A 72,089-nucleotide genomic window follows, 5' to 3' on the forward strand; every position below is an offset into this window, starting at 1 on the left:
GATGATCTCTGATGCACTGGTCCCTTCATGGGATGATCTCTGATGCACTGGTCCCTTCATGGGATGATCTCTGATGCACTGGTCCCTTCATGGGATGATTGTTGATGCACTGGTGCCTTCATGGAATGATTGTTGATGCACTGGTCCCTTCATGGGATGATTGTTGATGCACTGGTCCCTTCGTGGGATGATCTCCCATGCACTGGTCCCTTCATGGGATGATCTCCCATGCACTGGTCCCTTCATGGATTAATCTTACATACCTCTAATCTGAGTGCTGTGATGCACTGGTCTGATAATTCAATGATCTTTGATGCACTGGTCCCTTCATGGGATGATCTTTGATGCACTGGTCCCTTCATGGGATGATCTTTGCACTGGACCCTGCATGGGATGATCTCTGAAGCACTGGTCCCTTCATGGAATGATCTCCCATGCACTGGTCCCTTCATGGGATGATCTCCCATGCACTGGTCCCTTCATGGGATGATCTCGCATGCACTGGTCCCTTCATGGGATGATCTTGCATGCACTGGTCCCTTCATGGGATGATCTCCCATGCACTGGTCCCTTCATGGGTATCTCTGTTGCACTGGTCCCTTCATGGGTATCTCTGATGCACTGGTCCCTTCATGGGTATCTCTGATGCACTGGTCCCTTCATGGGATCTCTGATGCACTTGTCCTTCATGGGATGATCTCTGATGCACTGGTCCCTTCATGGGATGATCTCTGATGCACTGGTCCCTTCATGGGATGATCTCTTGCACTGGTCCCTTCATGGGATGATCTGGTGCACTGGTCCCTTCATGGGATGATCTTTGGTGCACTGGTCCCTTCATGGGATGATCTTTGGTGCACTGGTCCCGTCATGGGATGATCTTTGATGCACTGGTCCCGTCATGGGATGATCTTTGATGCACTGGTCCCGTCATGGGATGATCTTTGATGCACTGGTCCCGTCATGGGATGATCTTTGATGCACTGGTCCCGTCATGGGATGATCTTTGATGCACTGGTCCCGTCATGGGATGATCTTTGATGCACTGGTCCCGTCATGGGATGATCTTTCATACCTCTAATCTGCTTGCTGTGATGCACTGGTCCCTTCATGGGATGATCTCTGGTCCCTTCATGGGTTGATCTCTGATGCACTGGTTCCCTTCATGGGTTGATCTGATGCACTGGTTCCCTTCATGGGTTGATCTCTGATGCACTGGTTCCCTTCATGGGTTGATCTCTGATGCACTGGTTCCCTTCATGGGTTGATCTCTGCGCTGGTTCCCTTCATGGGATGATCTTTGGTGCACTGGTCCTTTCATGGGATGATCTCCGATGCACTGGTCCCTTCATGGGATGATCTCTGATGCACTGGTCCCTTCATGGGATGATCTCTGATGCACTGGTCCCTTCATGGGATGATCTCTGATGCACTGGTCCCTTCATGGGATGATCTCTGATGCACTGGTCCCTTCATGGGATGATCGCTGCACTGGTCCCTTCATTGGATTATCTTTGTTAGAAATGGCGATTTCTGGTTGGCTAGGGCTTGAGCCAAAGCCAGGCAGAAACCACCACTCTAGTCAGGGCTGGGGAGTTACACGCCAAAGATAACCCCTGCTCACCCCCTTGGTAGCTTGGCACGAGCAGTCAGGCTTATCCCGGAGGCAATGTGTAAAGCGTTCGCTTGCGCACCCAGCAACAACACCCAAGGCCCACCACAAAAGAAACTCCACACAAGGTATTATATAAAAATAGCCTTTGTATTATACCAAAACACATTAGATAATAATCACACAATTTACACTGTGCCAACTGGCACTGGGCAGAATTTTACAAGGGACTATTTACACGGGACAGGGCCACATGGGCCACTGTCAGAATTAGCGCAAATCACCAAGTGTACATGTAGAACATAACACAAATTAGCACTGTAGAACACAACCAGTAACTACTGGCACAATAATGACCTCAGCGTCATCACACTAGCATCCTGCATCCATCACAGGGGCATAACACATTATGCAGTTTCTCATTGTCTAACACATTAGACCTACCCACCTAAGTATAACTATACTAGGGGCGTATATCGCACAGGGAAGTACCATCTCCCTAACACCAACCTAACCAGGTAAAACAACCTCCTAGGCAGAAATGACCACAGTTAGAGGTATAAGACACAGGGTGTGCAAAACATGCTATACACAGTACATTTCCTAGCACCAAAAGCATGAACACAGGGTGCGCAAAACATTCTACACCGTACATTTCCTAGCTCTCATCAGCCCTTCTGAACAAACTGCGCCAATCCTTGGAGCCCTCTAGGCTCTTGGAATACTGTCCAAACGTTGGAGCCACCTAGGCTCTAAAAACAACATGCCCCCATAGCGCTGGAGCCACAGAGGCTCTAAGACAATTATGCCCCATTGTTGGAGCCTCCCTGGGCTCTGAGAAAACAATGCCCCATTTGGAGTCCCTCTGGACTCTAGACAAATAATGCCCTCTTCGTTGGGGCGCACGAGCGCTCTAAAACAAATATGCCCCCAACGTTGGAGTCCTTCTGGACTCTAAACAAAGAATGCCCAGAATAGCGTTGGAGCCACGGGGCTCTTAAAAGTATAACATGCCCCACGAACTACAGTGGCCCGCTACGGCGGCGCCACTGGCAACACTGGCCCCTTTGTTGGAGCCTAGTAGGCTCGGAAATAATATGGCCCCCAAACATTGGAGCGATCCCCCTCAATCAGGCGGGGGCCGCTCAGGAAACCGGAACACGGTGCCTTCACTGGCACCTGAACAAGATGTGCCCCCTCCTAGAGCGGGAGGCGCCCAGGTCCCCCTGCCCAGCCCCAACTCACCGGGCTGTTTCTTCACCCGGTCCCTCTTCTGGGACCGGGACTTCTCCGGGCACGGCAGGCAGCCGGCGGGGCTCTCTCTCGTCATGGGAGCCTCGCGCTGCTCCCGCACTTCACCCGGGCCCCCTCCTGGGACCCGGGACTTCTCGATGGAGCCTGCGAGGCTCCGGGACCTCGGGTTGCCGGGAAAATGGCCGCACTTCCGCTTCCGTCCAGCGGCCCCGCCCACAACCAGGCAGGCCGCGGACTCAGCGGCGATTTTTAAATGCGGCTCGGGCCGCGGCGGCTATTTTGGTTCCCAGCAATAGAACGCGGGGTGGGCACCCGCAAATTAACCTAACAGAAGCGGGGTGGCACCCGCAAAGTAAATAACGATGAAACGGGGTGGGCACCCGCTCCGGCAGCATTTCGGGGGAATCCTTACGAAGGGGATCCCTCCACACGGACGGCAGCGCATCGCTGCAGAGCTCCAGCGCTCCTACGGGGCAAAATAAAGCGATATAGCGCTCCCAGGGTGCTAGAAGCAGCCAGGTCTTGGATAGAGCCAGGAAACAGCAATCAACTGTCCCACAAGGTCCATCAGGCATCCAGGGGCTGGGCAGGGCCCAGGGAGGCAAGCCTTCCCCTGGGCCCCAGCAGCAGCACGCCCCTGGCAGATGTAAGTACAGAACGAGAACATTTTCATGGGGTCACAGCCCCTGTTTTATACACCAAATCCTTTGTTCTCAAAGGTGCAGGGAAGGGGCGAACCAGATACAACTGGTTCCTGAGCACTTTGTTTTGCTCAGCCCCTCTCCCTATTCACAGCACAGGCCAGGGTCATCAGTCGCACCACAGGGGGCGGAGCCAGCATTGTGTAGTGAAAGCCCAGCCCTATTCAGGTCCTAGGTGTACTCCTCCCCCCCCCATCTGGCTGCTGATCTCCTCATTCACCACTGGGTGACTCCTCCTGACTCTGGAGATTTCCTAGCTCAGCACATGACCTCAGCCAGCCAATCATGCGACAGGCAGTCACTGCACATTTATGCCAGCGTCTAGAAGTGGCACTTCCACACTAGACACAGCCACGCCGCACACATCATCGCGCAGCATTTAATCACACGAGTCCGCACATACCAAATTCGCACCTGCACTCCCCACGCATCAGGAACTACCAGGGACACATACATTCCCCCATGCATTCCTATGGGAGGGCAGGTCAGTCTCACTAAATCATACACAGAGCGCACGCGCTTTCCACTGGGACACAGTGTGAAAGCGCCTAGAGGCCTAAAACCACTAATACACCATAGGGAAAAGGCTAGGACAAATGCAAAAAGTTCTAGGGGTGAACTTGCCAGAAGGGATAAGTCCAACAATCTTGCATACCTATAATCGTATTGCTGTGATGCACTGGTCTGATAATTCAATGATCTTTGATGCACTGGTCCCTTCATGGGATGATCTTTGCACTGGTCCCTTCATGGGATGATCTTGCATACCTCTAATCTGAGTGCTGTTATGCACTGGTCCCTTCATGGGATCTTGCATACCTCTAATCTTATTGCTGTGATGCACTGGTCTGATAATTCAATGATCTCTGGTGCACTGGTCCCTTCACGGGATGATCTCTGGTGCGCTGGTCCCTTCACGGGATGATCTCTGGTGCGCTGGTCCTTTCATGGGATGATCTCTGGTGTGCTTATCCCTTCATGGGATGATCTCTGATGCACTGGTCCCTTCATGGGATGATCTCTGCACTGGTCCCTTCATTGGATGATATTGCATACCTCTAATCTAATTGCTGTGATGCACTGGTCCGATAATTCAATGATCTCTGATGCACTGGTCCCTTCATGGGATGATCTTTGCACTGGACCCTGCATGGGATGATCTCTGAAGCACTGGTCCCTTCATGGGATGATCCCTGGTCCCTTCATGGGATGATCTTGCATACCTCTAATATGAGTGCTGTGCTGTGATGCACTGGTCCCTTCATGGGATCTTTGATGCACTTGTCCTTCATGGGATCATATTTGATGCACTGTCCCTTCATGGGATGATCTCTGGTGTGTTGGTCTCTTCATGGGATGATCTCTGGTGTGCTGGTCCCTTCATGGGATGATCTCTGTTGCACTGGTCCCTTCATGGGATGATCTCTGTTGCACTGGTCCCTTCATGGGATGATCTCTGATGCACTGGTCCCTTCATGGGATGATCTCTTGCACTGGTCCCTTCATGGGATGATCTGGTGCACTGGTCCCATCAAGGGATGATCTGGTGCACTGGTCCCGTCAAGGGATGATCTTTGATGCACTGGTCCCGTCATGGGATGATCTTTGATGCACTGGTCCCGTCATGGTATGATCTTTGATGCACTGGTCCCGTCATGGGATGATCTTTCATACCTCTAATCTGCGTGCTGTGATGCACTGGTTCCCTTCATGGGTTGATCTCTGATGCACTGGTTCCCTTCATGGGTTGATCTGATGCACTGGTTCCCTTCATGGGTTGATCTCTGATGCACTGGTTCCCTTCATGGGTTGATCTCTGATGCGGTGGTTCCCTTCATGGGATGATCTTTGGTGGACGGGTCCTTTCATGGGATGATCTCTGATGCACTGGTCCCTTCATGGGATGATCTCTGATGCACTGGTCCATTCATGGGGTGATCCCTGATACACTGGTCCAATCATGGGATGATTGTTGATTCACTGGTACCTTCATGGGATGATTGTTGATGCACTGGTCCCTTCATGGGATGATTGTTGATGCACTGGTCCCTTCATGGGATGATCTCCCATGCACTGGTCCCTTCATGGGATGATCTTGCATACCTCTAATCTGAGTGCTGTGATGCACTGGTCCGATAATTCAATGATCTTTGATGCACTGGTCCCTTCATGGGATGATCTTTGGTGCACTGGTCCGTTCATGGGATGATCTCTGATGCACTGGTCCCTTCACGGGATGATCTCTGGTGCACTGGTCCCTTCACGGGATGATCTCTGGTGCACTGGTCCCTGCACGGGATGATCTCTGGTGCACTGGTCCCTGCTCGGGATGATCTCTGGTGCACTGCTCCCTGCACAGGATGATCTCTGGTGCGCTGCTCCCTGCACGGGATGATCTCTGGTGCACTGGTCCCTTCACGGGATGATCTCTGGTGCACTGGTCCCTTCATGGGATGATCTCTGATGCACTGGTCTCTTCACGGGATGATCTCTGGTTCGCTGGTCCCTTCACGGGATGATCTCCGGTCCCTTCATGGGATGATCTCTGGTGCGCTGGTCCCTTCATTGGATGATCTCTGGTGCGCTGGTCCCTTCATGGGATGATCTCTGATGCGCTGGTCCCTTCATGGGATGATCTCTGATGCGCTGGTCCCTTCATGGGATGATCTCTGGTGCACTGGTCCCTTCATGGGATGATCTCTGATGCACTGGTCTCTTCACGGGATGATCTCTGGTTCGCTGGTCCCTTCACGGGATGATCTCCGGTCCCTTCATGGGATGATCTCTGGTGCACTGGTCCCTTCATGGGATGATCTCTGGTGCGCTGGTCCCTTCATGGGATGATCTCTGATGCGCTGGTCCCTTCATGGGATGATCTCTGATGCGCTGGTCACTTCATGGGATGATCTTTGATGCGCTGGTCCCTTAATGGGATGATCTTTGCGCTGGTCCCTTCATAGGGTGATCTTGCATACCTCTAATCTGAGTGCTGTGATGCACTGGTCCCTTCATGGGATGATCTCTGATGCACTGGTCCCTTCATGGGATGATCTCTAATGCACTGGTCCCTTCATGGGATGATCTCTGATGCACTGGTCCCTTCAGGGGATGATCTCTGATGCACTGGTCCCTTCAAGGGATGATCTTTGGTGCGCTGGTCCCTTCATGGGATGATCTTGCATACCTCTAATAAGAGTGCTGTGATGCACTGGTCCCTTCACAGGATGATCTCTGATGCACTGGTCCCTTCACGGGATGATCTCTGATGCACTGGTCCCTTCAAAGGATGATCTCTGATGCACTGTTCCCTTCACGGGATGATCTCTGGTGCGCTGTTCCCTTCATGGGATAATCTCTGGTGCGCTGGTCCTTTCATGGGATGATCTCTGGTGTGCTTATCCCTTCATGGGATGATCTCTGATGCGCTGATCCCTTCATGGGATGATTTTTGATGCACTGGTCCCTTCATGGGATGATCTCTGCACTGGTCCCTTCATTGGATGATATTGCATACCTCTAATCTAATTGCTTTGATGCACTGGTCCGATAATTCAATGATCTTTGATGCACTTGTCCCTTCATGGGATGATTTTTGATGCACCGGTCCCTTCATGGGATGATCTTTGCACTGGACCCTGCATGGGATCTTCTCTGAAGCACTGGTCCCTTCATGGGATGATCTCTGTTCCCTTCATGGGATGATCTTGCATACCTCTAATATGAGTGCTGTGCTGTGATGCACTGGTCCCTTCATGGGATGATCTCTGGTGCACTGTCCCTTCATGGGATGATCTCTGGTGCGCTGGTCCCTTCATGGGATGATCTCTGGTGTGCTGGTCCCTTCATGGGATGATCTCTGGTGTGCTGGTCCCTTCATGGGATGATCTCTGGTGCGCTGGTCCCTTCATGGGATGATCTCTGGTGCGCTGGTCCCTTCATGGGATGATCTCTGGTGCGCTGGTCCCTTCATGGGATGATCTTTGCACTGGTCCCTTCATGGGATGATCTGGTGCACTGGTCCCTTCATGGGATTATCTGGTGCACTGGCCCCTTAATGGGATGATCTGGTGCACTGGTCCCTTCATGGAATGATCTGGTGCACTGGTCCCTTCATGGAATGATCTCTGGTGCACTGGTCCCTTCATGGGATGAAATTTCATACCTCTAATCTGAGTGCTGTGATGCACTGGTCCCTTCATGGGATTATCTCCAGTCCCCTCATGGTATGATCTTTGGTGCATTGATCCCTTCATGGGATGATCTCTGCTCTGGTCCCTTCATGGGATGATCTTGCATACCTCTAGTCTGAGAGCTGTGATGCACTGGTCCTTTCATGGGATGATCTCTGGTGCACTGGTCCCTTCATGGGATGATCTCTGGTGCGCTGGTCCCTTCATGGGATGATCTTTGATGCGCTGGTCCCTTCATGGAATGATCCTCGATGCGCTGGTCCCTTCATGGGATGATCCTCGATGCGCTGGTCGCTTCATGGGATGATCCTCGATGCGCTGGTCCCTTCATGGGATGATCCTCGATGCGCTGGTCGCTTCATGGGATGAGGATGATCTCCCATGCACTGGTCCCTTCATGGGATGATCTCCCATGCACTGGTCCCTTCATGGGATGATCTCCCATGCACTGGTCCCTTCATGGGATGATCTCCCATGCACTGGTCCCTTCATGGGATGATCTCCCATGAACTGGTCCCTTCATGGGATAATCTCCCATGCACTGGTCCCTTCATGGGATGATCTCTGATGCACTGGCCCCTTCATGGGATCTTCTCTGGTGCACTGGCCCCTTCATGGGATGATCTCTGATGTACTGGTTCCTTCATGGGATGATCTGTTGTACTGGTCCCTTCATGGGATGATCTGTTGCACTGGTCCCTTCATGGGATGATCTGTTGCACTGGTCCCTTCATGGGATGATCTATGGTGCACTGGTCCCTTCATGGGATGATCTATGGTGCACTGGTCCCTTCATGGGATGATCTTTGGTGCACTGGTCCGTTCATGGGATGATCTCTGATGCACTGGTCCGTTCACGGGATGATCTCTGATGCACTGGTCCCTTCACGGGATGATCTCTGATGCACTGGTCCCTTCACGGGATGATCTCTGGTGCACTGGTCCCTGCACGGGATGATCTCTGGTGCACTGGTCCCTGCACGGGATGATCTCTGGTGCACTGCTCCCTGCACGGGATGATCTCTGGTGCGCTGGTCCCTGCACGGGATGATCTCTGGTGCACTGGTCCCTTCACGGGATGATCTCTGGTGCACTGGTCCCTTCACGGGATGATCTCTGATGCACTGGTCTCTTCACGGGATGATCTCTGGTTCGCTGGTCCCTTCACGGGATGATCTCCGGTCCCTTCATGGGATGATCTCTGGTGCGCTGGTCCCTTCATTGGATGATCTCTGGTGCGCTGGTCCCTTCATGGGATGATCTCTGATGCGCTGGTCCCTTCATGGGATGATCTCTGATGCGCTGGTCCCTTAATGGGATGATCTTTGCACTGGTCCCTTCATGGGATGATCTGGTGCACTGGTCCCTTCATGGGATGATCTGGTGCACTGGTCCCTTAATGGGATGATCTGGTGCACTGGTCCCTTCATGGAATGATCTGGTGCACTGGTCCCTTCATGGAATGATCTCTGGTGCACTGGTCCCTTCATGGGATGAAATTTCATACCTCTAATCTGAGTGCTGTGATGCACTGGTCCCTTCATGGGATTATCTCCAGTCCCCTCATGGTATGATCTTTGGTGCATTGATCCCTTCATGGGATGATCTCTGCTCTGGTCCCTTCATGGGATGATCTTGCATACCTCTAGTCTGAGAGCTGTGATGCACTGGTCCTTTCATGGGATGATCTCTGGTGCACTGGTCCCTTCATGGGATGATCCTTGGTGCGCTGGTCCCTTCATGGGATGATCCTTGATGCGCTGGTCCCTTCATGGGATGATCCTCGATGCGCTGGTCCCTTCATGGGATGATCCTCGATGCGCTGGTCGCTTCATGGGATGATCCTCGATGCGCTGGTCGCTTCATGGGATGATCCTCGATGCGCTGGTCCCTTCATGGGATGATCCTCGATGCGCTGGTCGCCTCATGGGATGAGGATGATCTCTGCGCTGGTCCCTTCATGGGATGAGAATCTTTGCGCTGGTCCCTTCATGGGATGAGAATGATCTCTGCGCTGGTCCCTTCATGGGATGAGGATGATCTCTCCGCTGGTCCCTTCATGGGATGATCTCCCATGCACTGGTCCCTTCATGGGATGATCTCCCATGCACTGGTCCCTTCATGGGATGATCTCCCATGCACTGGTCCCTTCATGGGATGATCTCCCATGCACTGGTCCCTTCATGGGATGATCTCCCATGCACTGGTCCCTTCATGGGATAATCTCCCATGCACTGGTCCCTTCATGGGATAATCTCCCATGCACTGGTCCCTTCATGGGATGATCTCTGGTGCACTGGCCCCTTCATGGGATCTTCTCTGGTGCACTGGCCCCTTCATGGGATCTTCTCTGGTGCACTGGCCCCTTCATGGGATGATCTGTTGCACTGGTCCCTTCATGGGATGATCTGTTGCACTGGTCCCTTCATGGGATGATCTATGGTGCACTGGTCCCTTCATGGGATGATCTTTGGTGCACTGGTCCCTTCATGGGATGATCTCTGGTGCACTGGTCCGTTCATGGGATGATCTCTGATGCACTGGTCCCTTCACGGGATGATCTCTGGTGCACTGGTCCCTTCACGGGATGATCTCTGGTGCACTGGTCCCTGCACGGGATGATCTCTGGTGCACTGCTCCCTGCACGGGATGATCTCTGGTGCACTGCTCCCTGCACGGGATGATCTCTGGTGCGCTGGTCCCTGCACGGGATGATCTCTGGTGCGCTGGTCCCTGCACGGGATGATCTCTGGTGCACTGGTCCCTTCACAGGATGATCTCTGATGCACTGGTCTCTTCACGGGATGATCTCTGGTTCGCTGGTCCCTTCACGGGATGATCTCCGGTCCCTTCATGGGATGATCTCTGGTGCGCTGGTCCCTTCATGGGATGATCTCTGGTGCGCTGGTCCCTTTATGGGATGATCTCTGATGCGCTGGTCCCTTCATGGGATGATCTCTGATGCGCTGGTCTCTTCATGGGATGATCTCTGATGCGCTGGTCACTTCATGGGATGATCTCTGATGCACTGGTCCCTTCATGGGATGATTTCTGATGCACTGGTCCCTTCATGGGATGATCTCTGATGCACTAGTCCCTTCATGGGATGATCTCTGATGCACTGGTCCCTTCAAGGGATGATCTTTGGTGCGCTGGTCCCTTCATGGGATGATCTTGCATACCTCTAATACGAGTGCTGTGATGCACTGGTCCCTTCACAGGATGATCTCTGATGCACTGGTCCCTTCACGGGATGATCTCTGATGCACTGGTCCCTTCAAAGGATGATCTGATGCACTGTTCCCTTCACGGGATGATCTCTGGTGCGCTGTTCCCTTCATGGGATAATCTGTGGTGCGCTGGTCCTTTCACAGGATGATCTCAGGTGTGCTTATCCCTTCATGGGATGATCTCTGATGCGCTGATCCCTTCATGGGATGATTTTTGATGCACTGGTCCCTTCATGGGATGATCTCTGCACTGGTCCCTTCATGGGATAATCTCCCATGCACTGGTCCCTTCATGGGATGATCTCTGATGCACTGGCCCCTTCATGGGATCTTCTCTGGTGCACTGGCCCCTTCATGGGATGATCTCTGGTGCACTGGCCCCTTCATGGGATGATCTCTGATGTACTGGTTCCTTCATGGGATGATCTGTTGCACTGGTCCCTTCATGGGATGATCTGTTGCACTGGTCCCTTCATGGGATGATCTGTTGCACTGGTCCCTTCATGGGATGATCTATGGTGCACTGGTCCCTTCATGGGATGATCTTTGGTGCACTGGTCCCTTCATGGGATGATCTTTGGTGCACTGGTCCCTTCATGGGATGATCTTTGGTGCACTGGTCCGTTCACGGGATGATCTCTGATGCACTGGTCCCTTCATGGGATGATCTCTGATGCACTGGTCCCTTCACGGGATGATCTCTGATGCACTGGTCCCTTCACGGGATGATCTCTGGTACACTGGTCCCTGCACGGGATGATCTCTGGTGCACTGGTCCCTGCACGGGATGATCTCTGGTACACTGCTCCCTGCACGGGATGATCTCTGGTGCGCTGCTCCCTGCACGGGATCATCTCTGGTGCACTGGTCCCTTCACGGGATGATCTCTGGTGCACTGGTCCCTTCATGGGATGATCTCTGATGCACTGGTCTCTTCACGGGATGATCTCTGGTTCGCTGGTCCCTTCACGGGATGATCTCCGGTCCCTTCATGGGATGATCTCTGGTGCGCTGGTCCCTTCATTGGATGATCTCTGGTGCGCTGGTCCCTTCATGGCATGATCTCTGATGCGCTGGTCCCTTCATGGGATGATCTCTGATGCGCTGGTCCCTTCATGGGATGATCTCTGGTGCACTGGTCCCTTCATGGGAGGATCTCTGATGCACTGGTCTCTTCACGGGATGATCTCTGGTTCGCTGGTCCCTTCACGGGATGATCTCCGGTCCCTTCATGGGATGATCTCTGGTGCACTGGTCCCTTCATGGGATGATCTCTGATGCACTGGTCCCTTCAAGGGATGATCTTTGGTGCGCTGGTCCCTTCATGGAATGATCTTGCATACCTCTAATTAGAGTGCTGTGATGCACTGGTCCCTTCACAGGATGATCTCTGATGCACTGGTCCCTTCACGGGATGATCTCTGATGCACTGGTCCCTTCAAAGGATGATCTCTGATGCACTGTTCCCTTCATGGGATGATCTCTGGTGCGCTGTTCCCTTCATGGGATAATCTCTGGTGCGCTGGTCCTTTCATGGGATGATCTCTGGTGTGCTTATCCCTTCATGGGATGATCTCTGATGCGCTGATCCCTTCATGGGATGATCTCTGGTGCACTGGTCCCTTCACGGGATGATCTCTGGTGCACTGGTCCCTTCACGGGATGATCTCTGATGCACTGGTCTCTTCACGGGATGATCTCTGGTTCGCTGGTCCCTTCACGGGATGATCTCCGGTCCCTTCATGGGGGTCATCTCTGGTGCGCTGGTCCCTTCATTGGATGATCTCTGGTGCGCTGGTCCCTTCATGGGATGATCTCTGATGCGCTGGTCCCTTCATGGGATGATCTCTGATGTACTGGTTCCCTTGCACTGGTCCCTTCATGGGATGATCTGTTGCACTGGTCCCTTCATGGGATGATCTGTTGCACTGGTCCCTTCATGGGATGATCTATGGTGCACTGGTCCCTTCATAGGATGATCTTTGGTGCACTGGTCCCTTCATGGGATGATCTTTGGTGCACTGGTCCCTTCATGGGATGATCTTTGATGCGCTGGTCCCTTAATGGGATGATCTGTGCACTGGTCCCTTCATGGGATAATCTCCCATGCACTGGTCCCTTCATGGGATGATCTCTGATGCACTGGCCCCTTCATGGGATCTTCTCTGGTGCACTGGCCCCTTCATGGGATGATCTCTGATGTACTGGTTCCTTCATGGGATGATCTGTTGCACTGGTCCCTTCATGGGATGATCTGTTGCACTGGTCCCTTCATGGGATGATCTCTGGTGCACTGGTCCCTTCATGGGATGATCTCTGGTGCACTGGTCCCTGCACGGGATGATCTCTGGTGCACTGGTCCCTGCACGGGATGATCTCTGGTACACTGCTCCCTGCACGGGATGATCTCTGGTGCGCTGCTCCCTGCACGGGATCATCTCTGGTGCACTGGTCCCTTCACGGGATGATCTCTGGTGCACTGGTCCCTTCATGGGATGATCTCTGATGCACTGGTCTCTTCACGGGATGATCTCTGGTTCGCTGGTCCCTTCACGGGATGATCTCCGGTCCCTTCATTGGATGATCTCTGGTGCGCTGGTCCCTTCATGGGATGATCTCTGATGCGCTGGTCCCTTCATGGGATGATCTCTGATGCGCTGGTCCCTTCATGGGATGATCTCTGGTGCACTGGTCCCTTCATGGGATGATCTCTGATACACTGGTCTCTTCACGGGATGATCTCTGGTTCGCTGGTCCCTTCACGGGATGATCTCCGGTCCCTTCATGGGATGATCTCTGGTGCACTGGTCCCTTCATGGGATGATCTCTGGTGCACTGGTCCCTTCATGGGATGATCTCTGGTGTGTTGGTCCCTTCATGGGATGATCTCTGATGCGCTGGTCCCTTCATGGGATGATCTCTGATGCGCTGGTCACTTCATGGGATGATCTTTGATGCGCTGGTCCCTTAATGGGATGATCTTTGCGCTGGTCCCTTCATAGGGTGATCTTGCATACCTCTAATCTGAGTGCTGTGATGCACTGGTCCCTTCATGGGATGATCTCTGATGCACAGGTCCCTTCATGGGATGATCTCTAATGCACTGGTCCCTTCATGGGATGATCTCTGATGCACTGGTCCCTTCAAGGGATGATCTTTGGTGCGCTGGTCCCTTCATGGGATGATCTTGCATACCTCTAATAAGAGTGCTGTGATGCACTGGTCCCTTCACAGGATGATCTCTGATGCACTGGTCCCTTCATGGGATGATCTCCCATGCACTGGTCCCTTCATGGGATGATCTCCCATGCACTGGTCCCTTCATGGGATGATCTCCCATGCACTGGTCCCTTCATGGGATGATCTCCCATGCACTGGTCCCTTCATGGGATAATCTCCCATGCACTGGTCCCTTCAAGGGATGATCTCTGATGCACTGGTCCCTTCAAGGGATGATCTCTGATGCACTGGTCCCTTCATGGGATAATCTCTGGTGCGCTGGTCCTTTCATGGGATGATCTCTGGTGTGCTTATCCCTTCATGGGATGATCTCTGATGCGCTGATCCCTTCATGGGATGATTTTTGATGCACTGGTCCCTTCATGGGATGATCTCTGCACTGGTCCCTTCATTGGATGATATTGCATACCTCTAATCTAATTGCTTTGATGCACTGGTCCGATAATTCAATGATCTTTGATGCACTTGTCCCTTCATGGGATGATCTTTGCACTGGACCCTGCATGGGATCTTCTTTGAAGCACTGGTCCCTTCATGGGATGATCTCTGTTCCCTTCATGGGATGATCTTGCATACCTCTAATATGAGTGCTGTGCTGTGATGCACTGGTCCCTTCATGGGATGATCTCTGGTGCACTGTCCCTTCATGGGATGATCTCTGGTGCGCTGGTCCCTTCATGGGATGATCTCTGGTGTGCTGGTCCCTTCATGGGATGAACTCTGGTGCGCTGGTCCCTTCATGGGATGAACTCTGGTGCGCTGGTCCCTTCATGGGATGATCTCTGGTGCGCTGGTTCCTTCATGGGATGATCTTTGCACTGGTCCCTTCATGGGATGATCTGGTGCACTGGTCCCTTCATGGGATGATCTGGTGCACTGGTCCCTTAATGGGATGATCTGGTGCACTGGTCCCTTCATGGAATGATCTGGTGCACTGGTCCCTTCATGGAATGATCTCTGGTGCACTGGTCCCTTCATGGGATGAAATTTCATACCTCTAATCTGAGTGCTGTGATGCACTGGTCCCTTCATGGGATTATCTCCAGTCCCCTCATGGTATGATCTTTGGTGCATTGATCCCTTCATGGGATGATCTCTGCTCTGGTCCCTTCATGGGATGATCTTGCATACCTCTAGTCTGAGAGCTGTGATGCACTGGTCCTTTCATGGAATGATCTCTGGTGCACTGGTCCCTTCATGGGATGATCTCTGGTGCGCTGGTCCCTTCATGGGATGATCTTTGATGCGCTGGTCCCTTCATGGAATGATCCTCGATGCGCTGGTCCCTTCATGGGATGATCCTCGATGCGCTGGTCGCTTCATGGGATGATCCTCGATGCGCTGGTCCCTTCATGGGATGATCCTCGATGCGCTGGTCCCTTCATGGGATGATCCTCGATGCGCTGGTCGCTTCATGGGATGAGGATGATCTCTGCGCTGGTCCCTTCATGGGATGAGAATCTTTGCGCTGGTCCCTTCATGGGATGAGAATGATCTCTGCGCTGGTCCCTTCATGGGATGAGGATGATCTCTGCGCTGGTCCCTTCATGGGATGAGAATCTTTGCGCTGGTCCCTTCATGGGATGAGAATGATCTCTGCGCTGGTCCCTTCATGGGATGATCTCCCATGCACTGGTTCCTTCATGGGATGATCTCCCATGCACTGGTCCCTTCATGGGATGATCTCCCATGCACTGGTCCCTTCATGGGATGATCTCCCATGCACTGGTCCCTTCATGGGATAATCTCCCATGCACTGGTCCCTTCATGGGATGATCTCTGATGCACTGGCCCCTTCATGGGATCTTCTCTGGTGCACTGGCCCCTTCATGGGATGATCTCTGATGTACTGGTTCCTTCATGGGATGATCTGTTGCACTGGTCCCTTCATGGGATGATCTGTTGCACTGGTCCCTTCATGGGATGATCTATGGTGCACTGGTCCCTTCATGGGATGATCTTTGGTGCACTGGTCCCTTCATGGGATGATCTTTGGTGCACTGGTCCGTTCATGGGATGATCTTTGGTGCACTGGTCCCTTCACGGGATGATCTCTGATGCACTGGTCCCTTCACGGGATGATCTCTGGTGCACTGGTCCCTGCACGGGATGATCTCTGGTGCACTGGTCCCTGCACGTGATGATCTCTGGTGCACTGGTCCCTGCACGGGATGATCTCTGGTGCGCTGGTCCCTGCACGGGATGATCTCTGGTGCGCTGGTCCCTTCACGGGATGATCTCTGGTGCACTGGTCCCTTCACGGGATGATCTCTGGTTCGCTGGTCCCTTCACGGGATGATCTCCGGTCCCTTCATGGGATGATCTCTGGTGCGCTGGTCCCTTCATTGGATGATCTGTGGTGCGCTGGTCCCTTCATGGGATGATCTCTGGTGCGCTGGTCCCTTCATGGGATGATCTCTGATGCGCTGGTCCCTTCATGGGATGATCTCTGATGCGCTGGTCCCTTCATGGGATGATCTCTGATACGCTGGTCCCTTCATGGGATGATCTCTGATGCGCTGGTCACTTCATGGGATGATCTTTGATGCGCTGGTCCCTTAATGGGATGATCTTTGCGCTGGTCCCTTCATAGGGTGATCTCTGATGCACTGGTCCCTTCATGGGATGATCTCCCATGCACTGGTCCCTTCATGGGATAATCTCCAATGCACTGGTCCCTTCATGGGATGATCTCTGATGCACTGGCCCCTTCATGGGATCTTCTCTGGTGCACTGGCCCCTTCATGGGATGATCTCTGATGTACTGGTTCCTTCATGGGATGATCTGTTGCACTGGTCCCTTCATGGGATGATCTGTTGCACTGGTCCCTTCATGGGATGATCTATGGTGCACTGGTCCCTTCATGGGATGATCTTTGGTGCACTGGTCCGTTCATGGGATGATCTTTGGTGCACTGGTCCGTTCATGGGATGATCTCTGATGCACTGGTCCCTTCACGGGATGATCTCTGATGCACTGGTCCCTTCACGGGATAATCTCTGGTGCACTGGTCCCTGCACGGGATGATCTCTGGTGCACTGCTCCCTGCACGGGATGATCTCTGGTGCGCTGGTCCCTGCACGGGATGATCTCTGGTGCGCTGGTCCCTGCACGGGATGATCTCTGGTGCGCTGGTCCCTTCACGGGATGATCTCTGGTGCACTGGTCCCTTCACGGGATGATCTCTGGTTCGCTGGTCCCTTCACGGGATGATCTCCGGTCCCTTCATGGGATGATCTCTGGTGCGCTGGTCCCTTCATTGGATGATCTCTGGTGCGCTGGTCCCTTCATGGGATGATCTCTGATGCGCTGGTCCCTTCATGGGATGATCTTTGATGCGCTGGTCCCTTAATGGGATGATCTTTGCGCTGGTCCCTTCATGGGATGATCTCTGATGCACTAGTCCCTTCATGGGATGATCTCTGATGCACTGGTCCCTTCAAGGGATGATATTTGGTGCGCTGGTCCCTTCATGGGATGATCTTGCATACCTCTAATAAGAGTGCTGTGATGCACTGGTCCCTTCACAGGATGATCTCTGATGCACTGGTCCCTTCACGGGATGATCTCTGATGCACTGGTCCCTTCAAAGGATGATCTCTGATGCACTGTTCCCTTCACGGGATGATCTCTGGTGCGCTGTTCCCTTCATGGGATAATCTCTGGTGCGCTGGTCCTTTCACGGGATGATCTCTGGTGTGCTTATCCCTTCACTGGATGATCTCTGATGCGCTGATCCCTTCATGGGATGATTTTTGATGCACTGGTCCCTTCATGGGATGATCTCTGCACTGGTCCCTTCATGGGATAATCTCCCATGCACTGGTCCCTTCATGGGATGATCTCTGATGCACTGGCCCCTTCATGGGATCTTCTCTGGTGCACTGGCCCCTTCATGGGATGATCTCTGATGTACTGGTTCCTTCATGGGATGATCTGTTGCACTGGTCCCTTCATGGGATGATCTGTTGCACTGGTCCCTTCATGGGATGATCTATGGTGCACTGGTCCCTTCATGGGATGATCTATGGTGCACTGGTCCCTTCATGGGATGATCTTTGGTGCACTGGTCCCTTCATGGGATGATCTTTGGTGCACTGGTCCCTTCATGGGATGATCTTTGGTGCACTGGTCCCTTCATGGGATGATCTCTGATGCACTGGTCCCTTCACGGGATGATCTCTGGTGCACTGGTCCCTTCACGGGATGATCTCTGGTGCACTGGTCCCTGCACGGGATGATCTCTGGTGCACTGCTCCCTGCACGGGATGATCTCTGGTGCGCTGCTCCCTGCACGGGATCATCTCTGGTGCACTGGTCCCTTCACGGGATGATCTCTGGTGCACTGGTCCCTTCATGGGATGATCTCTGATGCACTGGTCTCTTCACGGGATGATCTCTGGTTCGCTGGTCCCTTCACGGGATGATCTCCGGTCCCTTCATGGGATGATCTCTGGTGCGCTGGTCCCTTCATTGGATGATCTCTGGTGCGCTGGTCCCTTCATGGGATGATCTCTGATGCGCTGGTCCCTTCATGGGATGATCTCTGATGCGCTGGTCCCTTCATGGGATGATCTCTGATGTGCTGGTCCCTTCATGGGATGATCTCTGGTGCACTGGTCCCTTCATGGGATGATCTCTGATGCACTGGTCTCTTCACGGGATGATCTCTGGTTCGCTGGTCCCTTCACGGGATGATCTCCGGTCCCTTCATGGGATGATCTCTGGTGCGCTGGTCCCTTCATGGGATGATCTCGGGTGCGCTGGTCCCTTCATGGGATGATCTCTGATGCGCTGGTCCCTTCATAGGGTGATCTTGCATACCTCTAATCTGAGTGCTGTGATGCACTGGTCCCTTCATGGGATGATCTCTGATGCACTGGTCCCTTCATGGGATGATCTCTAATGCACTGGTCCCTTCATGGGATGATCTCTGATGCACTGGTCCCTTCATGGGATGATCTCTGATGCACTGGTCCCTTCAAGGGATTATCTTTGGTGCGCTGGTCCCTTCATGGGATGATCTTGCATACCTCTAATAAGAGTGCTGTGATGCACTGGTCCCTTCACGGGATGATCTCTGATGCACTGGTCCCTTCACGGGATGATCTCTGATGCACTGGTCCCTTCAAAGGATGATCTCTGATGCACTGTTCCCTTCACGGGATGATCTCTGGTGCGCTGTTCCCTTCATGGGATAATCTCTGGTGCGCTGGTCCTTTCATGGGATGATCTCTGATGCGCTGATCCCTTCATGGGATGATTTTTGATGCACTGGTCCCTTCATGGGATGATCTCTGCACTGGTCCCTTCATTGGATGATATTGCATACCTCTAATCTAATTGCTTTCATGCACTGGTCCGATAATTCAATGATCTTTGATGCACTTGTCCCTTCATGGGATGATTTTTGATGCACCGGTCCCTTCATGGGATGATCTTTGCACTGGACCCTGCATGGGATCTTCTCTGAAGCACTGGTCCCTTCATGGGATGATCTCTGTTCCCTTCATGGGATGATCTTGCATACCTCTAATATGAGTGCTGTGCTGTGATGCACTGTCCCTTCATGGGATGATCTCCGGTGCGCTGGTCCCTTCATGGGATGATCTCTGGTGTGCTGGTCCCTTCATGGGATGATCTCTGGTGCGCTGGTCCCTTCATGGGATGATCTCTGGTGCGCTGGTCCCTTCATGGGATGATCTCTGGTGCGCTGGTCCCTTCATGGGATGATCTCTGGTGCGCTGGTGCCTTCATGGGATGATCTGGTGCACTGGTCCCTTCATGGGATGATCTGGTGCACTGGTCCCTTCATGGGATGATCTGGTGCACTGGTCCCTTAATGGGATGATCTGGTGCACTGGTCCCTTCATGGAATGATCTGGTGCACTGGTCCCTTCATGGAATGATCTGGTGCACTGGTCCCTTCATGGAATGATCTCTGGTGCACTGGTCCCTTCATGGGATGAAATTTCATACCTCTAATCTGAGTGCTGTGATGCACTGGTCCCTTCATGGGATTATCTCCAGTCCCCTCATGGTATGATCTTTGGTGCATTGATCCCTTCATGGGGTGATCTCTGATGCACTGGTCCCTTCATGGGATAATCTCTACACTGGTCCCTTCATAGGATGATCTTCCATACCTCTAATATGAGTGCTGTGATGCACTGGTCCCTTCATGGGATCTTTGCACTGGTCCCTTCATGGGATGATCTGTTGCACTGGTCCCTTCATGGGATGATCTGTTGCACTGGTCCCTTCATGGGATGATCTGTTGCACTGGTCCCTTCATGGGATGATCTGTTGCACTGGTCCCTTCATGGGATGATCTGTTGCACTGGTCCCTTCATGGGATGATCTGTTGCACTGGTCCCTTCATGGGATGATCTTTGCGCTGGTCCCTTCATGGGATGATCTGTTGCACTGGTCCCTGGTCCCTTCAAGGGATGATCTCTGGTGCCCTGGTCCCTTCATGTGATGATCTCTGCACTGGTCCCTTCATGGGATTATCTCTAGTGCACTGGTCCCTTCATGGGATGATCTCTGATGCACTGGTCCCTTCATGGGATGATCTCTGATGCACTGGTCCCTTCATGGGATGATCTCTGATGCACTGGTCCCTTCACGGGATTATCTCTGGTGCGCTGGTCTCTTCACGGGATGATCTCAGGTGCGTTGGTCCCTTCATGGGATGATCTCTGGTGCGCTGGTCCCTTCACGGGATGATCTGTGGTGCACTGGTTCCTTCACGGGATGATCTCTTGTGCACTGGTTCCTTCACGGGATGATCTCTGGTGCACTGGTTCCTTCACGGGATGATCTCTGATGCCCTGGTCCCTTCATTGGATGATCTGTTGTACTGGTCCCTACATGGGTATCTCTGATGCACTGGTCCCTTCATGGGATGATCTCTGGTGCGCTGGTCCCTTCATGGGATGATCTTTGATGCACTGGTCCCTTCATGGGATGATCTCTGGTGCACTGGTCCCTTCATAGGGTGATCTTGCATACCTCTAATCGGAGTGCTGTGATGCACTGGTCCCTTCATGGGATGATCTCTGATGCACTGGTCCCTTCATGGGATGATCTCTGGTGTGCTTATCCCTTCATGGGATGATCTCTGATGCGCTGATCCCTTCATGGGATGATTTTTGATGCACTGGTCCCTTCATGGGATGATCTCTGCACTGGTCCCTTCATGGGATAATCTCCCATGCACTGGTCCCTTCATGGGATGATCTCTGATGCACTGGCCCCTTCATGGGATCTTCTCTGGTGCACTGGCCCCTTCATGGGATGATCTCTGATGTACTGGTTCCTTCATGGGATGATCTGTTGCACTGGTCCCTTCATGGGATGATCTGTTGCACTGGTCCCTTCATGGGATGATCTATGGTGCACTGGTCCCTTCATGGGATGATCTTTGGTGCACTGGTCCCTTCATGGGATGATCTTTGGTGCACTGGTCCGTTCATGGGATGATCTTTGGTGCACTGGTCCCTTCATGGGATGATCTCTGGTGCACTGGTCCCTGCACGGGATGATCTCTGGTGCACTGGTCCCTGCACGGGATGATCTCTGGTGCACTGCTCCCTGCACGGGATGATCTCTGGTGCGCTGCTCCCTGCACGGGATCATCTCTGGTGCGCTGCTCCCTGCACGGGATCATCTCTGGTGCACTGGTCCCTTCACGGGATGATCTCTGGTGCACTGGTCCCTTCACGGGATGATCTCTGATGCACTGGTCTCTTCACGGGATGATCTCTGGTTCGCTGGTCCCTTCACGGGATGATCTCCGGTCCCTTCATGGGATGATCTCTGGTGCGCTGGTCCCTTCATGGGATGATCTCTGGTGCGCTGGTCCCTTCATGGGATGATCTCTGGTGCGCTGGTGCCTTCATGGGATGATCTTTGCACTGGTCCCTTCATGGGATGATCTGGTGCACTGGTCCCTTAATGGGATGATCTGGTGCACTGGTCCCTTCATGGAATGATCTGGTGCACTGGTCCCTTCATGGAATGATCTCTGGTGCACTGGTCCCTTCATGGGATGATCTCTGGTGCGCTGGTCCCTTCATGGGATGATCTCTGGTGCGCTGGTCCCTTCATGGGATGATCTTTGATGCACTGGTCCCTTCATGGGATGATCTCTGGTGCACTGGTCCCTTCATAGGGTGATCTTGCATACCTCTAATCGGAGTGCTGTGATGCAGTGGTCCCTTCATGGGATGATCTCTGATGCACTGGTCCCTTCATGGGATGATCTCTGGTGCGCTGGTCCCTTCACGGGATGATCTCTGGTGCGCTGGTCCCTTCATGGGATGATCTCTGGTGCGCTGGTCCCTTCATGGGATTGTCTCTGGTGTGCTGATCCCTTCATGGGATTGTCTCTGGTGTGCTGGTCCCTTCATGGGATGATCTCTGGTGCGCTGGTCCCTTCATGGGATGATTTTTGATGCACTGGTCCCTTTATGGGATGATCGCTGCACTGGTCCCTTCATTGGATTATCTTTGTTAGAAATGGCGATTTCTGGTTGGCTAGGGCTTGAGCCAAAGCCAGGCAGAAACCACCACTCTAGTCAGGGCTGGGGAGTTACACGCCAAAGATAACCCCTGCTCATCCCCTTGGTAGCTTGGCACGAGCAGTCAGGCTTATCCCGGAGGCAATGTGTAAAGCGTTCGCTCGCGCACCCAGCAACAACACCCAAGGCCCACCACAAAAGAAACTCCACACAAGGTATTATATAAAAATAGCCTTTGTATTATACCAAAACACATTAGATAATAATCACACAATTTACACTGTGCCAACTGGCACTGGGCAGAATTTTACAAGGGACTATTTACACGGGACAGGGCCACATGGGCCACTGTCAGAATTAGCGCAAATCACCAAGTGTACATGTAGAACATAACACAAATTAGCACTGTAGAACACAACCAGTAACTACTGGCACAATAATGACCTCAGCGTCATCACACTAGCATCCTGCATCCATCACAGGGGCATAACACATTATGCAGTTTCTCATTGTCTAACGCATTAGACCTACCCACCGAAGTATAACTATACTAGGGGCGTATATCGCACAGGGAAGTACCATCTCCCTAACACCAACCTAACCAGGTAAAACAACCTCCTAGGCAGAAATGACCACAGTTAGAGGTATAAGACACAGGGTGTGCAAAACATGCTATACACAGTACATTTCCTAGCACCAAAAGCATGAACACAGGGTGCGCAAAACATACTACACCGTACATTTCCTAGCACCAAAATCACATTAGAGTCCAGGTTGCACCAGAACCTAAACGTAGCAGCTGCCCACTACTTGCTGGGCAGCTGGGGACAAGAACAGGGCCTAAACGCTGCGGCTGGCACTAAGTGCTGCGCAGCTGGGGGAGGCAAATAGGCGCTGGGGGGGCTCTCATCAGCCCTTCTGAACAAACTGCGCCAATCCTTGGAGCCCTCTAGGCTCTTGGAATACTGTCCAAATGTTGGAGCCACCTAGGCTCTAAAAACAACATGCCCCCATAGCGCTGGAGCCACAGAGGCTCTAAGACAATTATGCCCCATTGTTGGAGCCTCCCTGGGCTCTGAGAAAACAATGCCCCATTTGGAGTCCCTCTGGACTCTAGACAAATAATGCCCTCTTCGTTGGGGCGCACGAGCGCTCTAAAACAAATATGCCCCCAACGTTGGAGTCCTTCTGGACTCTAAACAAAGAATGCCCAGAATAGCGTTGGAGCCACGGGGCTCTTAAAAGAATAACATGCCCCACGAACTACAGTGGCCCGCTACGGCGGCGCCACTGGCAACACTGGCCCCTTTGTTGGAGCCTAGTAGGCTCGGAAATAATATGGCCCCCAAACGTTGGAGCGACCCCCCTCAATCAGGCGGGGGCCGCTCAGGAAACCGGAACACGGTGCCTTCACTGGCACCTGAACAAGATGTGCCCCCTCCTAGAGCGGGAGGCGCCCAGGTCCCCCTGCCCAGCCCCAACTCACCGGGCTGTTTCTTCACCCGGTCCCTCTTCTGGGACCGGGACTTCTCCGGGCACGGCAGGCAGCCGGCGGGGCTCTCTCTCGTCATGGGAGCCTCGCGCTGCTCCCGCACTTCACCCGGGCCCCCTCCTGGGACCCGGGACTTCTCGATGGAGCCTGCGAGGCTCCGGGACCTCGGGTTGCCGGGAAAATGGCCGCACTTCCGCTTCCGTCCAGCGGCCCCGCCCACAACCAGGCAGGCCGCGGACTCAGCGGCGATTTTTAAATGCGGCTCGGGCCGCGGCGGCTATTTTGGTTCCCAGCAATAGAACGCGGGGTGGGCACCCGCAAATTAACCTAACAGAAGCGGGGTGGCACCCGCAAAGTAAATAACGATGAAACGGGGTGGGCACCCGCTCCGGCAGCATTTCGGGGGAATCCTTACGAAGGGGATCCCTCCACACGGACGGAAGCGCATCGCTGCAGAGCTCCAGCGCTCCTACGGGGCAAAATAAAGCGATATAGCGCTCCCAGGGTGCTAGAAGCAGCCAGGTCTTGGATAGAGCCAGGAAACAGCAATCAACTGTCCCACAAGGTCCATCAGGCATCCAGGGGCTGGGCAGGGCCCAGGGAGGCAAGCCTTCCCCTGGGCCCCAGCAGCAGCACGCCCCTGGCAGATGTAAGTACAGAACGAGAACATTTTCATGGGGTCACAGCCCCTGTTTTATACACCAAATCCTTTGTTCTCAAAGGTGCAGGGAAGGGGCGAACCAGATACAACTGGTTCCTGAGCACTTTGTTTTGCTCAGCCCCTCTCCCTATTCACAGCACAGGCCAGGGTCATCAGTCGCACCACAGGGGGCGGAGCCAGCATTGTGTAGTGAAAGCCCAGCCCTATTCAGGTCCTAGGTGTACTCCTCCCCCCCCCCCATCTGGCTGCTGATCTCCTCATTCACCACTGGGTGACTCCTCCTGACTCTGGAGATTTCCTAGCTCAGCACATGACCTCAGCCAGCCAATCATGCGACAGGCAGTCACTGCACATTTATGTCAGCATCTAGAAGTGGCACTTCCACACTAGACACAGCCACGCCGCACACATCATCGCGCAGCATTTAATCACACGAGTCCGCACATACCAAATTCGCACCTGCACTCCCCACGCATCAGGAACTACCAGGGACACATACATTCCCCCATGCATTCCTATGGGAGGGCAGGTCAGTCTCACTAAATCATACACAGAGCGCACGCGCTTTCCACTGGGACACAGTGTGAAAGCGCCTAGAGGCCTAAAACCACTAATACACCATAGGAAAAAGGCTAGGACAAATGCAAAAAGTTCTAGGGGTGAACTTGCCAGAAGGGATAAGTCCAACAATCTTGCATACCTATAATCTTATTGCTGTGATGCACTGGTCTGATAATTCAATGATCTTTGATGCACTGGTCCCTTCATGGGATGATCTTTGATGCACTGGTCCCTTCATGGGATGATCTTGCATACCTCTAATCTGAGTGCTGTTATGCACTGGTCCCTTCATGGGATCTTGCATACCTCTAATCTTATTGCTGTGATGCACTGGTCTGATAATTCAATGATCTCTGGTGCACTGGTCCCTTCACGGGATGATCTCTGGTGCGCTGGACCCTGCATGGGATGATCTCTGGTGCGCTGGTCCTTTCATGGGATGATCTCTGGTGTGCTTATCCCTTCATGGGATGATCTCTGATGCACTGGTCCCTTCATGGGATGATCTCTGCACTGGTCCCTTCATTGGATGATATTGCATACCTCTAATCTAATTGCGGTGATGCACTGGTCCGATAATTCAATGATCTTTGATGCACTTGTCCCTTCATGGGATGATCTTTGATGCACTGGTCCCTTAATGGGATGATCTTTGCACTGGACCCTGCATGGGATGATCTCTGAAGCACTGGTCCCTTCATGGGATGATCCCTGGTCCCTTCATGGGATGATCTTGCATACCTCTAATATGAGTGCTGTGCTGTGATGCACTGGTCCCTTCATGGGATCTTTGATGCACTTGTCCTTCATGGGATCATATTTGATGCACTGTCCCTTCATGGGATGATCTCTGTTGCACTGGTCCCTTCATGGGATGATCTCTGATGCACTGGTCCCTTCATGGGATGATCTCTTGCACTGGTCCCTTCATGGGATGATCTCTTGCACTGGTCCCTTCATGGGATGATCTGGTGCACTGGTCCCTTCATGGGATGATCTGGTGCACTGGTCCCATCAAGGGATGATCTTTGATGCACTGGTCCCGTCATGGGATGATCTTTGATGCACTGGTCCCGTCATGGGATGATCTTTCATACCTCTAATCTGCGTGCTGTGATGCACTGGTTCCCTTCATGGGTTGATCTCGGATGCACTGGTTCCCTTCATGGGTTGATCTCTGATGCGATGGTTCCCTTCATGGGATGATCTTTGGTGGACGGGTCCTTTCATGGGATGATCTCTGATGCACTGGTCCCTTCATGGGATGATCTCTGATGCACTGGTCCATTCATGGGGTGATCCCTGATACACTGGTCCAATCATGGGATGATTGTTGATGCACTGGTCCCTTCATGGGATGATTGTTGATGCACTGGTCCCTTCATGGGATGATTGTTGATGCACTGGTCCCTTCATGGGATGATCTCCCATGCACTGGTCCCTTCATGGGATGATCTTGCATACCTCTAATCTGAGTGCTGTGATGCACTGGTCCGATAATTCAATGATCTTTGATGCACTGGTCCCTTCATGGGATGATCTTTGATGCACTGGTCCCTTCATGGGATGATCTTTGCACTGGACCCTGCATGGGATGATCTCTAAAGCACTGGTCCCTTCATGGGATGATCTCTGATGTGCTGATCCCTTCATGGGATGATTTTTGATGCACTGGTCCCTTCATGGGATGATCTCTGCACTGGTCCCTTCATTAGATGATATTGCATACCTCTAATCTAATTGCTGTGATGCACTGGTCCGATAATTCAATGATCTTTGATGCACTGGTCCCTTCATGGGATGATCTCTGTTGCACTGGTCCCTTCATGGGATGATCCCTGATTTACTGGTCCCTTCATGGGATGATCTCTGATTCTCTGATGCACTGGTCCCTTCATGGGATGATCTCTGATGCACTTGTCCCTTTATGGGATGATCTCTAGTCCCTTCATGGGATGATCTCTAGTCCCTTCATGGGATGATCTCTAATGCACTGGTCCCTTCATGGGATGATCTCCCATGCACTGGTCCCTTCATGGGATGATCTCCCATGCACTGGTCCCTTCATGGGATGATCTCCCATGCACTGGTCCCTTCATGGGATGATCTCCCATGCACTGGTCCCTTCATGGGATGATCTCCCATGCACTGGTCCCTTCATGGGATGATCTCTGCTCTGGTCCCTTCATGGGATGATCTTGCATACCTCTAGTCTGAGAGCTGTGATGCACTGGTCCTTTCATGGGATGATCTCTGGTGCACTGGTCCCTTCATGGGATGATCTCTGGTGCGCTGGTCCCTTCATGGGATGATCTTTGATGCGCTGGTCCCTTCATGGGATGATCCTCGATGCGCTGGTCCCTTCATGGGATGATCCTCAATGCGCTGGTCGCTTCATGGGATGATCCTCGATGCGCTGGTCCCTTCATGGGATGATCCTCGATGCGCTGGTCGCTTCATGGGATGAGGATGATCTCTGCGCTGGTCCCTTCATGGGATGAGAATCTTTGCGCTGGTCCCTTCATGGGATGAGGATCTCTCCGCTGGTCCCTTCATGGGATGATCTCCCATGCACTGGTCCCTTCATGGGATGATCTCCCATGAACTGGTCCCTTCATGGGATGATCTCCCATGCACTGGTCCCTTCATGGGATGATCTCTGATGCACTGGCCCCTTCATGGGATCTTCTCTGGTGCACTGGCCCCTTCATGGGATGATCTCTGATGTACTGGTTCCTTCATGGGATGATCTGTTGCACTGGTCCCTTCATGGGATGATCTGTTGCACTGGTCCCTTCATGGGATCTTCTCTGGTGCACTGGCCCCTTCATGGGATGATCTCTGGTGCACTGGTCCCTTCATGGGATGATCTGGTGCACTGGTCCCTTCATGGGATGATCTGGTGCACTGGTCCCGTCAAGGGATGATCTGGTGCACTGGTCCCGTCAAGGGATGATCTTTGATGCACTGGTCCCATCATGGGATGATCTTTGATGCACTGGTCCCGTCATGGGATGATTTTTGATGCACTGGTCCCTTCATGGGATGATCTCTGTTGCACTGGTCCCTTCATGGGATGATCTCTGATGCACTGGTCCCTTCATGGGATGATCTCTTGCACTGGTCCCTTCATGGGATGATCTGGTGCACTGGTCCCTTCATGGGATGATCTGGTGCACTGGTCCCTTCATGGGATGATCTGGTGCACTGGTCCCTTCATGGGATGATCTGGTGCACTGGTCCCGTCAAGGGATGATCTCTGATGCACTGGTTCCCTTCATGGGTTGATCTCTGATGCACTGGTTCCCTTCATGGGTTGATCTCTGATGTGCTGGTTCCCTTCATGGGATGATCTTTGGTGCACTGGTCCTTTCATGGGATGATCTCTGATGCACTGGTCCCTTCATGGGATGATCTCTGATGCTCTGGTCCATTCATGAGATGATCCCTGATGCACTGGTCCCTTCATGGGATGATTGTTGATGCACTGGTCCCTTCATGGGATGATTGTTGATGCACTGGTCCCTTCATGGGATGATTGTTGATGCACTGGTCCCTTCATGGGATGATCTCTGGTGCGCTGGTCCCTTCATGGGATGATCTCTGGTGCGCTGGTCCCTTCATGGGATGATCTCTGGTGCGCTGGTCCCTCCATAGGATGATCTCTGGTGCGCTGGTCCCTCCATGGGATGATCTCTGTTGCGCTGGTCCCTTCATGGGATGATCTGTTGCACTGGTCCCTTCATGGGATGATCAGTTGCACTGGTCCCTTCATGGGATTATCTCTAGTGCACTGGTACCTTCATGGGATGATCTTGCATACCTCTAATCGGAGTGCTCTGCTGCACTGGTCCCTTCATGGGATGATCTCTGGTGCACTGATCCCTTCATGGGATGATCTTCCATACCTCTAATATGAGTGCTGTGATGCACTGGTCCCTTCATGGTATCTTTGATGCACTGGTCCCTTCATGGTATCTTTGATGCACTGGTCCCTTCATGGTATCTTTGATGCACTGGTCCCTTCATGGGATGATTTCTGATACACTGGTCCCTTCATGGGATGATCTCTGATGCACTTGTCCCTTCAATGGATGATCTCTGCGCTGGTCCATTCATGAGATGATCTGTTGCACTGGTCCCTTCATGGGATTATCTCTAGTGCACTGGTCCCTTCTGGGGATGATCTTGCATACCTCTAATATGAGTGCTGTGCTGCACTGGTCCCTTCATGGTATGATCTTTGATGCACTGGTCCCTTCATGGGATGATCTTTTATGCACTGGTCCCTTCATGGGATGATCTCTGGTGCGCTGGTCCCTTCATGGGATGATCTCTGGTACGCTGGTCCCTTCATGGGATGATCTCTGGTACGCTGGTCCCTTCATGGGATGATCTCTGGTGCGCTGGTCCCTTCATGGGATGATCTCTGGTGCACTGGCCCCTTCATGGGATGATCTGGTGCACTGGTCCCTTCATGGGATGATCTGGTGCACTGGTCCCGTCAAGGGATGATCTGGTGCACTGGTCCCGTCAAGGGATGATCTTTGATGCACTGGTCCCATCATGGGATGATCTCTGATGCACTGGTCCCTTCATGGGATGATCTCTGATGCACTGGTCCCTTCATGGGATGATCTCTTGCACTGGTCCCTTCATGGGATGATCTGGTGCACTGGTCCCTTCATGGGATGATCTGGTGCACTGGTCCCTTCATGGGATGATCTGGTGCACTGGTCCCGTCAAGGGATGATCTCTGATGCACTGGTTCCCTTCATGGGTTGATCTCTGATGCACTGGTTCCCTTCATGGGTTGATCTCTGATGTGCTGGTTCCCTTCATGGGATGATCTTTGGTGCACTGGTCCTTTCATGGGATGATCTCTGATGCACTGGTCCCTTCATGGGATGATCTCTGATGCTCTGGTCCATTCATGAGATGATCCCTGATGCACTGGTCCCTTCATGGGATGATTGTTGATGCACTGGTCCCTTCATGGGATGATTGTTGATGCACTGGTCCCTTCATGGGATGATTGTTGATGCACTGGTCCCTTCATGGGATGATCTTCCATGCACTGGTCCCTTCATGGGATGATCTCCCATGCACTGGTCCCTTCATGGGATGATCTCCCATGCACTGGTCCCTTCATGGGATGATCTTGCATACCTCTAATCTAATTGCTGTGATGCACTGGTCCGATAATTCAATGATCTTTGATGCACTGGTCCCTTCATGGGATGATCTTGCATACCTCTAATATGAGTGCTGTGATGCACTGGTCCCTTCATGGGGTGATCTTTGATGCACTGGTCCCTTCATGGGGTGATCTTTGATGCACTGGTCCCTTCATGGGATGATCTTTGATGCACTGGTCCCTTCATGGGATGATCTCTGGTGCGCTGGTCCCTTCATGGGATAATCTCTGGTGCGCTGGTCTCTTCATGGGATGATCTCTGATGCACTGGTCCCTTCATGGGATGAACTCTGATGCGCTGGTCCCATAATGGGATGATCTACGGTGCACTCATCCCTTCATGGGAGGATCTCCGATGCACTGGTCCCTTCATAGGATATGTTGCACTGGTCCCTTCATGGGATGATCTCTGTTGCACTGGTCACTTCATGGGAAGATCTCTGTTGCACTGGTCCTTTCATGGGATGATCTCTGTTGTACTGGTCCTTTCATGGGATGATCTCTGTTGCACTGGTCCCTTCATGGGATGATCTCTGATGCACTGGTCCCTTCATGGGATGATCTCTGATGCACTGGTCCCTTCATGGGATGATCTCTAGTCCCTTCATGGGATGATCTCTAGTCCCTTCATGGGATGATCTCTAGTCCCTTCATGGGATGATCTCTAGTCCCTTCATGGGATGATCTCTGGTCCTTCATGGGATGATCTCTGGTCCCTTCATGGGATGATCTCTGGTCCCTTCATGGCATGATCTCTGGTCCCTTCATGGGATGATCTCTGGTCCCTTCATGGGATGATCTCTGGTCCCTTCATGGGAGGATCTCTGGTCCCTTCATGGGAGGATCTCCCATGCACTGGTCCCTTCATGGGATGATCTCCCATGCACTGGTCCCTTCATGGGATGATCTCCCATGCACTGGTCCCTTCATGGGATGATCTCCCATGCACTGGTCCCTTCATGGGATGATCTCCCATGCACTGGTCCCTTCATGGGATGATCTCCCATGCACTGGTCCCTTCATGGGATGATCTCCCATGCACTGGTCCCTTCATGGGATGATCTCCCATGCACTGGTCCCTTCATGGGATGATCTCCCATGCACTGGTCCCTTCATGGGATGATCTCCCATGCACTGGTCCCTTCATGGGATGATCTCTGATGAACTGGTCCCTTCATGGGATGATCTCTGCACTGGTCCCTTCATGGGATGATCTCTGTTACACTGGTCACTTCATGGGAAGATCTCTGTTGCACTGGTCCCTTCATGGGATGATCTCTGTTGCACTGGTCCTTTCATGGGATGATCTCTGTTGCACTGGTCCCTTCATGGGATGATCTCTGATCCCTTCATGGGATGATCTCTGATGCACTGGTCCCTTCATGGGATGATCTCTGGTCCCTTCATGGGATGATCTCTGGTCCCTTCATGGGATGATCTCTGGTCCCTTCATGGGATGATCTCTGGTCCCTTCATGGGATGATCTCTGGTCCCTTCATGGGATGATCTCTGGTCCCTTCATGGGATGATCTCTGGTCCCTTCATGGGATGATCTCTGGTCCCTTCATGGGATGATCTCTGGTCCCTTCATGGGATGATCTCTGGTCCCTTCATGGGATGATCTCTGGTCCCTTCATGGGATGATCTCTGATGAACTGGTCCCTTCATGGGATGATCTCCCATGCACTGGTCCCTTCATGGGATGATCTCCCATGCACTGGTCCCTTCATGGGATGATCTCCCATGCACTGGTCCCTTCATGGGATGATCTTGCATACCTCTAATCTAATTGCTGTGATGCACTGGTCCGATAATTCAATGATCTTTGATGCACTGGTCCCTTCATGGGGTGATCTTTGATGCACTGGTCCCTTCATGGGATGATCTTTGATGCACTGGTCCCTTCATGGGATGATCTCTGGTGCGCTGGTCCCTTCATGGGATAATCTCTGGTGCGCTGGTCCCTTCATGGGATGATCTCTGATGCACTGGTCCCTTCATGGGATGAACTCTGATGCGCTGGTCCCATAATTGGATGATCTACGGTGCACTCATCCCTTCATGGGAGGCTCTCCGATGCACTGGTCCCTTCATAGGATATGTTGCACTGGTCCCTTCATGGGATGATCTCTGTTGCACTGGTCACTTCATGGGAAGATCTCTGTTGCACTGGTCCTTTCATGGGATGATCTCTGTTGCACTGGTCCTTTCATGGGATGATCTCTGTTGTACTGGTCCTTTCATGGGATGATCTCTGTTGCACTGGTCCCTTCATGGGATGATCTCTGATGCACTGGTCCCTTCATGGGATGATCTCTAGTCCCTTCATGGGATGATCTCTAGTCCCTTCATGGGATGATCTCTAGTCCCTTCATGGGATGATCTCTAGTCCCTTCATGGGATGATCTCTAGTCCCTTCATGGGATGATCTCTGGTCCCTTCATGGGATGATCTCTGGTCCCTTCATGGGATGATCTCTGGTCCCTTCATGGGATGATCTCTGGTCCCTTCATGGGATGATCTCTGGTCCCTTCATGGGATGATCTCTGGTCCCTTCATGGGATGATCTCTGGTCCCTTCATGGGATGATCTCTGGTCCCTTCATGGGATGATCTCTGGTCCCTTCATGGGATGATCTCCCATGCACTGGTCCCTTCATGGGATGATCTCCCATGCACTGGTCCCTTCATGGGAGGATCTCCCATGCACTGGTCCCTTCATGGGAGGATCTCCCATGCACTGGTCCCTTCATGGGAGGATCTCCCATGCACTGGTCCCTTCATGGGAGGATCTCCCATGCACTGGTCCCTTCATGGGAGGATCTCCCATGCACTGGTCCCTTCATGGGAGGATCTCCCATGCACTGGTCCCTTCATGGGATGATCTCCCATGCACTGGTCCCTTCATGGGATGATCTCCCATGCACTGGTCCCTTCATGGGATGATCTCCCATGCACTGGTCCCTTCATGGGATGATCTCCGTTGCACTGGTCCCTTCATGGGATGATCTCTGTTGCACTGGTCACTTCATGGGAAGATCTCTGATGCACTGGTCCCTTCATGGGATGATCTCTCATGCACTGGTCTCTTCATGGGATGATCTCCAATGCACTGGTCCCTTCATGGGGTGATCTTTGGTGCACTGGTCCCTTCATGGGATGATCTCTAGTCCCCTCATGGGATGATCTCTGGTGCACTGGTCCTTTCATGGGATGATCTCTGATGCGCTGGTCCCTTCATGGGATTATCTCTAGTGCACTGGTCCCTTCATGGGATGATCTCTAGTCCTCTCATGGGATGATCTCTGGTGCACTGGTCCCTTCATGGGATGCTCTGATGCACTGGTCCATTCATTTGATGATCTCTGATGCACTGGTCCCTTCATGGGATGATCTGGTGCACTGGTAACTTCATGGGATGATCTGGTGCACTCGTCCCTTCATGGGATGATCTTTGATGCACTGGTCTCTTCATGGGATGATCTTTGATGCACTGGTCCCTTCGTGGGATGATCTTTGATGCACTGGTTCCTTCATGGGATGATCTTGCATACCTCTAATATGAGTGCTGTGATGCATTGGTCCCTATATGGGATGATCTCTGATGCACTGGTCCCTTCATGGGATGATCTTGCATACCTCTAATCTAATTGCTGTGATGCACTGGTCCCTTTATTGAATGATCTGTTGCACTTGTCCCTTCTTGGGATGATCTCTGATGCACTGGTCCCTTCATGGGATGATCTCTGGTGCACTGGTCCCTTCATGGGATGATCTCTGATGCATTGGTCCCTTCATGGGATGATCTGTTGCACTGGTCCCTTCATGTGATGATCTGTTGCACTGGTCACTTCATGTGATGATCTGGTGCACTGGTCCCTTCATGGGATGATCTGGTGCACTGGTCCCTTCATGGGATGATCTGGTGCACTGGTCCCTCCATGGGGTGATCTCTGAAGCACTGGTCCCTTCATGGGAATACCTCTGGTGCTCTGGTCCCTTCATGGGATGATCTCTGGTGCACTGGTCCCTTCATGGGATGATCTCTGATGCCCTGGTCCCTTCCTGGGACGATATCTGATGCGCTGGTCCCTTCATGGGATGATCTCTAGTCCTCTCATGGGATGATCTCTGGTGCACTGGTCCCCTCATGGGATGATCTCTGATGCACTGGTCCCTTCATTTGATGATCTCTGATGCACTGGTCCCTTCATGGGATGATCTCTGATGCACTGGTCCCTTCATGGGATGATCTCTGATGCACTGGTCCCTTCATGGGATGATCTTGCATACCTCTAAGCAGAGTGCTGTGATGCACTGGTCCCTTTGAGATGATCTGTGGTCCCTTCATGGGTTGATCTCTGATGCACTGGTCCCTTCATGGGATGATATCTGGTGCACTGGTCCCTTCATGGGATGATCTGGTGCACTGGTCCCTTCATGGGATGATCTGGTGCACTGGTACCTTCATGGGATGATCTGGTGCACTGGTACCTTCATGGGATGATCTGGTGCACTGGTACCTTCATGGGATGATCTGGTGCACTGGTCCCTTCATGGGATGATCTCTGGTGCACTGGTCCCTTCATGGGATGATCTCTGGTGCACTGGTCCCTTCATGGGATGATCTTTCATACCTCTAATCTGAGTGCTGTGATGCACTGGTCCCTTCATGGGATGATCTCTAGTCCCCTCATGGGATGTTCTTTGGTGCACTGGTCCCTTCATGGGATGATCTCTGATGCCTTGGTCCCTTCATGGGATAATCTCTGCACTGGTCCCTTCATGGGATGATCTCTGCATTTGTCCCTTCATGGGATGATCTTGCATACCTCTAATCTAATTGCTGTGATGCACAGGTCCCATTATTAAATGATCTGTTGCACTGGTCCCTTCTTGGGATGATCTCTGATGCGCTTGTCCTTTCATGGAATGATCTCTGGTGTGCTGATCCCTTCATGGGATGATCTCTGATGCGCTGATCCCTTCATGGGATGATTTTTGATGCACTGGTCCCTTCATGTGATGATCTGTTGCACTGGTCACTTCATGTGATGATCTGGTGCACTGGTCCCTTCATGGGATGATCTGGTGCACTGGTCCCTCCATGGGGTGATCTCTGAAGCACTGGTCCCTTCATGGGAATACCTCTGGTGCTCTGGTCCCTTCATGGGATTATCTCTGGTGCACTGGTCCCTTCATGGGATGATCTCTGATGCCCTGGTCCCTTCCTGGGACGATATCTGATGCGCTGGTCCCTTCATGGGATGATCTCTAATCCTCTCATGGGATGATCTCTGGTGCACTGGTCCCTTCATGGGATGATCTCTGATGCACTGGTCCCTTCATTTGATGATCTCTGATGCACTGGTCCCTTCATGGGATGATCTCTGATGCACTGGTCCCTTCATGGGATGATCTCTGATGCACTGGTCCCTTCGTGGGATGATCTCAGGATGATCTCTGATGCGCTGGTCCTTTCATGGGATGATCTCTGCACTGGTCCCTTCATGGGATGATCTCTGATGCAGTGGTCCCTTCATGGGATGATCTCTGCAGTGGTCCCTTCATGGGATGATCTTGCATACCTCTAATCCAGGGGTCTTCAAACTGTGGGGCGTGACCCCCAGGGGTGCCGTGTTGTGATGCAAAGGGGGTCGCGCCTTCCCAGTCACACTTCTGCCCAAGGGCTTCAGCACCCCCACACTTCCCCCGTCCTGTGTCCCAGCCTGGGCTGCTGCAATGAAACTTGAGCTGCTGGGGGCTCGTCAGGGCAGTGTCTGGAGTCTTATCTCCGGCACCCCTGTGTTTTTCACAGGTCTTTAAAGACCATTTGCATTTTTACATGCCTTTGCAAACTGGTTACAGAGGCTTAGGTTTTTTTGCTGGTTCCAGTACCCCCTGCGTCCCCACTCAGCCTATTCCTTACATTTGTATTTTACATTTACTGCTGTAGAGTGAGAATGCATTTCATGGAAAGGAATACAAAGTAGGCTTGCCAAAAGAAAAATGCCTGCCGTGTTTTGTTTAAAGAGCCTGCAAAGATCTCCTCTTGGTACTAAATAGACTTAGAAATAAAAAAGTATGTATGCATTCGTTATGTGACTTTTCTGTCTTTGTTCTCTTTAATTATCAGTCATGGATCATTGAGGCAGCCCTAGAACACAATTCAAAGTGCTTTCAATTTATATTTGCTGTTGGAAGTATGCACAGATAAGCACTGAAAATACCGCTTTAGGTGACTGCTTTTTTTTGTACCGACTGGGCCATCAAAATAATCTGCTGGCAACCCTAACCATAGGACTGGAAGTTTGTTGCAGGATCAGCACATTATTTATTTCCTTCACCCTCGATCCCCGATTAATGCCGCAATAGTTTAACTTACATCTTAAACTCTACGCCGCCGTCAATAACATGCTGAGTTACTTCATGGGTCTGGGAATGCGCCACCTCACTCACCCTGCCGTCACTCCTCTTGTCCTACTCTCACACTGTTGCATCGCTCATCGTGCACTCACATGGGCACTCTTGTCACCCACACAGTGCAGAGGGTTAATGTGCCTGCTACAAAGAATATGTACCATGCAGATCCCAGAAATGAGTGTGAGTAAACTATGAGTAGTGCTATAAAAAATGAAATGTTTGTCAGAAAGGTGCTATAGATAGATGCGGTGCATTGTTGGTTAGTGGCAGTTAAGGAATTCATGGAGAAGGAGGAAACGGGGGTGAGGCATCAAAAAAGACTGATGCACCGGGTGCAACCAGCATTAGGACCAGACCTGACTGTGAGTGTTAGCCCCCCCCCCCCCCTCTGAAGTTCTGGTCTAGTGGCTCCCCTGCTTCTGCCTATTATTTACATTTGTAGTGTGCTACTGTTACCAAAAGATGTCCTGGGGCTAATAACGATCTACTGCCTCAAGGAAAATGAGAAACACACAGAAGGAGAAGGAGAACCAGCCAAATGGGGTAACCTACAGAGCATAGAGAAATGTTTTTATATCTTCCTAAAGGATAATATATTCTTGGTGGAACAAAGCAAAGGAGGATGCAAGTTCCAAAACTGCATGACCAGCATCAAAACAGAGAGACAGACAACTCATGCCTTCTTGAATTAGGGAACAATAAGCAGAGTGGCACCTGCCGAGAGGAGCATACGGGTCCGACCCGTATGCTTGGTGATGAGAGGATGAGAGAGGACAGCAAGGGAGTGAGAGAATTTGATTGAAGAGGTCAGGGATGAGGAGAAATGTGAATTGCCAAAGAGAAGTGTGGACACGCAAGAAGTGAGTGGGATCCAAAGGAGAGGGCTTCTGTTAGAACAAAGGGGAGATGTGAAAGAGGAATGGGCGGACTGGATAGGTGTAAGATACAAATAGACAAAAATTTGAATGGAGAGACGAGGTGAATGAAAAGTGCTGAGGGGCACGGGAGGTGACAGGGCCAGAGAGGCCATGAGATAAATGTGAGAGACTATTAGAAATGAGGGCAGTGAAAAGACAGAATGGCAAGAGGTGATTAAAGGTGAAGTGAGAGGTTGAATGGGGAGAATTCAGAAGTTGTAAAAAGGGGTGAAAGGAAATGGCCTGCAAAGTGAGAGAGGGATCCGGGGTTAGGAGAGGAGAGAGGGATGGAAGGGAGGGGGTGAGAGGAAAGCTGCATGGGTAAACGGCTTAACTCTGCACAAAACCGCCAGGGTTTAAAGGGACCCCTGTTTCTCCCGGTCAGGGCCAGGTAAGCTTCTTTTTTTTTTTTAATTTTCTTTATTGATTTTATATCATCAAAAAGCCAGGACACAGACATTATATAGCATATAGACCAATTAATAATATCATCAAATAGATCACAACATAAGCAATACAAAAACGTAAAATTCCATTCATAGCCAATTGAGAACTGGAGACCATAATTTTAACCCAAGTGCCCTTCTATTCTTGCCCTTTGTTTTATAAACAGCAGTTTCCAGATGATAGACAGACAATAATTTGGCTCGCCAGTAGCTAAAAACGGGTGGTTCAACATCTAGCCAGTGTGTAGTAATACAACAACGAAAGATAGACATGCATATAAATAAGAATCTATCCTCCAAATCAGTTCTTGAACAAACACTACTAGTTTGTACACCTAAAATAACCAGTTCTGCTGAAATTTGCGTTTGGACACCTAAATAAGTTGACAAAAAGTTTTCTATATCACGAATGAAATGACTTAGCTTTGGACACAAAAAAAACATATGTATCGTATCTGCTACATTTAAATCACAACGGTTACACTTGTTCACTTTGCCTGGTGCCCATCTCGCCAATTTAGCAGGTGTATAGTATAAATCATATATGGACATAAAATGTTGACTCATTAATGATCCATTATATAATGTTTTAACAGAAATTCCTATAACTCTATGCATGTCCAATCTTGGCACGTTAAGTTTCTTTATCCATTTATCTTCCAACATCAATATATCATCTTGATAATGCTCCATCAGCAATTGGTAAATATGGCCGATTCTTGGTCGTTTCCGAAGTGCTTCAATAATTTTGACCTTCTGAAGCACACTTTGACTTTCAGAACAATTTCTATCTAAAAAACTCCGAATTTGTAAAAACTTAAAGAATTCAGATCGTGAAAGACCATATTTTTGTTGTAAAAACGAAAAAGACCCTATATGTTGGCCCTCCATCAAATCACCCACTTGGGTTATCCCAGCCCGATGCCATCTATACATAATAGGGTCTTTAAAAATGTCTGGTAACAAAGGGCAATTACTTAAAGGTGTATAATAGTTTACATTAGTAGTAAATCCAATTTTCTTTTTAATTTTCTTCCAGATCTCAAAGACGGTTAAAACAATTTTAAAAATTGGTTTTCTTGTAATAACTTGGTTCAATGATGCGAACTAAACATTGACGAGCTTCCTGTCCCAGTAGCATCTCATAGATTGAAGGTCTTATTGCCTCATCCAGATAAGCTTCTTTAAACAATAAAACACCCATATTCTGTAAAAAAATGGACCAATAGTATAACTGAAAATTAGGAATTGCCCAACCCCCTCTATATCTAGATAAAGTACATTTTTTTAGAGCTCTTCTAGATCTATGATAGCTCCAGAGAAACCTGGAGCACATTCTTTCAATCCGATTAAATATAGACATAGGGAATAACAGTGGAATAGTTCTAAATAAATACAAAAACTTAGGAAAAACAAGCATTTTCAAGACGTTGCTACGACCATATAGTGATAGATGTAGGTTATCCAATTTCTCCAAGATTTTATTAGTAGACACTATTACAGTATCAGTATTTATTTGAACAATTTTATCAATATCCGCAGTTATTTTGATCCCAAGATACATAGATTCCACCTCAAAATGCATGTCTTGTGGACGTCCAAACTCTGAATGAAGCAATTGGGTCTTAGCAACGTTAAGCTTATATCCAGAGTGCTTACCAAAATTCTCCGAAGCTTGTATTAGCTTGGGAAGGGCAGACTTAATATCTGAAGTAACAATAGCTATATCGTCTGCATATGCAAAAACCTTATAAGCTATGTCGTGTATGCAGACTGGTTTTATTCCAGCATTATTATCCAAGCTACTTAAGAAGGGCTCGATATACAGAGCAAATAGCAAAGGCGATGTAGGACAACCTTGCCTTGTCCCCCTAGTGATTATAATATTACCAGAAAGATGGCCTGCTATCCGAAGCGTTGCTTTTGGGTTTTTATATAAAGCCTGAATAGCCTCGATAAATTCCACCGGAAAGCCCTTCCAAACTAACGTTGACCACAAAAAATTCCAGCATACCCGATCAAACGCTTTTTCAGCGTCCAATAAAGCGACTGCAAGAGAAGAGCTCGTAGCCTGCGCCCAATCTAATAAGGAGATGATCCTCTTAATATGATCTGTCGTATCCCGACATGAAATAAATCCATGTTGTCTCTTGGATACCAAAGAAGACATAAAACTGTTTAATCTGTTTGCAATAACTTTGGAGTACATTTTACTATCCACATTAAGGAGGGATATAGGTCTATAAGATCCCATGTCCGTATCTAGCTTACCTTTCTTCAAGAAAATTACTATAGTGGCCATTGACCAAGAAGCCGGGGGATTGCCCAGAAAAGCTTGTTGGCATACTAACAATAAGTCATTTTTTAGCATGTTCCTGAACGTACGATAGAACTCCAAGGGGATCTGATCCGGACCCATAGCTTTACCCAGAGCTAAAGCTAATATCGCTCTTTCAACTTCCTCCCACGTTATTGGGGCCCTTAAGCTTATTACCTGTGCCTCGGTAAGTCCTGTGGTTGGGACTCCCAACAGATAGTCCTTCCCATGATCTAAAATTTCTGATGCCGGGGGTTTGTAAAGAGATTGGTAAAAGCTTTGAAAAGCCCCCAGAACCCCTTCTCTCGTTTCTTGCAAAACCCCATTTACATCTCTAATTTTAGATATATCATTATATGCAGCTTTTTGCCTTATTCTTTTAGCCAAAATTTTTCCAGTTTTTTCGCCAAATTCATATGCCAACTCCTTGTGTTGCTTATATTTTAAGGCTATTTTATCCGCCAGATTAGAATACACTCTAGCCCTATTCACAGCGAGTTCTTTTTGGGCACCTTCCAGATCCTTACCCAGCCTAATTGTCTCAGCCAATTTCTGTTCGGATAGCATAACCGACCTAAAATCTTCTTTATATTTACTTAACAATAGTTTACGTCGTGATAGAGAGAAGCTAAGGGTTTCCCCTCGGACTACTGCTTTAAAAGCATCCCATATAGTTTGTATAGAAGCTGTACCTTTATTGAGCAAGAAAAACTCCTGTATCACTTTGACCATAAATTGACGATATTCCTTATCCCCGAGCAAGCTCCGTTCAAAAGACCATGAATGCTGTCTATTCTCTATTTGTGGATCAGCTGACAATCCCAGAACTAGTGGGTTATGGTCAGATATAAGTTTAGGTAAAATCTCTAACTCAATTTTACCTTGATATTCTAAGGAAACAAAGAAATAATCTAATCTGACAAATTTTTTGTGTGGAGCAGAATAAAAAGTATATCCTAAATCATTCATATGAATTGCATTCCAGGTATCAAGCAGAATCAGGTAAGCTTCTAATGTGGCAGCACGTATTGCTGCAGAGTGGAAGGCCCTTAACAAAGGCTGACTTGAAATCTTTCTGATGATAATTGCTGTATTTTGGTTCTAAATGGGTACTGATTGGGTGAAATCTTTCCTCAGTGTTACTGTGTGTAACAAATGTCAAAATAATGAAGCAATGCTATCCCAAAATACGCGGCATCACATAACCTTATTTTCATTTTCATCCAACGCAATTTAGTCAACAGGTTTAGAAATTTTTTTCAGGAGGGGGTCCTTAAGCCTCAAAATGTTGACAGGCGGGTCTCGGCATCCAAAAGTTTGAAGACCTCTGCTCTAATCTGAGTGCTGGGATGCACTGGTCACTTCATGGGATGATGTCTGTTGCACTTGTCCATTCATGGAATGATCTGGTGCCCTGGTCCCTTCATAGGACGATCTCTGATGCGCTGGTACCTTCATGGGATGATCTCTGGTGCACTGGTCCCTTCATGGGATGATCTCTGATGCACTGGTCCCTTCATGGGAAGATCTATGCACTGGTCCCTTCATGGGATGATTTTGCATACCTCTAATCTAATTGCTGTGATGCACTGGTCCCCTCATGGGATGATCTTTGATGCACTGGTCCCTTCATGGGATGATCTTTGATGTACTGGTCCCTTCATGCTCTCTTGTTCTCCTGAGGCGGAAAACCGGGAGTGTGTTTTTTAACCTGTTTTAATTTGATCTTAAACTTTGGACTGTCACATTATTTACTTGCTGCACTTCCTACCTCCTTGCTCTCCCTCCTGGCACTTGAACTCTTCGTTGGAAGGCGCTGCAGCAGAGGTCAGCGCTGCCGCCATTCCGTCGTCGAGTGAGGCCACGCCCCTTTTTCGAAGCCACGCCCCCCTCGAGGGCGCGCGAAACTGACAGAGCTTTCATAAGGACGCTGATTTCAAGCGCCGGTGGTTGCTCTCTTGTTCTCCTGAGGCGGAAAGCCGGGAGTGTGTTTTTTAACCTGTTTTAATTTGATCTTAAACTTTGGACTGTCACATTATTTACTTGCTGCACTTCCTACCTCCTTGCTCTCCCTCCTGGCACTTGAACTCTTCGTTGGAAGGCGCTGCAGCAGAGGTCAGCGCTGCCGCCATTCCGTCGTCGAGTGAGGCCACGCCCCTTTTTCGAAGCCACACCCCCCTACTGACGTTATCAGCAGCTATAAAACATGTGCTTCCATCGGAAGCGCAGCGGACGAGCGCAGCGGGAGCGCCGTTTGCGCGCCCAAGTCGCGCCTAAGTCCAGCCCGTCTGCGCCCGTCCGCGCTGGACCCGCGCCCAACGCCGTAACCCCTGCTCCACTTGCCCCAAAAATTCGTTGGTCCTCTGATCAACTTCTTCACCTCCGTCCTGATACTTGTGCCCCCTTTACTTGCTGTAACATTGCTAGCCTAGATACTACTGTTTATTCCTGCCCTCACTGTAACTTTTCTCTCCCCATAGTACCTAGACCTCGGCGTCTACCCTCTAAAATCAATGATCAGCCATCCACCATCTTAAAGGCCGCATTAGTCAATTGCAGATCTCTCCCAGCCCATGCTCATGACATATGGCTATCTCTTGAAACCCACAATTGGGACCTATTGTTTCTTACTGAAACTTGGTTAAAAGACTCCTCCAAACCGGACATCACTCTTGCTACTCCCCCTGGTTATCATTTCATTGGCATTAATCGAGACAACTCTAAGACCGGAGGAGGTCTTGCGATCATTGCTAAATCCCATCTCAAATTAAACCTCACGAAAATTCCCAACCTTGGCATCATCGAAGCCGCTCACTTTTCAATTATGGACCCTGCTTGTTCTATCTGTGCAGGCATACTGGTCTATAATCCCCCGGCCGTCACCTCTTCTTCCCTTATCACTCTGATTCACTCCATCGCCGATTTTTCTCTCAAACACCCCCATTTTACTGTTTTAGGAGATTTTAATATTCATATTGATAATCCCTCCTGCACACTCGCCTCCTCTCTGTTAGAAACCTTACAAGGACTCACCTTGCCTCAACTAGTGACAGGTCCTACTCATATAGCAGGCCATACCCTTGACCTCATTTTTTCCAATCTTCCTTCCCTCTCCACTCTCCCCCCCACTCCTTTGACATGGACCGATCATTATCTTATCCCTTTTTCTTTCACAGCCCCCTCCCCTCCTCCCCCTATCCCCCTTAATCGAGTTAAAGGTCGTAAATGGACCAAAGTTACATGTAACTCCCTGGAAGCTCATCTACATTTTCATTTTAACCAGCTAAATGACCTCAATTTAGAAACATTGAGATTCAATTCGGCCCTCTCGGATGCACTTGACTCGGTTTCCCCTCGGGTCCCCGTCACTTCCTCCAGATCCCGTCCTTCTGCCCCTTGGTTCTCCCCTCTGTTGCGTGAGGAAAAGAGCAAGTGTAAGCAGTTGGAACGTAAATGGAGATTGAACTATGATCCTGTAGCCAAATTGGCCTACAAATCTGCCCTGAGTAAGTTCCACAAACTAACACGCTCGTCCATGAGAGCTTACTTTTCTAATTTGATTCAACAGGCGCAGAATTCCTCCAAAACTCTTTTTTCCATAGTGAATGACTTCGTATATCCTCCTGCTTTGAAATCCCTCTTTACTCCCACTCAAGATCTCTGCAATGGATTGTCTGATTTTTTTCAAGAGAAGATAGTTATACTCTCCTCCTCCTTTGCAGCAATGGCTCCGGATTTCCCTGATGATTGCCCTGGCCTCCCCTCTTGTTCTTCCAACTCTTTTAGCGAGCTAACTCCTGATCTCGCGTTAGCTTTATTACGCAACGTTAAGTCTGGTTCCCCCCTGGACCCAGTTCCTGCCAAAATCATGGGTAATCTCGCCCCTATCCTTGTGAACCCGTTTCTCTCCATCTGGAATGCCTCTTTGTCGCAAGGTCTATTCCCCTCAGTTTGGAAACAGGCCAGCCTGGTCCCCATACTGAAAAAACCTGATGCAGACCCTCTGCTTTTTAGCAACTATAGACCTATTTCTCTCCTGCCTAAACCTGCCAAGATACTGGAGAAGGTGGTACAGAAACAAGTGGCACTGTACTTAGAGTCACATCGGCTGCTACACGACTCTCAGTCCGGTTTTAGATCCGGCTATAGCACCGAGACTGATTTGAAAAAAAGATGGTGCACCAGCATAAAGTCAAATTAGTCCATGTGTTTTCCAATTTTAACTTCTTTAATAGTTTTTCAGTTATAAAATCTTGGACATCAGCCAACGCGTTTCGTTCCTAGAGGAACTTCATCAGGGCTGAAACAAATACACAAATACAAACTCAATACAACTGCCACATTTAAAACATATAACATACGACATTTATAAACATATAAAGCATATATACACACATAATTATTACATACTTGAACAAATTATTATTGACAATTAGTAAAAGAACAAAACAGTATTATCCGACAAACAATTAAGTTAAAAATTATATGTATATACATATAACAAACTGTATATATATCTCCTAAAAAGTAGGTCATTATGTATAATGACATTTGAGAAAGATAAGAGCAGAGCAATATAATTTATTCTTAACATATTAATTCCTATATGACATAGTGAAAGTAGAAAGGAAACAGATCAAAAGAAAAGGAGAGGGAAAGGAAACTTATTGTAATCACCAATATATAATCTCACCGAGTATATCATCGCGTCTCCGAGAGGTCGCTTAAGAAGGTCAAATTGCCTATTCGTATAGAGACAATGTACTTGGACTTAGTATAGAATGCTAAGTATTTCCTCAAGATTCATAGTAAGTATATTTGTATTGTATTAAAGGCCCAAGTCATAGCCCTATTCAAAAGAAGAAAGAGAAATAAAGTGCCATTGGTATAGCGTAAAGAGCACGTTATTACAATATAAAACCAGAATCGTGGATAGCCTTACCTTAGTAGGGGCCTAATTAATGGCCTATGAACCTATCAAGAACAAAGAGAAAAATATATATATATATAAGAGAATGTGCAAAGAATATATTAAATGATATAAACAAGGAAGGAGAAAAGGCAGCAGTAGATAACATCTTAAACAATGTTGTAAATATCACACCATTATTGGTATATCAAATGAAAATAAGGAGGAAACGAGCACTGAAGTAATATTTATATGAGTCCACGTTCTCTTATATATATATATATTTTTCTCTTTGTTCTTGATAGGTTCATAGGCCATTAATTAGGCCCCTACTAAGGTAAGGCTATCCACGATTCTGGTTTTATATTGTAATAACGTGCTCTTTACGCTATACCAATGGCACTTTATTTCTCTTTCTTCTTTTGAATAGGGCTATGACTTGGGCCTTTAATACAATACAAATATACTTACTATGAATCTTGAGGAAATACTTAGCATTCTATACTAAGTCCAAGTACATTGTCTCTATACGAATAGGCAATTTGACCTTCTTAAGCGACCTCTCGGAGACGCGATGATATACTCGGTGAGATTATATATTGGTGATTACAATAAGTTTCCTTTCCCTCTCCTTTTCTTTTGATCTGTTTCCTTTCTACTTTCACTATGTCATATAGGAATTAATATGTTAAGAATAAATTATATTGCTCTGCTCTTATCTTTCTCAAATGTCATTATACATAATGACCTACTTTTTAGGAGATATATATACAGTTTGTTATATGTATATACATATAATTTTTAACTTAATTGTTTGTCGGATAATACTGTTTTGTTCTTTTACTAATTGTCAATAATAATTTGTTCAAGTATGTAATAATTATGTGTGTATATATGCTTTATATGTTTATAAATGTCGTATGTTATATGTTTTAAATGTGGCAGTTGTATTGAGTTTGTATTTGTGTATTTGTTTCAGCCCTGATGAAGTTCCTCTAGGAACGAAACGCGTTGGCTGATGTCCAAGATTTTATAACTGAAAAACTATTAAAGAAGTTAAAATTGGAAAACACATGGACTAATTTGACTTTATGCTGGTGCACCATCTTTTTTTCAAATTTGTATCTATCTGGTTTCCAGTGGGGTATAAGTACGACGTACTCCGGATGCGATTGCACAGACTATATATGAATTCCTGTACTTAATCTTCTGATGTGCTTAGCCTGTGGTCAGTCGTACGATTGTTTGCTTTTGTATAGCACCGAGACTGCGCTGCTTGAAGTCTCTGAAATTATCAGGGAATCAGTGGATAGGGGCGAGGAGGCCATGTTGGTCCTCCTCGACCTATCCGCTGCTTTTGATACTGTCTCCCACAAAATACTTACCTCCCGCCTACAGCAGCTAGGGGTCGGTGGGACAGTGCTGGCCTGGATTATTTCTTTCCTGTCTAGCCGTTCCCAAAGGGTTACGATGCACCCTTTTGAATCCGAAGACAAACCCCTCCTGTGTGGAGTGCCCCAGGGCTCTGCCTTGAGCCCTCTACTGTTTAATGCTTATGTGGCTCCTCTGGCCAAGGTAGTTGAATCCTGGGGCGTCAGGGTGGTCTCCTACGCTGACGATACTCAGCTTATCTTTTCCTTTCGAGACCATTCTGACTCCCTCTTCTCCAACTTTAGAAACTGCCTTGGTAACATATGCTCCTGGATGTCAGCCAATCACCTTGCCCTTAACACCGACAAAACCGAGGTTCTCTTTTTCAGTAAAAAATCCCCCCCCCCCTGCAACCCTCTGGTGGCCTACCATTCTGAATCCCCCACCCTCTCCCGTGAAGGCAGCTCGTAACCTGGGCTTCATTTTTGACAACTCTTTGTCCGGAAATGCCCAAGTTAACAAAGTGGTAGGGGCCTGTTTCTCTAAACTTCGCATGATCAGAAAAATCTTCCCCTTCCTCCCTCTATCCTCATGCAAAACCGTAGTCCAGGCCCTTATCATCACCCATCTAGACTATGCTAATAGTCTATATGCAGGTGCCCCGCACTATCTTATTGACCGCCTGCAAATAGTCCAAAATGCGGCAGCCCGGCTCATCGGTAACATCCCTGCCCGTACTTCAGTCAGAGCCTACCGAGAAGAACTTCATTGGCTTCCCATTCAACGACGCATAGACTTTAAAATTCTGATCCTGACATTTCGGGCTATCCATGGTACTGGCCCACTTTATCTGAAAAAGCGTCTCAAGATCTCTGTTTCAGCCAGACATCTCAGATCCAATAACCTTCGCCTTCTGTTGGTTCCTAGATTCAGGCTTTCTCGGACTGGCGGCAGATCTTTCACCGTCACTGCCGCCAAGCTCTGGAATAGCCTCCCCCTTGACCTCAGGTTCTGCGAATCTGAGCCAGCCTTCCGCCGCAAACTCAAGACCTGGCTGTTCACTAGGCGGTAGGACTTGGAACTGTCAACTCCTCACCGTTTCCCATTTTCTCTGTGAGATATGATCTTGGTTACTCCTCATGGGGACAGTTATGTAATCTTAGCGCCGGGACACCTCCTTTGGCGGTAGCTGCGCGCTCTATAAGCTCCATAAATAAAATAAATAAATGATCTTTGATGCACTGGTCCCTTCATGGGATGATCTTTGATGCACTGGTTCCTTCATGGGATGATCTTTGATGCACTGGTCCTTTCATGGGATGATCTTTGATGCACTGGTCCCTTCATGGGATGATCTCAGCACTGGTCCCTTCATGGGATGATCTTGCATACCTCTAATATGAGTGCTGTGAAGCACTGGTCCCTTCATGGGATCTTTGATACACTGGTCCTTCATGGGATGATCTCTGATGCACTGGTCCCTTCATGGGATGATCTATGCACTGGTCCCTTCATGGAATGATCTTGCATACCTCTAATAAGAGTGCTGTGATGCGATGGTCCCTTCATGGGATGATCTCTGATGCACTGGTCCCTTCATGGGATGATCTGGTGCACTGGTCCCTTCATGGGATGATCTCTGGCGCACTGGTCCCTTCATGCGATGAAATTTCATACCTCTAATCTGAGTGCTGTGATGCACTGGTCCCTTCATGGGATGATCTGTTGCAGTGGTCCCTTCTTGGGATGATCTCTGATGCACTGGTCCCTACTTGGGATTATCTGTTGCACTGGTCCCTTCATGGGATGATCTCTGGTGCCCTGGACCCTTCATGGGATGATCTCTGGTGCACTGGTCCCTTCATGGGATGATCTCTGGTACACTGGTCCCTTCATGGGATGATCTCTGATGCACTGGTCCCTTCATGGGATGATCTGGTGCCCTGGTCCCTTCATGTGATGATCTGGTGCCCTGGTCCCTTCATGGGATGATCTGGTGCCCTGGTCCCTTCATGGGATGATCTGGTGCACTGGTCCCTTCATGGGATGATCTGGTGCACTGGTCCCTTCATGGGATGATCTGGTGCACTGGTCCCTTCATGGGATGATCTGGTGCACTGGTCCCTTCATGGGATGATGTTTGGTGCGCTGGTCTCTTCATGGGATGATCTGGTGCACTGGTCCCTTCATGGGATGATGTTTGGTGCGCTGGTCTCTTCATGGGATGATCTCTGGTGCGCTGGTCTCTTCATGGGATGATCTCTGCACTGGTCCCTTCATGGGATGATCTTGCATACCTCTAATCTGAGTGCTCTGCTGCACTGGTCCCTTCATGGGATTATCTCTGGTGCCCTGGTCCCTTCATGGGATTATCTCTGGTGCCCTAGTCCCTTCATGGGATGATCTCTGGTGCACTGGTCCCTTCATGGAATTATCTCTAGTGCACTGGTCCCTTCATGGGATGAACCTGCATACCTCTAATCTGAGTGATCTGATGCACTGGTCCCTTCATGGGATGATCTGGTGCCCTGGTCCCTTCATAGGATGATAACTGGTGCCCTGGTCCCTTCATAGGATGATATCTGGTGCCCTGGTCCCTTCATGGGATGATCTTGCATACCTCTAATCTGACTGATCTGATGCACTGGTCCCTTCATGGGATGATCTCTGATGCACTGGTCTCCTCATGGGATGATCTCTGATGCACAGGTCCCTTCATGGGATGACCTCTGCACTTGTCCCTTCATGGGATGATGTCTGTTGCACTGGTCCCTTCATGGTATGATCTCTGGTGCCCTGGTCCCTTCATGGTATGATCTCTGGTGCCCTGGTCCCTTCATGGGATGATCTCTGGTGCACAGGTCCCTTCATGGGATGATCTTTGGTGCACTGGTCCCTTCATGGGATGATGTCTGTTGCACTAGTCCCTTCATAGGATGATCTCTGGTGCCCTGGTCCCTTAACCCCTTCTGTGCCCATGACGAGCTGGACTCGTCATGGGCCGCGGTTGCGCTGTGCCCATGACAAGTCCAGCTCGTCATAAACCCCGCCCGCTAATGCAACGGCCGGCTCAGGGCGGGGAAAGGGCGTGGCACACAAGGGGTTAATGGGATGATCTGATGCACTGGTCCCTTCATGGGATGATCTCTGGTGCACTGGCCCCTTCATGGCATGATCTCTGATGTACTGGTTCCTTCAAGGGATGATCTGTTGCACTGGTCCCTTCATGGGATGACCTTTGGTGCACTGGTCCCTTCATGGGATGACCTTTGGTGCACTGGTCCCTTCATGGGATGATCTTTGGTGCACTGGTCCCTTCATGGGATGATATTTGGTGCACTGGTCCCTTCATGGGATGATCTGATGCACTGGTCCCTTCATGGGATGAAATTTCATACCTCTAATCTGAGTGCTGTGATGCACTGGTCCCTTCATGGGATGATCTGTTGCACTGGTCCCTTCTTGGAATGATATCTGGTGCCCTGGTCCCTTCATGGGATGATCTTTGGTTCACTGGTCCCTTCATGGGATGATCTCTACACTGGTCTCTTCATGGAATGATCTTGCATACCTCTATTAAGAGTGCTGTGATGCGATGGTCCCTTCATAGGATGATCTCTGATGCACTGGTCCCTTCACGGGATGATCTCTAATGCACTGGTCCCTTCACGAGATGATCTCTGCGCTGGTCCCTTCACGGGATGATCTCTGCGCTGGTCCCTTCACGGGATGATCTCTGCGCTGGTCCCTTCACGGGATGATCTCTGCGCTGGTCCCTTCACGGGATGATTTCTGATGCGCTGGTCCCTTCACGGGATGATTTCTGATGCGCTGGTCCCTTCACGGGATGATCTCTGATGCGCTGGTCCCTTCACGGGATGATCTCTGATGCACTGGTCCCTTCACGGGATGATCTCTGATGCACTGGTCCCTTCATGGGATGATCTCTGTTGCACTGGTCCCTTCATGCGATTATCTCTAGTGCACTGGTCCCTTCATGCGATTATCTCTAGTGCACTGGTCCCTTCATCGGATGATCTTGCATACCTCTAATCTGAGTGATCTGTTGCCCTGGTCCCTTTATGGGATGATCTGTTGCACTGGTCCCTTCATGGGATGATCTGTTGCACTGGTCCCTTCATGGGATGATCTGTTGCTCTGGTCCCTTCATAGGATGATATCTGGTGCCCTGGTCCCTTCATAGGATGACCTCTGATGCACTGGTCCCTTCATGGGATGACCTCTGATGCACTGGTCCCTTCATGGGATGACCTCTGATGCACTGGTCCCTTCATAGGATATCCGGTGCCCTGGTCCCTTCATAGGATGATATCTGGTGCCCTGGTCGCTTCATGGGATGACCTCTAATGCACTGGTCCCTTCATGGGATGATCTCTGGTGCTCTGGTCCCTTCATGGGATGATCTCTGGTGCACTGGTCCCTTCATAGGATGATATCTGGTGCCCTGGTCGCTTCATTGGATGACCTCTGATGCACTGGTCCCTTCATGGGATGTCCTCTGATGCACTGGTCCCTTCATGGGATAATCTCTGATGCACTGGTCCCTTCATGGGATGATCTCTGATGCACTGGTCTCTTCATGGGATGATCTCTGATGCACTGGTCCCTTCATGGGATGACCTCTGCACTTGTCCCTTCATGGGATGATCTTGCATACCTCTAATCTGAGTGCTGGGATGCACTGGTCCCTTCATGGAATTATCTTTGATGCACTGGTCCCTTCGTGGGATCATCTGTTGCACTGGTCCCTTCGTGGGATCATCTGTTGCACTGGTCCCTTCTTGGGATGTTCTTTGATGCACTGGTCCCTTCATGGGATGATCTCTGTTGCACTGGTCCCTTCATGGGATGATGTCTGGTGCCCTGGTCCCTTCATGGGATGGTCTCTGGTGCCCTGGTCCCTTCATGGGATGATCTCTGGTGCCCTGGTCCCTTCATGGGATGATCTCTGGTGCCCTAGTCCCTTCATGGGATGATCTCTGGTGCACTGGTCCCTTCATGGGATGATCTCTGATGCACTGGTCCCTTCATGGGATGATCTTGCATACCTCTAATCTGAGTGCTGTGATGCACTGGTCAAGTCATGGGATGATCTTTGATGCACTGGTCCCTTCATGGGATGATCTCTGATGCACTGGTCCCTTCATGGGATTATCTCTGGTGCGCTGGTCCCTTCACGGGATGATCTCAGGTGCGTTGGTCCCTTCATGGGATGATCTTTGGTGCACTGGGCCCTTCATGGGATAATCCTCGATGCGCTGGTCCCTTCATGGGATTAGGATGATCTCTGCGCTGGTCCCTTCATGGATGATCTGTTGCACTGGTCCCTGGTCCCTTCATGGGATGATCTGGTGCACTGGTCCCTTCGTAGGATGATCTCTGGTGCACTGGTCCCTTCGTGGGATGATCTCTGGTGCCCTGGTCCCTTCATGGGATGATCTCTGGTGCCCTGGTCCCTTCATGGGATTATCTGTTGCACTGGTCCCTTCATGGGATTATCTGTTGCATACCTCTAATATGAGTGCTGTGATGCACTGGTCCCTTCATGGGATCTTTGATGCACTTGTCCTTCATGGGATGATCTCTGGTGCGCTGGTCCCTTCATGGGATGATCTCTGGTGCGCTGGTCCCTTCATGGAATGATCTCTGGTGCGCTGGTCCCTTCATGGGATGATCTCTGGTGCGCTGGTCCATTCATGGGATGATCTCTGGTGCGCTGGTCCATTCATGGGATGATCTCTGGTGCGCTGGTCCCTTCATGGGATGATCTCTGGTGCGCTGTTCCCTACATGAGATGATCTCTGGTGCGCTGGTCCCTACATGGGATGATCTTTGCACTGGTCCCTTCATGGGATGATCTGGTGCACTCGTCCCTTCATGTGATGATCTCTAGTCCCCTCATGGTATGATCTTTGGTGCATTGATCCCTTCATGGGATGATCTCTGATGCGCTGGTCCCTTCATGAGATAATCTCTGCACTGGTCCCTTCATAGGATGATCTTGCATACCTCTAATATGAGTGCTGTGATGCACTGGTCCCTTCATGGGATCTTTGATGCACTGGTCCCTTCATGGGATCTTTGATGCACTGGTCCCTTCATGGGAGGATCTTTGATGCACTGGTCCCTTCATGGGATGATCTTTGATGCACTGGTCCCTTCATGGGATGATCTTTGATGCACTGGTCGCTTCATGGGATGATCTTTGATGCACTGGTCCCTTCATGGGATGATCTCTGTTGCCCAGGTCCCTTAATGGGATGATCTGGTGCCCTGGTCCCTTCATGGGATGATCTGGTGCCCTGGGCCCTTTATGGGATGATCTTTGGTGCACCGGTCCCTTCATGGGATGATCTCTGCACTGGTCCCTTCATGGGATGAATTTGCATACCTCTAATATGAGTGCTGTGATGCACTGGTCCCTTCATGGGATGATCTTTGATGCACTGGTCCCTTCATGGGATGATCTTTGATGCACTGGTCCCTTCATGGGATGATCTCTGATGCACTGGTCCCTTCATGGGATGATCTGGTGCACTGGTCCCTTCATGGGATGATCTCTGGTACACTGGTCCCTTCATGGGATGATCTCTGGTGCACTGGTCCCTTCATGGGATGATCTTGCATACCTCTAATATGAGTGCTGTGATGCACTGGTCCCTTCATGGGATGATCTTTGATGCACTGGTCCCTTCATGGGATGATCTTTGATGCACTGGTCCCTTCATGGGTTGATCTTTTATGCACTGGTCCCTTCATGGGATGATCTCTGGTGCGCTGGTCCCTTCATGGGATGATCTCTGGTGCGCTGGTCCCTTCATGGGATGATCTCTGGTGCGCTGGTCCCTTCATGGGATGATCTCTGGTGCGCTGGTCCCTTCATGGGATGATCTCTGGTGCGCTGGTCCCTTCATGGGATGATCTCTGGTGCGCTGGCCCCTTCATGGGATGATCCCAGATGCGCTGGTCCCTTCATGGGATGATCTCTGGTGCGCTGGTCCCTTCATGGGATGATCTCTGGTGCGCTGGTCCCTTCATGGGATGATCTCTGGTGCACTGGTCCCTTCATGGGATTATCTGTTGCACTGGTCCCTTCATGGGATGATCTCAGATGCACTGGTTCCTTCATGGGATGATCAGTTGCACTGGTCCCTTCATGGGATTATCTCTTGTGCACTGGTACCTTCATGGGATGATCTTGCATACCTCTAATCTGAGTGCTCTGCTGCACTGGCCCCTTCATGGGATGATGTCTGTTGCACTGGTCCCTTCATGGGATGATGTCTGTTGCACTGGTCCCTTCATGGGATGATGTCTGTTGCACTGGTCCCTTCATGGGATGATGTCTGTTGCTCTGGTCCCTTCATGGGATGATCTGTTGCACTGGTCCCTTCATGGAATGATTTGGTGCCCTGGTCCCTTCATAGAATGATCTTTGGTGCACTGGTCCCTTCATGGGATGATCTGATGCGCTGGTCCCTTCATGGGATGATTGTTGATGCACTGGTCCCTTCATGGGATGATCTCTGCACTGGTCCCTTCATGGGATGATCTCTGGTGCACTCGCCCCTTCATGGGATGATCTCTGATGCACTGGTCCCTTCATGGGATGATCTCTGAAGCACTGGTCCCTTCATGGGATGATCTCTGGCGCACTGGTCCCTTCATGGGATGATCTCTGGCGCACTGGTCCCTTCATGGGATGAAATTTCATACCTCTAATCTGAGTGCTGTGATGCACTGGTCCCTTCATGGGATGATCTGTTGCACTGGTCCCGTCTTGGGATGATCTCTGATGCACTGGTCCCTTCATGGGATGATCTCTGGTAAACTGGTCCCTTCATGGGATGATCTCTGGTACACTGGTCCCTTCATGGGATGATGTCTGTTGCACTGGTCCCTTCATGGGATGATCTGTTGCACTGGTCCCTTCATGGGATGATCTGTTGCCCTGGTCCCTTCATGGGATGATCTATGGTGCCCTGGTCCCTTCATGGGATGATCTATGGTGCCCTGGTCCCTTTATGGGATGATCTATGGTGCCCTGGTCCCTTTATGGGATGATCTATGGTGCCCTGGTCCCTTCATGGAATGATCTCTCGTGCATTGGTCCCTTCATGGGATGATCTCTGCACTGGTCCCTTCATGGGATGATCTCTGATGCACTGGTTCCTTCATGGGATGATCTCTGTTGCACTAGTCCCTTCATGGGATGATCTCTGTTGCACTGGTCCCTTCATGGGATGATCTGTTGCACTGGTCCCTTCATGGGATGATCTGTTGCACTGGTCCCTTCATGGGATGATATGTTGTACTGGTCCCTTCATGGGATTATCTGTTGCACTGGTCCCTTCATGGGATGATTTGTTGCACTGGTCCCTCCATGGGATATTCTCTGCACTGGTCCCTTCATGGGATGATCTTGCATACCTCTAATCTGAGTGCTGGGATGCACTGGTCCCTTCATGGGATGATCTGTTGCACTGGTCCCTTCATGGGATGATCTGTTGCACTGGTCCCTTCATGGGATGATCTGGCGCGCTGGTCCCTTCATGGGATGATCTGGTGCACTGGTCCCTTCATAGGATGATCTCTGGTGCGCTGGTCCCTTCATGGGACGATCTCTGGTGTGCTGGTCCCTTCATGGGATGATCTCTGGTGCGCTGGTCCCTCCATGGGATGATCTCTGATGCACTGGTCCCTTCATGGGATGACCTCTGCACTTGTCCCTTCATGGGATGATCTTGCATACCTCTAATCTGAGTGCTGGGATGCACTGGTCCCTTCATGGAATTATCTTTGATGCACTGGTCCCTTCGTGGGATCATCTGTTGCACTGGTCCCTTCGTGGGATCATCTGTTGCACTGGTCCCTTCTTGGGATGATCTTTGATTCACTGGTCCCTTCATGGGATGATCTCTGTTGCACTGGTCCCTTCATGGGATGATGTCTGGTGCCCTGGTCCCTTCATGGGATGGTCTCTGGTGCCCTGGTCCCTTCATGGGATGATCTCTGGTGCCCTGGTCCCTTCATGGGATGATCTCTGGTGCCCTAGTCCCTTCATGGGATGATCTCTGGTGCACTGGTCCCTTCATGGGATGATCTCTGATGCACTGGTCCCTTCATGGGATGATCTTGCATACCTCTAATCTGAGTGCTGTGATGCACTGGTCAAGTCATGGGATGATCTTTGATGCACTGGTCCCTTCATGGGATGATCTCTGATGCACTGGTCCCTTCATGGGATTATCTCTGGTGCGCTGGTCCCTTCACGGGATGATCTCAGGTGCGTTGGTCCCTTCATGGGATGATCTTTGGTGCACTGGGCCCTTCATGGGATAATCCTCGATGCGCTGGTCCCTTCATGGGATTAGGATGATCTCTGCGCTGGTCCCTTCATGGATGATCTGTTGCACTGGTCCCTGGTCCCTTCATGGGATGATCTGGTGCACTGGTCCCTTCGTAGGATGATCTCTGGTGCACTGGTCCCTTTGTGGGATGATCTCTGGTGCCCTGGTCCCTTCATGGGATGATCTCTGGTGCCCTGGTCCCTTCATGGGATTATCTGTTGCACTGGTCCCTTCATGGGATTATCTGTTGCATACCTCTAATATGAGTGCTGTGATGCACTGGTCCCTTCATGGGATCTTTGATGCACTTGTCCTTCATGGGATGATCTCTGGTGCGCTGGTCCCTTCATGGAATGATCTCTGGTGCGCTGGTCCCTTCATGGGATGATCTCTGGTGCGCTGGTTCCTTCATGGGATGATCTCTGGTGCGCTGGTCCATTCATGGGATGATCTCTGGTGCGCTGGTCCATTCATGGGATGATCTCTGGTGCGCTGGTCCCTTCATGGGATGATCTCTGGTGCGCTGTTCCCTACATGAGATGATCTCTGGTGCGCTGGTCCCTACATGGGATGATCTTTGCACTGGTCCCTTCATGGGATGATCTGGTGCACTCGTCCCTTCATGTGATGATCTCTAGTCCCCTCATGGTATGATCTTTGGTGCATTGATCCCTTCATGGGATGATCTCTGATGCGCTGGTCCCTTCATGAGATAATCTCTGCACTGGTCCCTTCATAGGATGATCTTGCATACCTCTAATATGAGTGCTGTGATGCACTGGTCCCTTCATGGGATCTTTGATGCACTGGTCCCTTCATGGGATGATCTTTGATGCACTGGTCCCTTCATGGGATGATCTTTGATGCACTGGTCCCTTCATGGGATGATCTTTGATGCACTGGTCGCTTCATGGGATGATCTTTGATGCACTGGTCCCTTCATGGGATGATCTCTGTTGCCCAGGTCCCTTAATGGGATGATCTGGTGCCCTGGTCCCTTCATGGGATGATCTGGTGCCCTGGGCCCTTTATGGGATGATCTTTGGTGCACCGGTCCCTTCATGGGATGATCTCTGCACTGGTCCCTTCATGGGATGAATTTGCATACCTCTAATATGAGTGCTGTGATGCACTGGTCCCTTCATTGGATCTTTGATGCACTGGTCCCTTCATGGGATGATCTTTGATGCACTGGTCCCTTCATGGGATGATCTCTGATGCACTGGTCCCTTCATGGGATGATCTCTGTTGCACTGGTCCCTTCATGGGATGATCTGGTGCACTGGTCCCTTCATGGGATGATCTCTGGTACACTGGTCCCTTCATGGGATGATCTCTGGTGCACTGGTCCCTTCATGGGATGATCTTGCATACCTCTAATATGAGTGCTGTGATGCACTGGTCCCTTCATGGGATGATCTCTGATGCACTGGTTCCTTCATGGGATGATCTCTGTTGCACTAGTCCCTTCATGGGATGATCTCTGTTGCACTGGTCCCTTCATGGGATGATCTGTTGCACTGGTCCCTTCATGGGATGATCTGTTGCACTGGTCCCTTCATGGGATGATCTGTTGCACTGGTCCCTTCATGGGATTATCTGTTGCACTGGTCCCTTCATGGGATGATTTGTTGCACTGGTCCCTCCATGGGATATTCTCTGCACTGGTCCCTTCATGGGATGATCTTGCATACCTCTAATCTGAGTGCTGGGATGCACTGGTCCCTTCATGGGATGATCTGTTGCACTGGTCCCTTCATGGGATGATCTGTTGCACTGGTCCCTTCATGGGATGATCTGGCGCGCTGGTCCCTTCATGGGATGATCTGGTGCACTGGTCCCTTCATAGGATGATCTCTGGTGCGCTGGTCCCTTCATGGGATGATCTCTGGTGCGCTGGTCCCTTCATGGGACGATCTCTGGTGTGCTGGTCCCTTCATGGGATGATCTCTGGTGCGCTGGTCCCTCCATGGGATGATCTCTGGTGCGCTGGTCCCTTCATGGGATGATTTGGTGCACTGGTCCCTTCATGGGATGATCTGGTGCGCTGGTCCCTTCATGGGATGATCTGGTGCACTGGTCCCTTCATGGGATGATATCTGGCGCACTGGTCCCTTCATGGGATGAAATTTCATACCTCTAATATGAGTGCTGTGATGCACTGGTCCCTTCATGGCATGATCTCTAGTCCCCTCATGGTATGATCTTTGGTGCATTGATCCCTTCATGGGATGATCTCTGATGCACTGGTCCCTTCATGGGATAATCTCTGCACTGGTCCCTTCATAGGATGATCTTGCATACCTCTAATATGAGTGCTGTGATGCACTGGTCCCTTCATGGGATCTTTGATGCACTGGTCCCTTCATGGGATGAACTTTGATGCACTGGTCCCTTCATGGGATGATCTCTGTTGCCCTGGTCCCTTCATGGGATGATCTGGTGCCCTGGTCCCTTCATGGGATGATCTGGTGCCCTGGGCCCTTCATGGGCGGATCTTGTGCCCTGGGCCCTTTATGGGATGATCTTTGGTGCACCGGTCCCTCATGGGATGATCTTGCATACCTCTAATATGAGTGCTGTGATGCACTGGTCCCTTCATGGGATGATCTTTGATGCACTGGTCCCTTCATGGGATGATCTTTGATGCACTGGTCCCTTCATGGGATGATCTTTGATGCACTGGTCCCTTCATGGGATGATCTCTGATGCACTGGTCCCTTCATGGGATGATCTCTGCACTGGTCCCTTCATGGGATGATGTTGCACTGGTCCCTTCATGGGATGATGTTGCACTGGTCCCGTCATGGGATTATCTGTTATACTGGTCCCTTCGTGAAATTATCTGTTGCACTTGTCCCTTCATGGGATTCTGTTGCACTGGTCCCTTCATGGGATTATCTGGTGCCCTGGTCCCTTCATGGGATGATCTGGTGCCCTGGTCCCTTCATGGGATAATCTCTGGTGCCCTGGTCCCTTCATGGGATGATCTCTGGTGCCCTGGTCCCTTCATGGGATGATCTCTGATGCACTGGTCCCTTCATGGGATGATCTCTGATGCACTGGTCCCTTCATGGGATGATATGTTGCACTGGTCCCTTCATGGGATTATCTGTTGCAGTGGTCCCTTCATGGGATGATTTGTTGCACTGGTCCCTTCATGGGATATTCTCTGCACTGGTCCCTTCATGGGATGATCTTGCATACCTCTAATCTGAGTGCTGGGATGCACTGGTCCCTTCATGGGATGATCTCTTGTTCTGGTCCCTTCATGAGATTATCTGTTGCACTGGTCCCTTCATGGGATGATCTCTGATGCACTGGTCCCTTCATGGGATGATCTCTGATGCACTGGTCCCTTTGTGGGATGATCTCTGATGCACTGGTCCCTTCGTGGGATGATCTCTGATGCACTGGTCCCTTCATGGGATGATGTCTGTTGCACTGGTCCCTTCATGGGATGATCTGTTGCACTGGTCCCTTCATGGGATGATTTGGTGCACTGGTCCCTTCATGGGATGATTTGATGCCCTGGTCCCTTCATAGGATTATCTTTGGTGGACTGGTCCTTTCATGGGATGATCTTTGGTGCACTGGTCCCTTCATGGGATTGTTGGACTTGGCCCTTCTGGCAGGTTCACCCCTGAATTTTTTTGCTTTTTACTGGTGACTTGGTGTGGTGATTTTTTTGGCTTCTGCGCACTTTCCCTGTGTCCCAGGGTAAAGTGCGTGCGTGCTCTGAGTGCATGTGGTGAGATAGGCCTGCCCTCCCATAGGAATGCATGGGGAATGTATGTGTCCCTAGTAGTTCCTGATGCGTGGGGTGTGCAGGCCCGAGTTTGGTATGTGCGGACTCGGGGGAGTGAATGCTGCGCGATGATGTGTGCGGCGTGCATGTACCTAGTGTGGAAGTGCCACTTCTAGAAGTGGGCACTTCTGTGTGCAGTGTGTCTGTCGCGTGATTGGCTGGTCATGTCATGTGACGGGCTAGGGATTCCCCAGAGTCAGGATGAGTCACCCAGTGGTGAATGGGGAGATCAGCAGCTAGATGGGTGGGAGGAGTACACCTGGGTCCTGAATAGGACAGGGTTTTCCACACACAATGCTGGCCCCGCCCCCTGCGGTGCGACTGACGACCCTAGCCCTGCCAATGAATAGAGTGAGGGGCTGAGCACATCAAGGGTGCTCCCCAACCAGCTGCAAATGGTTTTCCCCCTCACCCTGAACCCAGAACAAAGGGGTTTGCTGTATAAAAATGGGGCTGTGTCCCCACAGAAACTGTTCTGCTTTTGGATCCTGAGCGGAGGGGGCTGCTGCTGCTGGACGCCAGGAGGAACCGCCACTTGGGACTGCCTTCCTGCCCTGGAGGGCCCAGTGAGCTGGCCCCTGGCCCAGCCTTGCCCCCCTGCCTATCTTCCTACAAACTTTGCAGGGGAGAACTCTGCTGGACTTGCGCTTTTTATTGTATGCTCCCTAAAGCGCCTGGAAGCGCTTTTCTTTCACCATAGCGCTAGGAGCGCGCTATCTGTGGCCCCAGCAGCGCTGAGCTGCGATCCTTTACCGGGGAACCCCGACGTAGGGATTCCCCCGCTGGCGATCCTCGCGGGTGCCTACCCCGCATTGTGGTGTTCGTTGGCGGGTGCCCACCCCGCTTATTTAATTATTTCTAATAACGGGTGCCCACCCCTTGTTGCGGCGCCCTCCTCGCGGGTGCCCACCCCGCTTTGCGTGCCTTGAACGGGGAAGCCCCCGTTGCATTGCTATTTTCGAAGGCGGGAGCCTACCCCGCGTCGCTGCCTTCCCGAGGAAGGGAATCCGGAGTCCCCGCCTCGTCGTCTCCCTGCCGCGCTGGGATTGGTCCAGCGGGAGGGAGTGTCGCCACGTGACCGGGGCCCCCACGGAGGAAGCGGCGCTGGGACGGAAGGAAGCGGACGGGAGCCTACCCCGCGCTTCCCTGAGAGGAGAAGAGAGAGCGAGTCAGGCCGGCCGGCCGGAGTGCTGCCGGTCTCGGTGAGGTGGGAGGACGCTGCTGCAGAGAACCGGTAAGTGGGGGTGTCCCCGCCGGTCTCTCCTCCGCGCTGTGCCGGAATTTGGAGCCCCAAGAGGCTCCTGCTGCGGGACCATTTCTCTTGTGCAAGCATAAGGCACCGGGACCCCCCAAGGATCGGGCGGCCCCGGAAGGCAGCGGGCTGCCCCCACGTGTTTGGGGACAATTGTTCAAGAGAGGCTCTAAACAGAGGGGGCCATCATTATTTTCTCGAGTGCGAGTGGCACTCCAACGGTTGGGGCATATTTGTTTTCAGAGCCACAGAGGCCCCAACGGGGCACATTTGATTTCGAGCCCACGAGGCTCTAACGGGGCACGTTTGTTTATTGAGCCCACCAGGCTCCAACGTTTGGGGGCATTCTTGTTGGCAGAGCCCAGAGAGGCTCCAAGGTATGCCACATTTGTTTTAAAAGGCATAGTGGTGCCCTCGCTCACTTCTCCAGCTGCCCAGCACTTCGTGGGCAGCTGCAACGTTTAGGTTGTCCCTTGTGCGCGCTGGCTTGCGCAGCCTGCACAGTCGCGCCCTGACATTAGTGGATTGGTCATTTCTGCACCTCTGAATGTGTTTATGCATCATGTGCCTTGTTTTACACCGCTGAATGTATTTTAGGCATCATGTGTTTTCCTTCCCTACACCTCTGAATGTTATGCCTCAGGTGTTTATGTGCTTAGACCCCTACAGGTATTGTGATACTTAGGTGGTTGTCTTCTCCTAGTACAGGTGGTACTAGTGAGGTCCTGATTCCCTGCGCAGTATTGTCCTAAGGTGGTTAGGGTTGCGTAGGTGGTACTTACCTGATACCAGTAGCTACTGGTTGGGTACTACATGTTCTATTTTAGTGCTACAGTGATTGTAAGTGCAATGGTCTAAAGTATTGTTCCTAAGTTCTAAAAGTGCTAATTCCGGACAGTGGTCCATGGTCCCTTCATGGGATGATCTCTGGTGCCCTGGTCCCTTCATGGGATGGTCTCTGATGCACTGGTCCCTTCATGGGATGATCTCTGATGCACTGGTCCCTTCATGGGATGATCTGTTGCACTGGTCCATTCATGGGATTATCTGTTGCACTGGTCCCTACAAGGGATGATCTTTGCACTGGTCCCTTCATAGGATGATCTTTGCACTGGTCCCTTCATGGGATGATCTTTGCACTGGTCCCTTCATGGGATGATCTCTGCACTGGTCCCTTCATGGGTAGGTCTGTTGCACTGGTCCCTTCATGGGATGATCTTTGATGCACTGGTCCCTTCATGGGATGATTTCTGATGCACTGGTCCCTTCATGGGATGATCTCTGCACTGGTCCCTTCATGGGATGATCTCTGCACTGGTCCCTTCATGGGATGATCTTGCATACCTCTAATCTGAGTGCTGTGATGCACTGGTCCCTTCATGTGATGATCTTTGATGCACTGGTCCCTTCATGTGATGATCTTTGACGCACTAGTCCCTTCATGGGATGATCTCTGCACTGGTGCCTTCATGGGATGATCTTTCATACCTCTAATGTGAGTTCTCTGATGCACTGGTCCCTTCATGGGATGATCTGTTGGACTGGTCCCTTCATGGGATGATCTCTGATGCACTGGTCCCTTCATGGGATGATCTCTAGTCACCTCATGGGATGTTCTTTGGTGCACTGGTCCCTTCATGGGATGATGTCTGATGCCCTGGTCCCTTCATGGGATAATCTCTGCACTGGTCCCTTCATGGGATGATCTGTTGCCTGGTCCCTTCATATGATGATATGTTGCACTGGTTCCTTCATGGGATGATCTGTTGCACTGGTCCCTTGTTGCACTTGTCCCTTCATGGGATGATCTGTTGCACTGGTCCCTTCATGGGATGGTCTGTTGCACTGGTCCTTTCATGGGATGTGTTAGAAATGGGATTTCTGGTTGGCTAGGGCTTGCGCCAAAGCCAGACAGAAACCACCACTCTAGTCAGGGCTGGGGAGTTACACGCCAAAGATAACCCCTGCTCACCCCCTTGGTAGCTTGGCACGAGCAGTCAGGCTTATCCCTGAGGCGATGTGTAAAGCGTTTGCGCGTGCACCCAGCAACAACACCCAAGGCCCACCACAAAGGAAACTCCACACAAGGTATTCTATAAAAATAACCTTTGTATTATACACAACACATTAGATAAAAACACACACTCTACAATGTGCCAACAGGCACGGGCAGAATTTACAAGGGATTATATGTACAGGGGACAGGGCCACCTGGACCACTGTCAGGAATTAGCACTTTTTAGACCATAGGAATAACACTGTAGTACAAAATAACATATGTAGCACACAACCAGTAACTACTGGTATCAGGTAAGTACCACCTACGCAACCCTAACCACCTTAGGACAATATTGCGCAGGGAATCAGGACCTCACTAGCACCACCTGTACTAGGGAGAAAACAACCACCTAAGTATCACAATACCTGTAGGGGTAAACGCACATTACACATGATGCATCACATTCAGAGGTGTAGGGAAGGAAAACACATGATGCCTAGAATACATTCAGCGGTGTAAGAACAGGGCACATGACGCATAAAAACACATTCAGAGGTGCAGGTAGGAACAACTGCGCAAAAACCCACATAAAGCCACCACCTGTGGCAGTCCCTAGGCCAACTGGCCTTGAAGGGCAAGGACGCCCTGTGTCCAGAAAGTCAGGGCGCGCCGGCGCAGGCTGCGCAAACCAGCGCGCACAAAGCACCACCTAAACGTGGCAGTTGCCCACTAAGTGCTGGGCAACTGGAGAAATGCTGTGGCCAACGTTGGAGCCTCCCAGGGCTCTGAGCAACTGAAATGTCCCCTAGAGCCTCGCAGGCTCTAAATAATAATGGCCCGACGTTGTAGCCTCGATGGGCTTGAGCAAACACTCGTGGCCCCCTGAGCCCCTCTGGGCTCCACAACAAGAAATGCCCCCTGAGCCTCGCAGGCTCTACAACAAGAATGCGCCCCTTCGTTGGAGCCTGTACTCGGGGCTCTGTACACCACTGCCGCGCGTTGGAGCCTCGGTGGGCCCTAGGACACCTCTGGGGCAACGTTGGAGCGGCCCGCTGCCTTCCGGGGCCGCTCTTCTCATTCCAGGAATACCCCCTCTCGAAGCGGCCCGCAACTGCGGCGCCGCTGTGGGGGACAGGGTGGCAGAGGCGGGAACCACGCGGAGTCCCGTTAGAGCGCACTGGCGCTTGGAGCAACAATACAGCAAAACCCACTACCCCGGCCTGCCCTCTTCACTCACTAGGGTCTGCCCCGGGCACTCACCGGGACTCCAGCGTCTGCTCTGGACACTCCGGCGGCAGGGCTCCCTCCTCCGGTTGCGAGAGCGGGGTGGGCTCCCGCCTCTCTTCGGTGCTGACTCGGGTCTCCCTCAGCTTACGGGAGGCCCGACTACGTCCGGGGCGCGTCACAAGCCCCGCCCGCAACCAAGGGTTTCCTGACTACTTCCGGGTCGCCGCAGGCAGCGCGGCGGCCCAGGGTTTCTCGGTACGTGGCAATGAGGGGTAGGCTCCCTCTTCCTTCAGCATACGAGCGGGGTGGGCACCCGCTAGAGGTCGCAACAATGCGGGGTGGGCACCCGCTCGCCAATGAAACTGCAATAAATCGAGGTGGGCACTCGATATGGGTGGCAAGGTCCCTGGCAGGGTGGGCACCTGCCAGGGGACGTTAGAATCGGAAAAGACGGGGCAAACGCCGGGTGGGCACCGGCTTGCAGCAACAAAGTGCTCCTGAGCGCTGAAGGAAAATAAAAGCGCTTCCAGGCGCTTAGGGATGCAAATAAAGGGCTCCCAGCGCTTTAAGAAGGATAATAACGAAGTCCAGCAAAGCTCTTCCCTGCATGCAGCAGGGCAGGGGTGAGGGGCAAGGCTAGACCCAGAGCCAGCTCACTGGGCCTCCAGGCAGGGAGGTAGTCCAAGTTGCGGTCCTCTGGTCCAGCAGCAGCAGCAGCCCCCCTCAGGTAAGATCCAGGCAGAGAACCGTTTCTGTGGGGACACAGCCCCATTTTTATACAGCAACGAACACCACAATGCGGGGTAGGCACCCGCGAGGATCGCCAGCGGGGGAATCCCTACGTCGGGGTTCCCCGGTAAAGGATCGCAGCTCAGCGCTGCTGGGGCCACAGATAGCGCGCTCCTAGCGCTATGGTGAAAGAAAAGCGCTTCCAGGCGCTTTAGGGAGCATACAATAAAAAGCGCAAGTCCAGCAGAGTTCTCCCCTGCAAAGTTTGTAGGAAGATAGGCAGGGGGGCAAGGCTGGGCCAGGGGCCAGCTCACTGGGCCCTCCAGGGCAGGAAGGCAGTCCCAAGTGGCGGTTCCTCCTGGCGTCCAGCAGCAGCAGCCCCCTCCGCTCAGGATCCAAAAGCAGAACAGTTTCTGTGGGGACACAGCCCCATTTTTATACAGCAAACCCCTTTGTTCTGGGTTCAGGGTGAGGGGGAAAACCAGTCGCAGCTGGTTGGGGAGCACCCTTGATGTGCTCAGCCCCTCACTCTATTCATTGGCAGGGCTAGGGTCGTCAGTCGCACCGCAGGGGGCGGGGCCAGCATTGTGTGTGGAAAACCCTGTCCTATTCAGGACCCAGGTGTACTCCTCCCACCCATCTAGCTGCTGATCTCCCCATTCACCACTGGGTGACTCATCCTGACTCTGGGGAATCCCTAGCCCGTCACATGACATGACCAGCCAATCACGCGACAGACACACTGCACACAGAAGTGCCCACTTCTAGAAGTGGCACTTCCACCCTAGGTACATGCACGCCGCACACATCATCGCACAGCATTCACTCCCACGAGTCCGCACATACCAAACTCGGGCCTGCACACCCCACGCATCAGGAACTACTAGGGACACATACATTCCCCATGCATTCCTATGGGAGGGCAGGCCTATCTCACCACATGCACTCAGAGCACGCACGCACTTTACCCTGGGACACAGGGAAAAGTGCGCAGAAACCAAAAATCACCACACCAAGTCACCAATAAAAAGCAAAAAGTTCAGGGATGAACCTGCCAGAAGGGCCAAGTCCAACAGGATGGTCTGTTGCACTGGTCCTTTCATGGGATGATCTGATGCACTGGTCCCTTCATGGGATGATCTGATGCACTGGTCCCTTCATGGGATGATCTGGTGCACTGGTCCCTTCATGGGATGATCTGGTGCATTGGTCCCTTCATGGGATGATCTGGTGCACTGGTCCCTTCATGGGATGATCTGGTGCACTGGTCCCTTCATGAGATTATCTGTTGCACTGGTCCCTTCATGGGATGATCTCTGATGCACTGGTCCCTTCATTGGATGATCTCTGCACTGGTCCCTTCATGGGTTGATCTGTTGCACTGGTCCCTTCATGGGATAATCTCTAGTGCACTGGTCCCTTCAGGGGATGATCTTGCATACCTCTAATCTGAGTGCTCTGATGCACTGGTCCCTTCATGGGATGATCTCTGATGCACTGGTCCCTTCATGGGATGATCTCTGATGCACTGGTCCCTTCATGGGATGATCTGTTGTACTGGTCCCTTCATGGGATTATCTGTTGCACTGGTCCCTACATGGGATTCTGTTGCTTTGGTCCCTTCATGGGATGATCTTTGCACTGGTCCCATCATGGGATGATCTCTGAAGCACTGGTCCCTTCATGGGATGATCCGTCTCACTGGTCTCTTCATGGGATGATTTGGTGCACTGGTCCCTTCATGGGATGATTTGATGCCCTGGTCCCTTCATAGGATGATCTTTGGTGGACTGGTCCCTTCATGGGATGACCTTTGGTGCACTGGTCCCTTCATGGGATGACCTTTGGTGCACTGGTCCCTTCATGGGATGATCTCTGATGCAGTGGTCCCTTCATGGGATGATCTCTGCACTGGTCCCTTCATGGGATGATCTGTTGTACTGGTCCCTTCATGAGATTATCTGTTGCACTGGTCCCACATGGGATGATCTCTGATGCACTGGTCCCTTCATTGGATGATCTCTGCACTGGTCCCTTCATGGGTTGGTCTGTTGCACTGGTCCCTTCATGGGATAATCTCTACTGCACTGGTCCCTTCAGGGGATGATCTTGCATACCTCTAATCTGAGTGCTCTGATGCACTGGTCCCTTCATGGGATGATCTCTGATGCACTGGTCCCTTCATGGGATTATCTCTAGTCCACTGGTTCCTTCAGGGGATGATCTTGCATACCTCTAGTCTGAGTGCTCTGATGCACTGGTCCCTTCATGGGATGATCTCTGATGCACTGGTCCCTTCATGGGATGATGTCTGTTGCACTGGTCCCTTCATGGTATGATCTGATGCACTGGTCCCTTCATGGGATGATCTCTGATGCCCTGGTCCCTTCATGGGATGATCTCTGGTGCACTCGTCCCTTCATGGGATGATCTTTCATACCTCTAATCTGAGTGCTGTGATGCACTGGTCCCTTCATGGGATGATCTCAGATGCACTGGTCCCTTCATGGGATGATCTCTGATGCACTGGTCCCTTCATGGGATGATCTCTGATGCACTGGTCCCTTCATGGGATGATCTCTGATGCACTGGTCCCTTCATGGGATATCTCTGATGCACTGGTCCCTTCATGGGATGATCTCCCATGCACTGGTCCCTTCATGGGATGATCTCCCATGCACTGGTCCCTTCATGGGATGATCTCCCATGCACTGGTCCCTTCATGGGATGATCTCCCATGCACTGGTCCCTTCATGGGATGATCTGTTGCACTGGTCCCTTCATGTGATGATCTGTTGCACTGGTCCCTTCATGGGATGATCTTGCATACCTCTAATCTGAGTGCTCCGATGCACTGGTCCCTTCATGGGATCATCTGTTGCACTGGTCCCTTCATGGGATCATCTGTTGCACTGGTCCCTTCATGGGATCATCTGGTGCACTGGTCCCTTCATGGGATCATCTGGTGCACTGGTCCCTTCATGGGATCATCTGTTGCCCTGGTCCCTTCATGGGATCATCTTTGATGTGCTGGTCCCTTCATGGGATCATCTTTGATGTGCTGGTCCCTTCATGGGATGATCTTTGATGTGCTGGTCCCTTCATGGGATGATCTTTGATGCGCTGGTCCCTTCATGGGATGATCTTTGATGCGCTCTTGATGCGCTGGTCCCTTCATGGGATGAGAATGATCTTTGCACTGGTCCCTTCATGGGATGATCTCTAGTCCCCTCATGGGATGATCTGTGATGCATTGGTCCCTTCATGGAATGATCTCTGATGCACTGGTCCCTTCATGGGAGGATCTCTAGTCCCTTCATGGGATGATCTTTGATGCACTGGTCCCTTCATGGGATAATCTCTTATGCACTGGTCCCTTCATGGGATGATCTCTGATACACTGGTCCCTTTGTGGGATGATCTCTGATGCACAGGTCCCTTCGTGGGATGATCTCTCATGCACTGGTCCCTTTATGGGATGATCCGTTGCACTGGTCTCTTCATGGGATGATTTGGTGCACTGGTCCCTTCATGGGATGATTTGATGCCCTGGTCCCTTCATAGGATGATCTTTGGTGGACTGGTCCCTTCATGGGATGACCTTTGGTGCACTGGTCCCTTCATGGGATGATCTCTGATACAGTGGTCCCTTCATGGGATGATCTCTGCACTGGTCCCTTCATGGGATGATCTGTTGTACTGGTCCCTTCATGAGATTATCTGTTGCACTGGTCCCACATGGGATGATCTCTGATGCACTGGTCCCTTCATTGGATGATCTCTGCACTGGTCCCTTCATGGGTTGGTCTGTTGCACTGGTCCCTTCATGGGATAATCTCTACTGCACTGGTCCCTTCAGGGGATGATCTTGCATACCTCTAATCTGAGTGCTCTGATGCACTGGTCCCTTAATGGGATGATCTCTGATGCACTGGTCCCTTCATGGGATGATCTCTGATGCACTGGTCCCTTCATGGGATTATCTCTAGTCCACTGGTTCCTTCAGGGGATGATCTTGCATACCTCTAGTCTGAGTGCTCTGATGCACTGGTCCCTTACTGGGATGATCTCTGATGCACTGGTCCCTTCATGGGATGATGTCTGTTGCACTGGTCCCTTCATGGGATGATCTGTTGCACTGGTCCCTTCATGGGATAATTTGGTGCACTGGTCCCTTCATGGGATGATTTGGTGCCCTGGTCCCTTCATAGGATGATATTTGGTGGACTGGTCCCTTCATGGGATGATCTTTGGTGCACTGGTCCCTTCATGGGATGATCTCTGATGCAGTGGTCCCTTCATGGGATGATCTCTGCACTTGTCCCTTCATGGGATGATCTGATGCACTGGTCCCTTCATGGGATCTGTTGCACTGGTCCCAGCATGGGATGATCTTTGATGCGCTGGTCCCTTCATGGGATGATCTGATGCACTGGTCCCTTCATGGGATGATCTCTATTGCACTTGTCCCTTCGTGGGATCATCTGTTGCACTCGTCCCTTCGTGGGATCATCTGTTGCACTCGTCCCTTCGTGGGATCATCTGTTGCACTCGTCCCTTCGTGGGATCATCTGTTGCACTCGTCCCTTCGTGGGATCATCTGTTGCACTGGTCCCTTCATGGGACGATCTCTGATGCACCGGTCACTTCATGGGATGATCTCTGATGCGCTGGTCCCTTCATGGGATGCTTTTTGATGCACTGGTCCCTTCATGGGATGATCTCTGCACTGGTCCCTTCATGGGATGATTTTGCATACCTCTAATCTAATTGCTGTGATGCACTGGTCCCTACATTGAATGATCTTTGCACTGGTCCCTTCATGGGATGATCTTTGATGCACTGGTCCCTTCATGGGATGATCTTTGATGCACTGGTCCCTTCATGGGATGATCTCTGGTGCCCTGGTCCCTTCATGGGGTGATCTCTGGTGCCCTGGTCCCTTCATGGGATGATCTCTGGTGCCCTGGTCCCTTCATGGGATGATCTCTGGTGCCCTGGTCCCTTTATGGGATGATCTCTGATGCACTGGTCCCTTCATGGGATGATCTCTGATGCACTGGTCCCTTCATGGGATGATCTCTGAAGCACTGGTCCCTTCATGGGATGATCTTGCATACCTCTAATATGAGTGCTGTGAAGCACTGGTCCCTTCATGGGATCTTTGGTGCACTGGTCCCTTCATGGGGATCTCTGATGCACTGGTCCCTTCATGGGATGATCTCTGGTGCACTGGTCCCTTCATGGGATGATCTTTGGTGCACTGGTCCCTTCATGGGATGATCTCTGGCGCACTGGTCCCTTCATGGGATGAAATTTCATACCTCTAATTTGAGTGCTGTGATGCACTGGTCCCTTCATGGGATGAACTGTTGCACTGGTCCCTTCATGGGATGATCTCTGGTGCACTGTTCCCTTCATGGGATGATCTTTGGTGCCCTGGTCCCTCATGGGATGATCTCTGGTGCACTGGTCGCTTCATGGGATGATCTGGTGCACTGGTCGCTTCATGGGATGATCTCTGGTGCACTGGTCCCTTCATGGGATGATCTTGCATACCTCTAATCTGAGTGCTGGGATGCACTGGTCCCTTCATGGGATGATCTGTTGTACTGGTCCCTTCATGAGATTATCTGTTGCACTGGTCCCACATGGGATGATCTCTGATGCACTGGTCCCTTCATTGGATGATATCTGCACTGGTCCCTTCATGGGTTGATCTGTTGCACTGGTCCCTTCATGGGATAATCTCTAGTGCACTGGTCCCTTCAGGGGATGATCTTGCATACCTCTAATCTGAGTGCTCTGATGCACTGGTCCCTTCATGGGATGATCTCTGATGCACTGGTCCCTTCATGGGATGATCTCTGATGCACTGGTCCCTTCATGGGATTATCTCTAGTCCACTGGTTCCTTCAGGGGATGATCTTGCATACCTCTAGTCTGAGTGCTCTGATGCACTGGTCCCTTCATGGGATGATCTCTGATGCACTGGTCCCTTCATGGGATGATGTCTGTTGCACTGGTCCCTTCATGGGATGATCTGTTGCACTGGTCCATTCATGGGATGATTTGGTGCACTGGTCCCTTCATGGGATGATTTGATGCCCTGGTCCCTTCATGGGATGATATTTGGTGGACTGGTCCCTTCATGGGATGATCTTTGGTGCACTGGTCCCTTCATGGGATGATCTCTGATGCAGTGGTCCCTTCATGGGATGATCTCTGCACTGGTCCCTTCATGGGATGATTTGATGCCCTGGTCCCTTCATAGGATGATATTTGGTGGACTGGTCCCTTCATGGGATGATCTTTGGTGCACTGGTCCCTTCATGGGATGATCTTTGGTGCACTGGTCCCTTCATGGGATGATCTTTGATGCGCTGGTCCCTTCATGGGATGATCTGATGCACTGGTCCCTTCATGGGATGATCTCTATTGCACTTGTCCCTTCGTGGGATCATCTGTTGCACTTGTCCCTTCGTGGGATCATCTGTTGCACTCGTCCCTTCGTGGGATCATCTGTTGCACTCGTCCCTTCGTGGGATCATCTGTTGCACTTGTCCCTTCGTGGGATCATCTGTTGCACTTGTCCCTTCGTGGGATCATCTGTTGCACTCGTCCCTTCGTGGGATCATCTGTTGCACTCGTCCCTTC

Source organism: Triturus cristatus, chromosome 8 (genome assembly GCF_964204655.1).
Source record: "Triturus cristatus chromosome 8, aTriCri1.1, whole genome shotgun sequence".
NCBI lineage: Eukaryota > Metazoa > Chordata > Amphibia > Caudata > Salamandridae > Triturus > Triturus cristatus.